General features: G+C 41.1%; 5 protein-coding genes and 1 pseudogene across 14 annotated transcripts; 3 read left to right on the top strand and 3 right to left on the bottom strand.

The window, feature by feature from the left end:
* Nucleotides 1-1,960: 1,960 nt before the first annotated feature.
* Nucleotides 1,961-5,348, bottom strand: LOC136355838 (uncharacterized). The gene is made up of 4 exons (XM_066309000.1): nt 4,316-5,348; nt 3,676-4,214; nt 2,762-3,534; nt 1,961-2,653 (listed from the first exon to the last, which is right to left on the bottom strand). Exons 1-4 carry the CDS (start codon nt 5,346-5,348, stop codon nt 2,032-2,034), a joined length of 2,967 nt encoding a protein of 988 aa, XP_066165097.1. The 3' UTR covers nt 1,961-2,031.
* A 4,750-nt stretch (nt 5,349-10,098) lies between these two features.
* LOC4333775 (scarecrow-like protein 9) lies at nt 10,099-19,372 on the top strand. 8 transcript variants are annotated; one of them, XM_066309021.1, is made up of 9 exons: nt 10,099-10,354; nt 10,684-12,994; nt 13,475-13,720; nt 13,811-13,908; nt 14,135-14,248; nt 18,030-18,173; nt 18,320-18,588; nt 18,676-18,797; nt 18,873-19,372. In XM_066309021.1, the coding sequence occupies exon 2, from the start codon at nt 10,708-10,710 to the stop codon at nt 12,901-12,903; it is 2,196 nt and encodes a 731-aa protein (XP_066165118.1). In that variant the 5' UTR covers nt 10,099-10,354; nt 10,684-10,707; the 3' UTR covers nt 12,904-12,994; nt 13,475-13,720; nt 13,811-13,908; nt 14,135-14,248; nt 18,030-18,173; nt 18,320-18,588; nt 18,676-18,797; nt 18,873-19,372. The 8 variants fall into 8 exon arrangements, with proteins under 8 accessions (XP_066165118.1, XP_066165117.1, XP_015630939.1 ...); XM_066309020.1 differs by having other exon boundaries at nt 13,811-13,979; nt 18,324-18,588; XM_015775453.3 differs by having other exon boundaries at nt 13,811-13,979.
* Nucleotides 19,373-20,650: 1,278 nt separating this feature from the next.
* On the top strand, nt 20,651-22,036 carry LOC4333774 (DIBOA-glucoside dioxygenase BX6). Of its 2 annotated transcripts, XM_066308737.1 has the most exons (2): nt 20,651-21,351; nt 21,445-22,036. In XM_066308737.1, the coding sequence occupies exons 1-2, from the start codon at nt 20,713-20,715 to the stop codon at nt 21,832-21,834; spliced, it is 1,029 nt and encodes a 342-aa protein (XP_066164834.1). In that variant the 5' UTR covers nt 20,651-20,712; the 3' UTR covers nt 21,835-22,036. The 2 variants fall into 2 exon arrangements, with proteins under 2 accessions (XP_066164834.1, XP_025880246.1); XM_026024461.2 differs by having other exon boundaries at nt 20,651-22,036.
* A 26,322-nt stretch (nt 22,037-48,358) lies between these two features.
* LOC4333773 (costars family protein-like) lies at nt 48,359-50,971 on the bottom strand. Its single transcript, NM_001418496.1, has 2 exons — nt 50,635-50,971; nt 48,359-48,818 (listed from the first exon to the last, which is right to left on the bottom strand). Exons 1-2 carry the CDS (start codon nt 50,713-50,715, stop codon nt 48,636-48,638), a joined length of 264 nt encoding a protein of 87 aa, NP_001405425.1. The 5' UTR covers nt 50,716-50,971; the 3' UTR covers nt 48,359-48,635.
* A 1,795-nt stretch (nt 50,972-52,766) lies between these two features.
* Nucleotides 52,767-56,667, top strand: LOC4333772 (tetratricopeptide repeat protein 38). 2 transcript variants are annotated; one of them, NR_184760.1, is made up of 13 exons: nt 52,767-53,064; nt 53,180-53,278; nt 53,386-53,487; nt 53,854-53,987; nt 54,131-54,225; nt 54,323-54,452; nt 54,522-54,626; nt 54,835-54,941; nt 55,031-55,082; nt 55,431-55,520; nt 55,607-55,691; nt 55,781-55,845; nt 56,480-56,667. NR_184760.1 is itself a non-coding variant. In NM_001418495.1 (13 exons), exons 1-13 carry the CDS (start codon nt 52,795-52,797, stop codon nt 56,567-56,569), a joined length of 1,434 nt encoding a protein of 477 aa, NP_001405424.1. In that variant the 5' UTR covers nt 52,767-52,794; the 3' UTR covers nt 56,570-56,667. The 2 variants fall into 2 exon arrangements, 1 of the variants encoding a protein (NP_001405424.1); NM_001418495.1 differs by having other exon boundaries at nt 53,844-53,987.
* A 2,899-nt stretch (nt 56,668-59,566) lies between these two features.
* Nucleotides 59,567-66,201, bottom strand: LOC9270938 (putative disease resistance RPP13-like protein 1; annotated as a pseudogene).
* Between the last annotated feature and the right edge of the window lie 4,907 nt (nt 66,202-71,108).

Below are 71,108 nucleotides of genomic sequence, written 5' to 3'. Positions count from 1 at the left end.
ATATATACATGTATATATATATATACATGTATATATATATATATATATATATATATATATATATACATGTATATATATATATATATACATGTATATATATATATACATGTATATATATATATATATACATGTATATATATATATATACATGTATATATATATATATACATGTATATATATATACATGTATATATATATATATATAGTGCATTTCACGTTACCGGTCGGCCTCGTTCGTTCGCTCGTTCACGTTCGTTCGATCGTTCTCGTTCTCGTTCACGTTGTCGCGGCAACGTACGTTGACGTGTTCGTTCTCGCTCTCGTTCGTTCGATCGTTCTCGTTCTCGTTCGTTAACGGCGGTGTGGCGGCATCGGGGCGGCGGTTGGCGCAGCGGCGTGGCGACGGCGGCGGCGGCGTGGCGTTGTGGGGCCGTGGCGGCGGCGGCGTGGCGTGGCGGCGGTGGCGTGGCGTGGCGTGGCGGCGGCGGCGGCGTGGCGTGGCGGCGGCATTGCGCGCGCGGCGGCGAAGGCGGCGGCGGCGTGGCGACGGCGGCGGCGGCGTGGCGTTGGCATGCGGCGGCGGCGTTGCGCGGCGTCGAAGGCGGCGGCGTCGAAGGCGACGGAGAGAGATCGAGATCGGAGAGATCGAGATGCATGAAGGGAGATGCGGCGGCTCTCACCCCAGAGATGCGGCGGCAGCGGAGGAGGCGGAGGCGGCGGCGAGGACGACGAGCTCGAGACGACGGCGAGATACGGCGGCGTCGGCGCGGGGATTTGCCCTAGGCAGTGGCGGCGAAGGAGAGAGGCCGAGAGAGATCGATCGGCCGAAAACGTTTAAGTGTTGGTGAAGAAGACGAGGGCGCACCGGGAATATATATACCCCTGGATCTTTACTCCCGGTTGTTCTCAACAACCGGGACTAAAGATATCTTTAGTCCCGGTTGTTGAGAACAACCGGGAGTAAAGAAAAGATCTTTACTCCCGGTTGTTGAGAACAACCGGGACTAAAGATATCTTGATATCTTTAGTCCCGGTTGTTGAGAACAACCGGGAGTAAAGAAAAGATCTTTAGTCCCGGTTGTTCTCAACAACCGGGAGTAAATATCTTTTCCCGCTATTTCGAAATTCTTTTTAAACCCGGTTAGGGTTAAGAACCGGGACTAAAGATTATAGCACTGCATATGATTTTCGCTTACATATGTGTTTATAAAATAGAAGTTAATGCATTAACATTATTTAAAGTACAAAGATTGATGACAATTACTTCGAAAAATTATTTTTGTCTGTAATAAATTAAGTGGATAAATCGTAATAAGCAAATATATGACTTATAATTAATAAAAATTCCAATATATATATATTCTTAGCATATATATGAATGATATTATTATATTGGTAAAAACTCTAATTAAGATATTAATGTACATACTGCATGATTTAAAATTAATAAAAATTGTAATCATCATATGTACTTAGCGTAGGAATTATATTAAATTAAATGCTAAAAACTCTAATTAACATATGTAAATGCCACATGCATGATTTAAACCTTTTAAAAATTCGAATAGTCATATATAAGTAGCATATGAAAGATAGTAAATTAAATTGTGAAAAACTCTAATATATGAATGATAGTTTTAAAAATATATTAAATTTAATACTTTTAAAAATTCTCCAGTCAATTATAATTAGCATATGAATGATAGTAAATTAAATGTTAAAAACTCTAATTAACATATGAAATTGCCACTTGCGTGATTTAAAACTTTTAAAAATCCTCTAGTCAATTATAATTAGCATATGAATGCTAGTAAATTAAATGTTAAAAACTCTAATTAACATACATATGAAATTGCCACATGTGTGATTTAAAACTTTTAAAAATTGTAAGTATCACATATAACTAACATATACATGATTTAAACTTGTTGAAACCTCTAATAATCGTGCGTAATTAACATATGCCATACATCAATTGATTTATATGGATAATCAATACATCCAAAATAGTTTACATCGTGTACACAATAATTACGGCATTACATCGGCGGTGACGGTTGACCGCACGTACTTTCTCCTCACTATTGTTCCCTCCTTGTGATCGCTGCGTGAGTAAGGGGTGTCTTCATTTGATAGGAGGATGCTAGGGTCAATCGTCACTGTGAAAGGGGGTTGCCCATCCAACTGATCGTAATCCTCGTCAGTCTTGTCCTCAACTCCGACGATTTTTCTTTTGCCTGGGAGAACCACTTGACGCTTAGGCTCATCAGGCCCTCTGCCCTTCTTTCCTTTGCTAGACATGTCCTTCACGAAAAAGACTTGCGTTACATCATTGGCAAGGACAAAAGGTTCGTCCGAGTATCCAACCTTGTTAAGGTCAACAGTTGTCATCCCACTGTCATCAATCATTACGCCTCCACCAGTCAACCTAACCCATTGGCACCGGAACAGAGGAACCTTGAGAGGACCATAGTCAAGTTCCCATATGTCCTCGATGGCACTGTAATACGTGGCAGTTGTTCCATCGTGTCCCATGGCATCGACACGAACAGCGCTGTTTTGGTTCGTGCTCTTCATGTCTTGGGCTCTCGTGTAGAATGTGTACCCATTGATCTCATATCCCTGGAATGTCGCGATAGACCCAGACGGTCCCCTCGCCAGGAAGGCAAGTTGTTGGTTGATCGACTCGTTACCCATGAGATGTTGTCGTAGCCACGCGGGGAAAGTATCAATGTGATGCCGTGTAATCCATGCATCGGACTTACCGATGTTCCTGGCGCGAACTAGAGCCAAGTGCTCCTCGATGTAAGGAGCTACCAATGAAGAGTGTTGCAGAACAGTGAAATGGGCTTTACGGAATAAATTGTTGTCTACCGTCATTATTGCTTTCCTTCCGAGAGTTCCCTTTCCCCGTAGTCTCCCTTCATGGCGTGATTCAGGTACCCCGATTGGGCGAAGGTCTTCGATAAATTCTACGCAAAATTCGATGACCTCCTCTGTTCCATAACCCTTGGCGATGCTTGCCTCTGGACGAGCACGGTTACGAACATACTTCTTCAGAACGCCCATGTACCTCTCGAAAGGAAACATGTTGTGTAGGTACATAGGCCCGAGAATACGGATCTCTTTCACAAGGTGACAAAGCAGATGCGTCATTATATTGAAAAATGAAGGTGGAAATATCAACTCAAAACTGACGAGACATTGCACCACTTCATTCTGAAGGGCTTCTAATCTATCCGGATCGATGATCTTCTGCGAAATTGCGTTCATGAATGCACATAGCTTTGTTATTGTTGCCCGGACATTGTCTGGAAAGATACCCCTTATTACAACTGGTAGCAGTTGTGTCATCAACACGTGACAGTCATGAGACTTTAGGTTTATGAACTTCTTCTCCTTCGTGCTTATTATTCGCTTGATATTCGTGGAGTATCCAGACGGTACCTTTATGCTCTCCAAGCATTCAAACATACTTTCCTTCTCTGCCTTGCTAAGAGTGTAGCTGGCTGGACTCAAGTAATGGCTTCCTTTCTCCTTTGGTTCCGGGTGAAGGTCGCCGCGTTGTTCCATATGCTTCAGATCATTACGTGCTTCCAGTGTATCTTTCGACTTTCCGTATACACCTAGGAAGCCAAGAAGGTTTACGCAAAGGTTCTTAGTGAGGTGCATCACGTCGATTGCGTGGCGTACGTCCAAGAATTCCCAATATGGTAACTCCCAAAATATAGAGTTCTTTTTCCACATCGCCGCGTGACCATCTTCGCTCTCTATATGCTGGCTTCCAGGCCCCTTTCCGAACACTACTTTAAGATCTTTAACCATAGCAAACACTGTTTTCCCGCTGCGATGTTTAGGATTCGTACGGTGGTCGGCCTTATGTTCGAAGTGCTTGCCTTTCTTCCGTACCGGGTGGTTTGCTGCAAGGAATCGACGATGACCCATGTATACAACCTTCCTACAGTGCTTAAGATACGTACTTTCTGTTTCATCCATACAGTGAGTGCAAGCCTTGTACCCCTTGTTGGACTGTCCGGATAGGTTGCTAAGTGCAGGCCAATCGTTGATGGTTACGAACAGCAGCGCTCGTAGGTTAAACTCCTCCTGTTTGTCCTCGTCCCACACGGGGACACCTTCCTTCTTCCACAACTGTTTAAGATCTTCGACCAGTGGTCTTAGGTACACGTCGATGTCGTTACCAGGTTGCTTGGGGCCTTGAATAATAATCGGCATCATTATGTACTTCCTCTTCATGCATAGCCAGGGGGGAGGTTGTAGATACACATCGTAACGGGCCAAGTGCTATGGCCGCTGCTCATCTCTCCAAAAGGATTCATGCCATCCGTACTCAAACCAAACCGTATGTTTCGTGCGTCCTTTCCAAATTCTTTAAATTTTCTGTCGATGTTTCGCCACTGCGAACCATCGGCGGGGTGTCTCAGCATCCCGTCCTGTTGACGCTCTTCAGCGTGCCATCGCAACATTCTAGCATTCCCCTTGTTCCTGAACAAACGCCTTAGCCGTGGTATTATAGGAAAATACCACATCACCTTAGCAGGAATTCTCTTCTTTGTTAGCTGCCCGTCAACTTCTCCTGGATCGTCCCGTCTAATCTTGTATCGTAGTGCTTTGCAAACAGGGCATGCTTCTAGGTTCTCATACTCCTCACCGCGATATAGGATACAATCGTTCGGACATGCGTGAATCTTATGAACTTCCAGTCCTAACAGGCAGACTATCTTCTTAGCCTCGTACGTTGTCTCGGGCAATTTGTTTCCCCCCGGAAGAATGTTCTTGACGAGTTTCAATAAATCGCCAAATGCCTTGTCACTAACCCCATTTTTTGCCTTCCATTGCAACAACTCCAGAGTGGTATCCAACTTTTTGTGCCCCTGCTCGCAACCTGGGTACAACGAAGTTCTGTGGTCCTCCAACATCTTGTCCAATTTATGGGCCTCCTTTTCACTTTCGCAGTCTTCCCTGGCGTCCTGCAACATCTGACCAAGATCATCCGCAACGTCGTTACCATCAGCAGCTATTTCCTCCTCGCCCGTTTGATTTCCTTCAAATCCAACATACTGAGCAAAGTCCGGAATATTGTCGTCTTCCACTTCATCTTCTTCCATTTCAACACCTTGCTCTCCGTGGGATGTCCAACAATTATAGCTTGGCATGAACCCCGACTCAAACAAGTGGAAATGAATAGTCCTGGATGCAGAATACTCCTTCTGATTCTTACACTTATTGCATGGACAACAAATAAAACCCCTTTGCCTGTTAGCTTCGGCCACTCTCAAAAAATAGTGCACGCCGTCAATAAACTCTTTGGACCGCCGATCAGCGTACATCCATTGCCGATCCATCTACATGAGTAAAAAAACCGCACACAAATAATTATTCTTACAATAATGACAGTCATACAATAATTATAAGATATCTTTATTCATACAAAAATCATAAAATATTACACCAAATAATTCTTAAAAACTATTTGTAAAGTTTTAAACTAATTTTAATGTGTTTTACTTCTTTTAATTTTTATTTTAGTTTGTTTTCTATTATTTAATATTAACTTTCACTAGAGTTTTCCTTCTCAACTATTTTATAAAACCTTGTTTAGCAAATGAACTAAATTTCTATATATTCTTTCTTCCCCACACACATTTTCTCTCTCATCAACTTACAACTAAATTTTGGAGACAAAAAAAGTGTGCAAAACATAGGTGCAAATGTAGTATGACAAAAAAAACATTGGAGGATGAAGTTGCAAACCTTTTAGGCACCTCCGATTTGTATGTAATCTCCAAAATAAATTCAATAGAAATTTTGGCATGACCTCCCCTCTTTTTTGAAGAAATTTTGAAGCTTGCTCGGGCAGCTGGAGGAGGAAGAAGACATATATATAGGGGTGGGACTTTAGTCCCGGTTGGTAGCACCAACCGGGGCTAAAGATCACCGGGATCATTAGTCCCGGTTGGTATTACCAACCGGGACTAAAGTTAAGATCTTTAAAGATCACCAAGATCTTTAGTCCCGGTTGGTATTACCAACCGGGACACCGGGATCTTTAGTCCCGGTTGGTGCTACCAACCGGGACTAAAGATCCCGGGGGGGCCTGACAGGTCCTGACAGCATTCGAACCGGGACTAAAGATGATCTTTAGTCCCGGTTGGTAACACAAACCGGGACTAAAGATCAAATATGCCCGTTACCCTTTTGAACCGGGACTAAAGATCATCTTTAGCCCCGGTTTTTATTGCATCCGGGACTATTGTGTAAATCGGCCGACCGACGAAAGATGGTTTCTCTACCAGTGTTAAATTTTAAATTTTAGACCCTATCACATTGGATGTTTGACACTAATTAGAAATATATTAAACGTAGACTAATGATAAAACCTATTTCATAATACTGGACTAATTCACGAAATTAATCTATTGAGCCTAATTAATCTATGATTAGCCTATGTGATGCTATAATAAACATGTGCTAATTATGAATTAATTAGGCTTAAAAAAATTATCTTGCGAATTAGCTCTCATTTATACAATTAGTTTTATTATTAGTCTATGTTTAATATTTTTAATTAGTGTCAAACATCAAATGTTACAGAGACTAAAATTTAGTCCCTAATCCAAACACCACTTTAGAAGAGCTGAGGATGCCGCCGGGCAATTAGATTCTGAAGTTTCTGAACGTCGTTTTCCCAACATCTCCCCTCCCATCCTCATCATGTGGAGGACGCAACCTAGAAAAATCGTGATGGGGAAAAGGAGATTTTAGTTGAGTTTCGGCGTAGGTTTGTAGCAAACATGTATTGCTCATCTGTTCATGGTTGTGTTGCACTTAATGGGCTTGATTTGATGTCTTTGGTATTTTTTTCTTCTCCATAGTTGGAGCTTGACTTATATTTATAACCAAGATGGGAAGAGTGAGAGGAGTCATAAATTGCACATGGCACGAGAATCTTATATGTCTAAGGGAAAATTTGTTGTACATCCATCACCTTTAAATAAACTCTTCTTTTCTATTATAAAGGTGGCAGTTATCCTGCCCTTGCTGTTCCAAAAAAAAGTACACTTGGTCATGTATGTTAAGCTTGTTGTGCAAATGAAATGTGATATACCACTTTCCTCAAGCATGAGATGAGTTCAAGGCCCATTTCATTGTAGAGTGCAATAACACTAGTACCTTCACACACACACACACACACATATATACATATATATATATATATATATATGTATGCAACACGCGGAAGATGGATTTCGGCGATGGAGGTACAGAGTTTTACTGAAGCATGGTTCAATGGGGAAAAAAAAGCTTCCTAACAATCAAGTGATAATTTTGACGGTAGTGCAAATGAAGTTATCTCTATAAGAAAAAAAACTATAAAATAGCTAGAAAAAAATTTAATACTCAAGAAAGGATGATTTGGGGTTTGAAATTGCTTGTTTTGACACAAGTAATAGTATAGACACATATTATGTATACCTATGAAACCACATATATTTTGAAAAATAATAATGGTTTTGCTAAAATTCTGTCGCTAGATTTTTGGCCCCCATTTTTTGGGTCACCTTTTGTCCTCTCAAATGTCCTATTGACAGGCTGCTATTCGATTGTGAACTGAGGTCTCAATTAATAATCCAATATATGCTGTTCCATGTTGACATCTTGCCTTCTCAGCGCTTCGCCATACTATCAAATTAAGCATTGACATGATTGAATGGCCGCGGCTAATTAAGCTGGCCACTTGCTCGATCTCATTATCTTAGATGATTTGTCCCTTGGTTTTAGCTGCTACTCCCTCCATCCCAAAATAGATTGATATATGTGGACACGCTGCTACTCCCTTCGTCCCAAAATATATGTGACCCCTATATTTTAGGACGGAGGGAGTAGTTGCTCACACCCTTACGGCTCAACGTACCGTTTAGCTGTGGAAACTGGGAAAAGAAAAGGACACCAATTTCTATAAGCTAGGGCGCTGAAAGATACGAACTTTGATGGGATACACCAGTGGAAAAAAATAACACTTGGTTTGGTTGAAGATCTCAAAGTTTGCGGTTATTTTCTCAAAAAAAAAAGTTTGCATTGTTTGCTAAAAGACACTTACACTACAAAAATAATTTATCCAGTTGAAAAGCGGGAACACTTTACAGTAACTTCACTATCACGGCTCTCTCGATCATGGACTCCATTCTCATTCTTGCTTTGGACTCGGATCGATCGGCAGAAATGAAGAAGAATATGGGGCAAAATCAACATTTACATGGTGTTTTAGAACGTTCTGCAACAAAATTTTGCGAAAAGATTAGAGAAGTAACTAGATATTAAATAAAAGGCATCTATACTAATATAAAAGATGATAGTGGTGGTAGCGGCGCCACCACCACCCAACTATCATGCGGGACCCACGAAATGTGAGTTGCTTATCTTTTAGCCCCATCATATCATAGATACCATCGAAAGGAAAATATGACAATAAAATATTATGAAAATTTTCCTCTTTATGAAGAGACAACAAAATTAGTATAATGATAATATATTAGATAATTAAGAAAAAAAGTTTACCTATTGCGTTAGTATTATGCTAGTACAATTAACTTACTTATATAAGCAGATTTCTTCTATCATGTAAATATACGGGATGACTAGCACATGGTACACCAGTACCGGCACATGGATCATCAGGCTGCAGTCCTCATAGTTACTGTATGTACCAGACTTAATAACTACTCAGTACTAAGTATGGTACATGTTGATATAAAGTTTGATACAACATAGTACCTAGCTATCACGTTCTAAATTGATATAATACTTATCATGTAGTATTTCTCTAAATTTATTTGACGCGTTAAAAGTCTTTGCCCTAACACATGAAATTTGTATGTACTCCTTTTGCAAACCGGTACTACGAACATGAACAATAGACCCATTCAAATCCGTAGTAATCCCTCCGGTTATATAATTCTTACCGTTTTGGATAAAACCAAGGTAAAAATTTTATCTTTCAGTAGTTTTAGAAAGAGTAAATTTTAGAAAACTACAACTTTAGTGACAAAACTATCAACTTGCTGCAATATTAGCGACATGTTTCAGTTTGCTGCAATAATAGCGTGAGAAATTATTAGAAAACAACTACAGTTGTCACCTATATGTACTGTAGCAGCATATAACATAAAAGTTGTAGTTTTGTGATAATTTCCTACGCTATTGTTGAAGCAAACTGAAACATGTTGCAGCAAACTGATAGTTTTGTCACTAAAGTTGCAGTTTTCTGAAATTTACTCTTTTAAAAAACATTTAGTTTTAAGATACTATAACAATATAATTGTTATATAGATTTATCTTATAATTACTACATTATAATAAAAGTAAAATTGTATTTATTTATTATATACATTTATTTTAGAGGTTGTATTATTATTATTATTAAAAAGCCAATAATTATGAAATTGGAGGGTGTATTTTAAGATGGAAGAAGCAATAGCACCAAAGTTAGGCCCTGTTTAGATCCCACCCTAAAATTTTTTACCCTATTACATCGAAAGTTTAAACACCTATATGAAGTATTAAATATAGGTTAAAAAATAACTAATTGCACATATTGCAACTAATTTACGAGATGAATCTTTTAAACCTAATTGCTCCATGATTTGACAATGTGGTGCTATAGTAAATATTTGCTAATGCCAGATTAATTAGGATTAATAAATTCGTCTCATGGTTTACTAACGGATTCTGTAATTAGTTTTTTTATTAATACACCAATACCCCATACGACACCTATATAATACTCGATGACACACGAAAACTTTACGTCCCCTGGCCTAAACACTCTTTTAGTTCAAACTCCCTGGAATTTATTCTAAAAAAACCACTCTTGCACAGAGGATACCTTGTACGAATAGAGAATAAAAAAGAGTAATAATAGTACCAGCGATCCAGCACAGTGCTTGCTACCACTAGGACGCTTTACGTGTCATCAAGAGCTCCATTTTTTTCTTTTTTTTAAAAAAAAGCTCGGAAATGGCGGATGACCAAGATGCCCTCTTCCCCATACTCCCTCTCCCTCTCCTCCTCCTCCCTCCCGTCTCTCTTCCCCGTGTTCCTCCTCCACCGCTGTAGCTGTACCCCTCCTCCTCCTCCTCCTCTCCTCGATCCGCACGCACCGCCATCTCCGATCCGCAGCAGCAGCAGCAGCAGCAGCCGCGAGGCCCCGGAGCCACGCGCATCTCGCTCGCCGCCGGCGAGAAGGCCCCGGTAACCGGTGGGCCGCAGAGGGGGAAAAGGTTTTGGAGGGAGCGACGCCGCGTGCGTCCCCGTCTCGGCTGGGACCGAACCGGAGGTGAGGTGCTCCTCATCCCTCTCTCTCTCTCGTCCGCTGCTCCATTTGATGAGAGGGTTGGGTTGGGTTGGTGTGGTGGAGAGATTGGGAATCCATCTGGGGCTCCGGCTTGCTGCTGATTTCCCCTTTTCTCTCCGATTTGTTTGATGCGTGGTGTGGTATCAATAGCTGCTTGTGTTGTAGTTTTAATTAAAAACAGTTTAGCGGTTTGTTTTTCCGATACAAATTCGTGTGGTTCAGCTGATTTTTTACCACTTGTGGTTTTGATCAGCTGAAAACCAAAAGTTGAGTATACTGAGCTTGTCGCTAACCATGAAAAGGTGAAGCAGGTGTGCCATTTTTGGAGGCTATCGATGGGTCTGGACAACAATTTCGGGGAGCTATCTGGCATGTTCTGTGGCTTGTCCTATGATGGCTACACGGATCACGGCAGCCAGAGCGATTACTTCAGGTTCGCCGACCCGCAGCCGGCGATCGTGCCCCAGATGGACGCCGGACCCAGCTCCGCCGCTTCCTCCACGGCGTCGAGGGCCGCCGTCAGCTCGGGGACCGACAACCCAGAGGACTGGGAGTTCATCTCGGACGAGTCGCTCAACTATATCAGCCGCATGCTCATGGAGGAGGACATTGATGAGAAGGTCAGCATGTACCAGGAGGAGTCCGCGGCGCTCCGCGCTGCTGCGAAGCCATTCTATGACATTCTTGGGCACAAGTTCCCGCCCTCCCCTGACCGCCAGCTGGTAGCTTGGCCCCTCGACAGCCCGAGTGAGAGTAGCACTAGCAGCTATCCACACTCCTTGGCTAGTTCTGTTACTAGCAGCAACATTAGTGGTGCGGTCGATAGCAGCCAACGCCGTTATGTTGGACACAGTGAGTATCGGAGCTTGTCTGGTCATTCTTCTCAACCGCCGGTTGGCCCATCAAGTGATGTTCGCAACGCTATGGAGACACTAGAAGATCCTTTGATTAGTAATGGCAGGATCCCTGAGTATTTGTTTGAGAGCTTTCCAACATGGGATTTCAGGAGAGGTGTTGACGAGGCACAGAAGTTTCTCCCGGGTAGCGATAAGGTAGTGATTGATTTAGAGGCTGGTGGTGTTGCAAAACGTCAAGAAGCAGGGAAAGCTATTTCTCTGAATGTCAGCAAGGCAGAGGTTTTGAAGGTAAAGAAAAACAGACAGAGTGAAGACCTTGACGTGATGGAAGGACGGAATAGTAAACAGTCTGCATTTTGTTCTGATGAACCTGATTGGATTGAGATGTTTGATGTTCTGCTTCGTCAAACTGAGAAGAAGGCAACTGATCTTCGAAAAATGATGCGTTTTGAGGCTTCCAAGAATTCTCAAGTTGCTCAGCCAAAAGGACCAAGTGGGACCCGATCACGGGGACGGAAGCCAACTAAGAAGGATGTGGTGGACCTTAGGACGCTACTCATCCACTGTGCTCAGGCAGTGGCAGCTGATGACCGCCGGACTGCTAATGAGTTGTTAAAGCAAATAAGGCAGCATGCCAAGCCAAATGGAGATGGCTCCCAGAGATTGGCGTATTGCTTTGCAGATGGTCTTGAGGCTCGCTTGGCTGGAACAGGGAGCCAACTTTACCATAAACTTGTGGCAAAACGGACAACAGCCTCTGACATGCTCAAGGCATACCATCTTTACCTTGCAGCATGCCCATTCAAGAGGCTCTCACATTTTCTTTCAAATCAAACAATTTTGAGTTTGACAAAAAATGCATCAAAGGTGCATATCATTGACTTTGGCATTTACTTCGGCTTCCAATGGCCGTGCCTGATTAGACGTCTCTTCAAGAGGGAAGGTGGGCCACCAAAGCTGCGTATCACAGGGATTGATGTACCTCAGCCAGGTTTCCGCCCAACTGAGCGCATCGAAGAGACAGGGCAGAGGCTTGCAGAATATGCTGAGAAGATTGGTGTCCCTTTTGAGTACCAAGGCATTGCATCAAAGTGGGAAACAATCTGTGTTGAGGATCTCAATATTAAGAAAGATGAAGTAGTGATTGTTAATTGCTTGTATCGGTTCAGAAATCTTATTGATGAAACAGTTGCCATAGACAGTCCTAGGAATAGGGTGCTCAATACCATAAGGCAAGTGAACCCAGCAATTTTTATCCATGGCATTGTGAATGGGTCGTACAGCGTTCCCTTCTTCATCACACGGTTCCGTGAGGCATTATTTCATTTCTCTGCATTATTTGACATGCTCGAGACAACTGTGCCACGGGATGATGCCCAGCGTGCACTAATTGAGAGAGATCTATTTGGCCGGGAAGCACTCAATGTGATTGCATGTGAAGGCTCAGACAGGGTCGAGAGACCGGAGACATACAAACAGTGGCAAGTGAGGAATCTGAGAGCTGGATTTGTCCAGTCTCCATTAAACCAAGACATTGTGCTGAAAGCCAAGGACAAAGTGAAAGACATCTATCACAAAGACTTTGTCATTGATGAAGACAGTGAATGGCTCCTTCAAGGGTGGAAAGGAAGGATAATCTATGCCATATCTACATGGAAGCCTAATAACAATTAGGGTATGGTCTGTGAGCTGTGCCTGGTTGCCCGTTAGCACTAGCAATTAACGAAGAAAAGTACCTTGCATTGGGCTACATGCGTATGTACAGGTCTGCTTATTGTTTTCCAAAGTACTGCTGCTCAGTTCAGTGATTTTCACATTTGTCCACTATTAGTTCAGTTCAGTACTTCTGTTCTTGATTTGGCCTTTGAGTTGATAATTTTTTTCAAGTTTAGAACAAGTAGGACATATGTCACAATGGGTTAATTAATAAGCATAACTATCAGCATCAAAGTGGCATATGTCAGAAGACAAGTGTACTTTTTACATGCTATGCATTCCATGCGTTGGTGCAGACCGCAGAGCAGTTTCTGCCTTGCTTTTACCATATCTGTATCTATACTTATATATAACATGAAAAGCACTAGTTTCAAACTTTTACCATACATGAAAGGTTGCTACAAGTAATCCTAGCAATTGGTTGGTTTGATCATTTTGTATTGAAGATGGATCCTTCATCCTTTCCCCCAACCCAAATCTCTCCAAAACAATTAATTTGTACTTAATATATACTCTTTGCTCTGTCCAGATCTTCATGTGCACAGACAGTCCTAAACGTCCGATCTGATGAATCTAATGGATGATATCCATTCCATGGTCCTGCCTTCCACAGATAACTTAATAACAATAGTCGTCTACACTAATACCTGATAAATTAATTACCTTAATGGCCTATATTCCTCCTAATCCTGCTCTGGACCAAAAAAAATCCCAGCCTCCTGAGAATACTCTGCAGCTGCATGGGTGCCAAAGTCCAATGCCTGTAACATCATAGGTATGCATTTGCTATTTTGTTTTCAGTTTCCTTTGCTCTCTTTTCTTTTAGGGAGTTGGTAAAGTATGGAATTGTGATTATCTACTGCAGGCATGAATTAATTTGACTTGGATACAATGGACATATATCAGCACATCTATGCATTACGACCTTCTGATCCTCATGAAGCCTTGGTTTTAACCGTTGCCGTACGAGTGCTTAGTGCTTGCCCCTGTTTAGCCTTTTTATATTTTCCCTTTTCCAGGGATGTAATTTACAGGTTCCTTTTATTTGGATTGCATTGTACTAATTACATAAATGTTTTAACGTTTTTTGGCCCAACTATTTTCTACCATCCATCCTTACTGAGATTTACTGCTCACTTTCTGATTGCTGAAAATTCGAAGAAGTGGTAAATTTCTGTTTTGCTCACAGTGAAAGCTTGGGCCTTCCACTTCATTTCAAGATGGATTTCTATGGAAATACTACAGTGAAAGATTGAACAGAAGCCGATTGTTGCTTTCTCATTTTGTTCTCATGCAAAACCAGGTAAAATTTTGACTGCTTTACCTTTTCCAAATAATAGTATCTCGATAATGGTATATTCATAAATATAGATTTTCTGTGCATACTTTATGCTATAAGAGACAGCATGACTAGCGGTATCTTCTGAATTATTCACACACAGTGGTTACTTTTTTTTTTTTTGCTTAAATGAATAGCATCTCAATCGCCTAGATTTGTGCATAAAATGCTGTTTAGGACCAACTGATTGATCAGGCAATGCTCAATTATGTGGTTTCTAAGCAGTTTGATGCCATGATAAAAAATGTACCATAGGTTTGTTACAAATACATGTCGAAACATCTAGTGTTAGTAAATTTCTGCGACAAACAGATGGTATTAAATTTTGCTTATTCTAATTTCGATTTTCTAGGGTCACTCACTGGCAGATGCCAAACCTTCTCGATTGTGTAAAATTCGTTCTATACGGAGTATAACCCACCAGGGTTATGGAAATCGCGGCCTGACCTAGTGAAGGACCGTGATGATCTCTTTCAATGATTCCTCCAGCACTATCAGCTTTTAAAGATAAAATCAGTAGTGCCTTTTTAGTTTCAGTAGTCTCTGTTTTAGTAACTTTTTATTTCATTTATAGGTTTACAACATTTCGATCTGTTTTGTTGGGGATATATGTGGATGTGTACTTTTTTTTCTTTAAAAAAAAAGAATTTTAGGCCACCTCAATTTAAAGCTACTCCTTCCAGCCTGATTTATAAGTCTTAATGGAATAACCTAATTTGTGTTAATTGATAAGTCATAAGCGAGATAACAGATTTTATCTGTTTTTCTTCAGCGTTTTCTGTTTTATACTTTTATAAGATAAAAGATGTATCGGCAAAATAAAGATTCTGCACATGAGTTTTCAGTCATGACAATGTGTGGATACTGGATAGTTTTAAGAGATTGAGATGGTTGGGAAGCTGCTCCTCGAAGAAGGTTCTTCTGTCATGGGCTTGTCATGGGCTTTGGGCCAGGAGTCCTAGGCCCATTAGATAGAATTAGGGTTTGTTAGGATTAGATAAGGTTTGTTAGGATTAGATTAAGTAGCCCTCCATCTATATAAGGAGGGATCCTATCCCAGGTCAGTTAGGCATTAGATCAATATTTATCTTAGTGCCCATCGGCCTGCCTTCTCATTGCGACGGAGAGCGTCGCGCCGTTTAGGTTCAGGACCGTATTCCTTGTTCGTGACAACTTGGTATCAGAGCTTCGGTTCTGTGCCCATGGGTGCCGAGATCACTGCGGTTCCCAACATTAGCGAAGGTCTTGCCGAGATCTCGAAGAAGATGATGAACTTGGCGGCGCAACTCCGGGCCTTGGCGGCTCAGTCAACCGAGCCGGTTGCTTTCCTTGAGGAGGCCGAACCATTATACCGGCATGCGGTGGCCTTGCGTCCGCGAGGGCGCGCGGCGCCAAGTCCGGGAGTGGCTGCGCAACCTCGACCTTGCCGCTGGGACTGGCGATGGCGCCGTCGCCATTGGCGCCCTCAATGGTGGTGGAGAAGAAGACAGCGACACAACACGACTTGGGTGTCCGGTTCTCGGGCACGATTTCCAGGCGATGCGACGCGGTTTCCGCAGTTGGTGGCGCAAATTCTGGCAACGGTTGGAGCAAAGCCAGGCGGCGTGCATGCGGCTCGAGTCGCGAGCGCGACGGGTGGGCGTGGCACTCGTGCGTCGCGATGGCGCAGATTGCGCCGGGTCCACACGTTGGTTCGTGAAGCTCGCGGCTCGATCACGGCTGCATCGTTTCTGGCGGCGTGGCCTCGTGAAGAACAAGAGGATAGGGTTTCTGTCCTCTCCCAATTGGGTTGGCTGGTCTGGTCTGGGTGGTTTCCACGTTGGCCCATGAAGCATCCGAGTCAACTATTTATTCCTTTGCTGTTGGGCTGGACAAGTGGGCTTCGGTGGGAGGCATGCTCAGGGTTTCTGTAGGACCAGGTCCTCCTGCGCATGAATTGTTTCTTATTTTTGTTCATAATAAAAGCCGAGATGTAAAAGGCTTAAGAGTCTTAGTTTAGGTTATGGTGTTTTGTTTGAGTCTAGCAGGGTCCGCTGCAACTCGAGGACGAGCTGCTCAAAAAGAGGGGAGTAATGTCATGGGCTTTGGGCCGGGAGTCCTAGGCCCATGAGATAGAATTAGGGTTTGTTAGGATTAGATAAGGTTTGTTAGGATTAGATTAAGTAGCCCTCCATCTATATAAGGAGGGATCCTATCCCAGGTCAGTTAGGCATTAGATCAATATTTATCTTAGTGCCCATCGGCCTGCCTTCTCAGTGCGACGGAGAGCGTCGCGCCGTTTAGGTTCAGGACCGTATTCCTTGTTATTTCATCTACTATAATCCAATCTATCCCCATTCATCCCGATTCTTCTCCATATAATCCTTGCTCGTGACATCTTCGCTATTGGATTATATATGTTGAAATTGAAAAGGCTATTATATATGTTGATTTCTACTTCAGGTTGTCTTGTTAGGTTACATCAAATGGAGTTTGCTCCTCTGTTCTTCTGTTTATATGTACACATTGTTTATCTCTTAGCTTATTTTTCATGCTATATAAGTGCCTATTGGTTGATCTGGCATCCTGGAATGTTCATAAACATCATGATTCTTCTCTACGTAGTATATTCTAGTTTGCTGACATATTATAGATTCGTGCATATGGTGAAGGATGGATTCAAGAATTTTAACGAACCAATTATAGAAACTTCTTTACACTTGGATATCTGAGGGGACACTTGCATTTTGATCTGCTCATAAGTTTTAGTCACAGGATGGCTGAAGATAATCCGAAAAAGTGATGGGCATCTTGATAGCGAGTTAGGTTCATAGTAACAGAAGTGAGAAGAGGGAACAATGAACTTGTGTTAGAAAAAAAAATCAATTGAGGTTATGATTATTTGTGCTTGCAGCTGGTTATCACTGTGGATGACATTTTCTTCTGATGCTTATTTAATGCCCAGTGTCCTAAATAAAATATGAGTGGAACAAACACACTTTCATGATAAAAGGAAATATTATTAGCTGCTAGCAACCACCCATAGTCATCTTAGATATCAGTACCTTCTGCACATCTTGTCATTTCTTTTTGCACGTCTGGTGAATGTATGTTCTCATTTAATTATCCATGATAATATTGGCACACGTTTAGCTATTGTTAGATTAAGAACATGTCTTTTTGATTGTCAATCGTGTACTGCAACTATATGGTGTTGGCTAGATTTGGCTGTGTACATCCACTTTGGATATAGAGGCTGGATTTTATCCATTATCTAAAAATGGTGGTGGCTTGATCATCGAAGAAGATATATGTACTTGTATTTACTTAGTTGCTAGACTGACGAAGTGAGAAGAAACTGACGAATCTCTTTTTTTGATATTTTTCATGCATTTGTAAAGCTAAATAATTATATACTCACAGATATTGGTTACTTTGTATCTGCAATTTTTCATGAATTTAACATGTTGACTCATGTGAAACTGAAGAAAAACAAATCAGGATGTAAAAATTATACTGCCAATGCTGTAGTTATAACTTATAAGTAGATCTTAGAAGGGAGTTAAACTTATGAGTCAAAAAGGAGTTAAAGATCAGATTGATCTCGCAAGAACCTTTGTTTAAACAATGCAAACATGTGAAGTGTCACACACTAGGGTTCCTCTACTGGTGAAACCACTAAATTGAGATTTTTGTGTGCTTGTGTTATCTAAGATTTTGTCTTCCAGCTATTTTGTGCTAGAAATTTCTCCTCTTGACTGTGCAGATATGTCTACTGCTGTTGCTTCTCCCCATTCCACCTGCCAGCGTCGGTCATCTTCTATCGGGACCCGAATTGATGTTTCTTGTGATGATCGGAACTCGGAAGGTGAGCTGGAAGAGGGAAAAAGAAAAAGAAAACCCTCCCAAGGTATCGTGAAGAACTTCTGCTAGTACATCTGATAATTGAAACCAGTGTTTGCTGGCTTCAGTCCTTGTGTGGACTGAAGCTATAGCTAGCGCCTGGAAACATCTTCGTGAAGCTGGTACAACGTATTCTGATAATTGAAACATCAGTCAGATTCTTGCTACATAGGATGATGGGCCATGCGTATCATGCATGTGATGCGGCGGCTGAAAAAAATAAAGGCGAGAGAGACATGGAACCAAAGGAGGAGGCTTGTGAGTGGGTAAAAGAAGCTGATCATAATGATAGGATTGATGGGGGAGCCTGATCCTTCTTCTCTTGTCCGATGCTTGTCCGATGCTGCTGCAGCTGGCTGGTGGTGGTTATCCCCATCTGTGACCCAGATTTCCTTGGTGCAAAGGCAAAGCGTCCATGAGAGGTCCATGTTTTTCCCCCAATTAATTTAGTATTAGTACTATTGTATTTTTTTCGTGGGAACCAAATTAATTTGCTTATAATCTTGCAGGTTATGATTGGACTGGAAGGAAGGTTTCTTTCTCTTTTTCTCTCCTCTTTATCTCTGGACGTGGATTGCTGGGAGCCTCAAATCCGTTCCTGCTATCCTGGGCATATAGTGCACGCACTCAGGTAAAAGTGAGATCATGGATGGTGATGCGTGGTTGCGTACATACATGGCTCGTGATCGGGTTCGTTTAATTGCAGGCACGGGAACAGCAACGGCTTAACCGACGGGACAGGCTAGAGCTTCTCGTTTCTCCGGCGATCTGGGGAATTGAGTGCTCTCTTCCTGGTTAAGTGATGGGCTGATGTCCATGCGATGGGCCGCATAAACCAGAACTCGAGGCCCAGTTGTTTCTAGCCCAAAGGCATTCACTGAGACAGTTGCTAGTTCTGAGGGATATCTGGGCAATCTAGCCCTTTGCAGCTGCCGGTTGCAAAGGGCCTGTCACTGACAGCCTTGGCCCTTGGTGGATTAGTGTTGTCCCGTGGCTGGTGCCGAAGAAGGCCTGAAAGGCTCAGGGCCTGTTTGATTCTAGCCACTGCCTTAACATTTTTTTTTTTTGGTATGGCAAGGTTTGGCAATTGCTAAAATTTTGGTAGAGTTAGTTTGGATTGTTGCCAATTCTTCTTTTGTAAGATTTGAGTAAGCTTCAATTTGTTGCTATATAGGGGTGCCAAATGATTGGAAAGGCATTGATTAAGTTGGGCTACAACCCGAACACATCCTGAAACTGCAGTGGACGAGGGTAGTAGAAGAAAGAGTGAAGCACTGGGGAATGATGCAAACTTGCAAAGATAGAAGTTATACTTTGGAGTAAATTTTATAAAACTAGAGATAAAATGACCAAACTATTGTAAAACTACAGATTTAACTTAGTGTTTTATAAAATTATAGATTTAACATCAAATTTATTACAAAACTACACATTTATTGCAAAACCATCATAAAACTACAGGTTTAGAACTATTTTAGCCACAATGGTGATAGGTATTTAAACCTTGAAATGTGTAGTTTTCTGATAATTTCAATATTGAATATATAGTTATATTTATGATAATTGGTCTTAAATCTTTAGTTCTGTGATAAATTTAGTATTAGATTATAGTTTTGTGATATAACACCTTATGTAGTTTTGTGATATTTTAGTCACAATACCAGTAGTTTTCTGAAATGCACTATATATTTTAATATGTTAATGGTGTTGGATAGATATTGTAGCTACTTTTAAGTGCAGCTTTATGTTTTCGTGTCTAACATTTGACTGTCTGTCTTATTTATTTTTTTTTATGATTAGTACTTTTATTAGATGATAAAACTTGAATAATGCTTTATGTGTGACTTAACTTTTTTTTAAAAAAAAATTCATAAACTTTTTAATAAAACAGATGGTCAAACATTATACACGAAAAGCCACAACTACACTTAAAATAGGACAGAGGTAGTATTAGGTAGTATAGGTAGTGCTGCAACCTGTACCTATTAGCACCACGGTTTTGCTAGTCCTCGAAATGATTTCAGTGAATTTCGTTCAAAATTCGACACAAACCGACAAGTTTGAATTTCTGTCGTCAAAATTTGATGGAATTCACACGAATTTAGCAACTTCTCCTACCTGAGACACAATAGTTCATATCCACTGCGCACGAACGCAGTATTTCTGGAGCCGATTGGCGATAACAAGCAGCAGAACCAGAGCAAGTCCAAACGAAATCCAGTATGGCAGTATGTGCCATGCATCATTGGATGGACTATGCAGAATGATCAATCGCGAGTTTAGTTCCAAACTATTTTTTCAAACTTTTCACATCAAAACTTTTTCACACACAAACTTCTAACTTTTTCGTCACATCATTCCAATTTCAACCAAACTTCCAATTTTAGCACGAAGTAAACACACCCCAATTTGCTTCTCTCCAGACTCTCTAGACTCCTCTGTTTGACGTCCTTGTACTGATCCAGCTACCTACTCCACTCCACTACCATCAATCATTCAATCATCGCCGCCTTATCTTTCCCAATTCGATCGATCGACCACCTGCCATGCCGTCCGGCTACGACGACGACCGCCTCCGCGAGCTCAAGGCCTTCGACGACACCAAGGCCGGCGTCAAGGGCCTCGTCGACGCCGGCGTCACCGCCGTCCCGCGCATCTTCCACCACCCTCCCGACCCCACACCGGTCGCCTCCGCCGCCGACGCCGCCGACGCCGACGCCATCCCGGTCATCGACCTCGCGCGCGCCGACGCCGACCGTGACAGGGTGGTCGCCCAGGTGAGGTCGGCGGCGGAGTCGGTGGGCTTCTTCCAGGTGGTCAACCACGGCGTGCCGGCGCGCCTCACGGACGGGATGCTCGCGGCGGTGCGGCGGTTCAACGAGCGGCCGGCGGCGGCGAAGGCGGCGTTCTACACGCGCGACGCGGCGCGGCGCCGCGTGAGGTTCAACTCCAACTTCGACCTGTTCGAGTCCCCCGCCGCCAACTGGCGCGACACGCTCTTCTGCCAGGCGGCGCCGGACCCGCCGGCGCCGGAGGAGCTCCCCGCCGACGTGAGGGGCGTGCTGCCGGAGTACGCCGGGGCGGCGCGGCGGCTGGCGTCGTCCGTCCTGGAGCTCCTCTCGTCGGCGCTGGGGCTGGAGACGGGGCGGCTGGGGGGGATGGGCTGCGCCGACGGCGTCAGCGTGGTGAGCAACTACTACCCGCCGTGCCCGGAGCCGGAGGCCACCGTCGGCACGGCGAGGCACTCCGACCCGGCGTTCCTGACCGTGCTCCTGCAGGACGGCATGGGCGGCCTCCAGGCGCTCCTCGGCGGGCGGTGGGTGGACGTCCCGCCCGTCGCCGGCGCGCTCGTCGTCAACGTCGGTGACCTGCTCGAGCTCGTCAGCAACGGGAGGATGAGGAGCGTGGAGCACCGGGTGGTGGCCAACCGGAGCAGGGACGCGGCGCGGGTGTCCGTGGCGGCGTTCTGCAACGTCGACCTGGGCCGCGAGAGCAGCCGGAGCGGCAGGCTGTACGGCCCCATCGCCGAGCTCACCGCCGGCGGCGACCCGCCGCGGTACAGGAGCACCACCGTCGCCGAGTTCCTCGCGCACTACGACGGCAAGGGCCTCGACGGCCGCCCCGCCCTCCACCACTTCCGTCTACCTGCCGCCGCTAGTCTAGATTAGCTATATCAGGGTTTAATCTTCTGTTTTTTAATTGGCGTTTGTATCGGAGGGATGCCGATATACTGAAATTTGGCCAAATTTAAATAAAAATATTATCGAATTCATATAATAAAATGAAATTTTTTTTAAGAAATTCTGGCCGAAATAATGTTATATTGGGAGGGTCTGATAGGACCGAAATTTCTAAAATTTTGTTCCAGAATTTTGAACGAGGCTATATATTTCTCCCTCCCTCTCTGTAACCTTGTTCCACTGCACATTTCACCTAACAACGCTAATAATGCATGAGCAAGAAAAGAAAATTATACGTGAGAATTACATATTTCATATCGAACTGCATATAAAAAGAAGATTAATTGGCATGTTAATTCGTGTCTGCTGATTGCGAAATAATTAAATTAATAACCTTCTCTAAATAGAGAAATGTGTGCTGACAACTTTCGGCTAATAGCATTTGCGTTTTACTCCTATCTTCCCAGTCTGGCACGCAAAGCACCATGAGCTAAGAGGCCTCGGACAATGCTACAGAATCTGAATATTGAGATTGGTTCTTGCACTGCTGATGGGTGTCCCTGCAAATAGTTGGAGCATGCAAATGAAACATGTTACAAACTTAATTACAAGCTACCAAATGTACATAATTAACTGAGATAGATCTCTAGCTTAGCTTTGCTTCGTAAAAGAATTCAGGGGCTGTTTGGATCCATGTCACATAATGCCGCACCTCATGTTAGTCAGCCACACATGCTTAGCCCTTGTTTGTTTTGCTTCCATAGTTTAGTCTGCCAAAGAAAGCTAGACAGCTTCTTGCTGCTTTGCCACATATTTTTGAGCCAAAGATATGGCAAGGATTTTGTTCGCCACACTTTTGGCATGTGCTAACTTGAAATATGGTAAGTTGAAATACCCAACCAAACAGACCCTCAGTATGCCACATGAATTTCTTACCATCCGTCTCCTTGCTTCTGGGTTCCTTTCTCCTGATGCTTCCCATCCTCAAGCGCACGGAGAGTCAAAAAAACGAAAACCGCATGAGGCACAAGATAGAATCTGAATTACAACGCTAGCTAGCAATATCAAGATGGATTTCCCTAAAATCACAAATGTTCTCTTGTTTGGTTTTTGCTCAATTCTCTCTTCTGTATAATTTTGGAAGTTTATATAAAGAATGAGACATTGCGAGAGAGATGGGGTAAGTGCTACACTGATCAGGGTGTTAGTAATGTCAAGCTGTCAGGACAAGAGGAAATCAGGAAAATAAAGACATGGAAAGGCCCTTTTTCTTACTACTCCCTCCTTTTATAAAATTATAGGGTGAATAGTCAGTTCACTCCTTCAACTTTTGCTCAGGGATCGAATTAGTCCTTAATATTTTATAATGTCCAAATAAGTTCTAAAGGATTATCATGCGGCTTAATATAGTCCTTGACTCACTTAAAATACCACGTGGATATGCCACATCATTCATGCATGTAAAGTTAACATTTAAAAATGTCCATTTTAACCTTACATTTTTTATAAAAAAGGAAAAACAAAGGGAAAAGCAAGAACAAATCATAAAACTAAGGAAAATGCCAATTTTTTTAAGTTACCAATGCTACATATTTTAACCAATGGCCAAAACCTTTTTTTTTGTTGTTTTTTCTCAATACTTTTTCTTTATTTCCTATGAAAACGTAAGAGTAGAATGGACATTTAATTTAAATATTGAATTTGCATGCATAGATAATGTGGCATACACACATGGCATTTTTAGAGGGTCCAAGGACTATGTTAAATCACACAATGAACTTTAGGGACTTGTTTGGACAATACAAAATGTTAGGGACTAAATTGATCCTTAAGTGAAAATTCAAGGATCATGTTGGTTATTCACCCAAAAATATAAGGCGTATGTTGCTCAGGGTCCGATAACGGTAATCGCAGGTAGGGTTTGATATGATTTCGGCAAATTCCAACTTAGAAGATATGAATAAATACATCATATAAGTTGTACCTAATTTGTAGTGCTAGTTGGTGAAAAATATTTGTGAAAAATACGAAGTTAATATCATTTGCAGCCAAACCGAAATTGAAACTAAAAGTAGAAAAGAAAGGCCAGGACAATAGTGAGCGCTATTTGAGAAACATCCAGGGGTCTTCCAGCTGACTCCACAAGGTGGTGGGTTAGATGACCTGGGTTTAAAGCCTCACCCTTTCTAGTTATTTGATAGAGTAAATTTCACTTTGTACCATATATGTTTACCAGATTGGCATATTAGACCAGGGCTAAACTTATATTTTCACTTAACAACATCTTTCTTTACCATGCTTTGCAGGTTGGACCAGGGTTTAACGCTACCAGGAAAGCCTCGGCCCAGTCCACGTGAAGCGCTTGTTCGTTGTGGAGGGGGCGAGTCCCCGCATGTGCGTCGGCGCTTGTTGGGGGAGCAGCGACAATGTGAGGGCTCCTCAACGGCGCCTCCACCTATAGGCTACAGCTTCTGCCCCTTAACCAAGGGCATCTTTCTCTAGTGATCATCGACAAGGTGGATCCCGACGTCGTCCTGTACATGTGGCCACGGCTTCCACGCTGTTCATGCATGGCCCCTAATCACACTTAGAAGTTGAAAAAATACTGGTAACATGATTAGGTCGATAGGTTTTGAAATCATACTAGACCTAAATATTGGCTTCCAGATTATGTGAAGCAATAAGGGCCTAACTATTCCATTTGGCATTAAACAAGAACCAATCTTTCTTTTTAAAGTTATGTTGTACCAATTGATCTTAAGAGTCAGGAACACAGATTACTTACAGATTACTTACAAGGTACACAGAAGAATACAATCCCGCAAATGCCCCAAATCACATCCGAATTGCAGAACTGTAACATCGTTTTTATTTTTCTCTCCGTGATACATCCCAAGCCCGAAATCCCCGAATAACTGACTGCCTCCACGAAGCTAAGCAGCGACCCGGGTGGTTCCGCAGCTTGTGCCCTCCAGACGCCATTGTACATTATGGCGTCGATGTCCACTAAACTGGCCCTTGGTCATGACGCCAACAACGTGGTCGGAAGACGCCGCCGCGAAAGAAGACGAGGCCTTCGAAGAGATGTCGGTAACAGCCGGTGTCTGCGTGCCGAGCTCACGATATGGCTTTAGTAGATGTGGCGTGGTTGGCACAGAGAGTTGATGCGTGCACTTGGACTCGTCGCCTCCTCCATACGAGCAAACGCTTCACATGGACTGGGCCGAAGCTGTCCTGGTAGCCCAAATGCTAAATCCTGGTCCAACATATAAAGTATGGTAAAGAAATATGGTGTTAAGTGAAAATATACGTTTACCCCTTGTCCAATGTGCCAATCTAGTAAATATACATGGCCCAAAGTGAAATTTACTATATTTAATATTATGTCCTTCCCTCATATTCGCGTCTTTTAATAGTGAGTACTATTTTTAAAGACCATTTAGAGCATCCACACCACAATGTAAGGGTATTAGGAGAGAGAGAGAGAGGAGCTAACTATCGGTTCTGTACATTGCAGGAAACTTTTACATGGGTTCTAGACTAAAGAGAGAAAAAACACACTAATGCGAAGCACCAGAGGTAGCAAAGGCATCTCTCGAATGTAAAGGCATTTTAAGAAAGAAGTTGCAAATGTGATCAATTGCTGTTGGTTTTTATTAGTTTTATATTACAAGGCGTGGTATGAGAGGGGTTCTACACTTTTACACACTGCGAGAACTTTTGCAAATGTGATCTTTGTATACGTGGCAGAGCTTGATACCCTTGAGCAAATTATAGCATCACCGTCGCCGATTTCCTCACGCACTATGACGACAAGGGCCTCGACGGCTGCCCGGCCATGCACCACTTAAGTCTACCTGCCGCTAGTCTAGACTAGCTATATTTCTCCCTCTCTCTGATATAATTTTTACCTCGGTTTATATTGTTGGAATTAATGAATGGGCCTTAGCCCACTCGAAGATTAATTCTTTGGAAAATCACAAAAGCCCACCTCATGGGATGGCATGCATGTGGAGTTTAGTACCACCTTGCTTATTCTAGGAGAGGGGGACCTCCTTAAAAGGGAGGATGCCCTCCTAGTCGCTTGAAGCATGTGTGGTGGAGAGAAGAGGGGAAACACATGCGCGCGCTCGCTGTGCACGACGTACGCGTCGAATGGTCCGAAAAATTGGCTCCTCACCCTTGCGCAGATGCAGCCTCCTTTTGCAGTTTTGTTTTGTTGCAAATTCGGATTCGTTTTTGTTTTGGAAACGTTCCGAAAGATCCGGTGCGTGCAAACGGCGTGGAGTCCGGATAAGTTACGCGCGACTTATCCGGTTCGGTTACGCGCAGTAGAGATCGTGCGGGCGCCCTGATCAAGCGACCCTTCTCTATATAAACCGACCTGCCGTCTTCACGCAACATACAAAAAAAAATCAATCTAGGGTTTGATTCCTACTCTGTACTGCGCCGTCGCTCGTAGACTACTCCATCCCGCTCGCCGGCGTGCACCGGCGATCGGGAGAGCAGGTCTCCGGAACCTCTGCCTTCGACGTTCTGCACCGGGAGAAGGCGGCAATAAGGTTTTTGGGAAGCGCTTCGCGCGACTGCTCCCTGTTCGTTCGCGACGGCTCGCCTTCCTCTTCGCTCGCGTATTTCGTGCCTTCGTAGACACTTGCGAAAAGTTTCGACCAAGCAGCCGGTCTTTCCGTCACCTCGGTACGTGTTCAATATGTTGCGCATATTTGATCTGTTCATGTTATACTGTGTAGTTTACATGTGTAAATCTAATGATGCGTTCATGCTAGCTTTCATCTGTAATGTCATGATTTATTTATGGAATAGATTAAATCATTATATGTCTATAATCTCAACATATATTATCACGCTTTCAAACTAAATGGTGTATTTTGTATAAAAACTTTCTGTATATAAGTTGCTTTAAAAAATATTAGATAAATCTATTTTTTAAGTTTAAAATGATTAAAACTCAACTAATCCTGTACTAATGATCTTCTCGTTTTGCGTATTCCGTATTCGTACTTAATCTTCATCTTCATAACTCGTGAACACCACCTCTGTTCCGCTACACATTCACCTAACTAACAGCACCTAATTAATAATGTGTGAGGAAGAAAGAAAAATTATACGTGAGCATTTCATATTTCATAGTTCGATAGAGCTGCATAGAAGCCAGATTTGGCATGTTAATTCTCGTCCGCAGATTGCAAATAACCTCCTCTAAATAGAGAAATGTGCTAAGAACTTTCGGCTAATGGTGTTTTACTCTATCTTGTCGATCTGGCACGCGAAGAGGCCTCGGACATTCTACATAATCTGGACGTTAATTCTCTTTGGTTCTCGCTCAGCTGATTGATGTCCCTAGAAATAGTTGGAGCATGGAAACGAAACAATGTTACAAGTATGTACATAATAACTGAGCTAGTTCTTCTCTATCTAGTTTTGTAAAAGAATTCGGTATACCACAACACATTGAACTTCTTACCACCCGTCTCCTTGGTCGTTCTGGGTGTCTTTCTCCTGATGCTTCCCATCCTCAGGCACACAGAGGGTCAAAAACGAAAACCGCATGGGACACAAAGATATAGAACCTAAATTAATGTTCACTTGTTTGCTTCGTCCTCAATTTTTCTTCTATTTCATTTTGGAGGTTTATATAAAGAAGACGGTGAGGCAATGAGAGGTGTAAGTAATGTCAGGATAAGAGGAAATAACGAAAATAAAGACATGGAAAAGCCCCATGCTAGCTACTCCCTCACAAAAAAATAAGGGGTATGCTGTTTAGGGTTTTTCTACCGGTGATTACCAGCTTACGGTGCAGTACCCAAGCTTGATATAATTTGGACAAATTCAATTTAGAAAAAAAATGTTTTTTTGAAAAACAACGTATGAGTAGTATATAATATCTAGTGCTAGTTGCTTAAAAAAAGTTTGTAAAAAAATGAAGCTAACATCATATTTTGCAACCAAACCGAAATCGAAACTAAAAATAGAAAAATAGGCTAGGGCAACAGTGAGCACTATCCATAAAACCCATTTAGGCTTGCTTGAGGGGAAAATGGATTTGGCAAAATTTGTTAAACGACATCCAAAAAACATGTAATTAGCATATGGACACCGCAAGAACGTGAATTTGCTGTCAGATACCACCAAAAACTGGTAATTAGCTGGCAGATAATCGTGGTCTTATTTTATTATTTCCGGAGGAATTATACATAAAGCATTTCATAGTTTGATAGAACTGGATGTAATGTAGATTTGATCTGTCCTAATTCTGCTTCTCTTCGACCTGCTGATATTCTTTGCTACTAATTTTCTCGTATCGTCTACCAATTTGTTTTCTCTCCCTTGTCACCCATTGTCACACACGTAGAGGAACTGAGGAATGTTGGAAACAAAATGTCATGATTCAGCTAGCTATTTCTCAATCTTTTACGCGAAATCCTGATGGGTATAGAGCCTTGCTTTGTCTATTTTCCACCACTCACGGCTCTGTTTGATAAGCCTGAAAGGGTATACGAAAATAAACATGTTACAAGATCAGATGTACACAAATGAAGTAGAGTAAGTAATCCGCTAATTTGACTGACTAAAGAACTCGGTATGGTGCACATAGAGTTTCTTACAATGAGGTTCCAGATTTCTGTGCTTCTTTTCCCTGATGCTTCCCATCCTCACGATCACTCCAAAATTCGGACGGATTCTCCAAAATTCATAAACGTTCTCGCGTTCTTGACTTCTTTCCACCCTACTGTTTTGGATGTTTGTATAATGAAGATGGTGATGAGAAACTGGGAGAGAGATGAGGTAGATGCTGCAACGACTGATTCCCAATGATTCCCATCCTTACGCATAGGGGCGGAGCTAGAGCGAAACAGAGGGTGGTGCCACTTACTTAATTTACTCTACTATAGATCAAATTTAAGCTGATACGGGTGCCTAAATTTGTATTGAGGGGTGTATACATGGTGAAAATAGATGAGGTATAGCTAAAAAAAAATTTTTTTGACCGGGTTCCTAGGCATCCCCCTAACATATACTAGCCCCGCCCCTTACACACACATATTTAGAAACGAACATAGCCTATGGCACCAGATAGACTCTACAGCGCTAGTTGAAATATTCAGACGGATTCTCCGAAGTCACAAATGTTCTCTCCTTTGCTTTGTGCTATGTTCTTAATTTCTTCTGTTTTGATTTGGAAGTTTATATAAGGAAGATGGTGAGGCACTGCAACTCTGTAAGGGAGATGATGTAGGTGTTGCATTGATCAGGTTGTTAATTAGTACGTAGCAGCTACCGTTGCAGATTATAGGACAAGAAGAAATCAGGCAAACGAATTAGATATGGAAATAATAAGGCTCTTCCTTGCTAGATAATAGTTGGGAGAATAGCTACTGTAGTCCATAAAGTTTCTATGTAAAATTAGTTTAGTCCCTAACCTTTTTAATAGTCTAAACAAATTCTTAAACTTTGTCATAAGGCTTAGAATAATTCTTGGGTCCACCAAAATCGTCATATGGATATGCCATGTAATCATTCATGCAAAATCTATGATGAAAATGTAAGAGTGAATTAGACATAACCATAGGAAAAAATACTTTTCCTTTTTTTCACCCTTTGATGTATATTTTTGCTCTTACATATACCATACTTTTTTTTAACTTTTTTCATTTTGCCTTTTATTTTTCTATGATATATGTAAGGGTAAATTGGACAAATTATATAGATTTTACATAGGAGGGTGACATGACTTGTCCATGGAGCGATTTTGGTGGGACCAAGGACAATATTAGCCCATGTGACAAATTTAAAGAATTTGTTTGGATAATATGAAAGATTAAGAACTAAAATGATCCAGGAGTGAAACTTTAGGGACCATTTTGGCTATTCTCCCATAATAGTTGGTGCATGCAATTAATAAGTTATTGATTTTTGGGTAATATGGCTAATTGATGCAGTTCAATGTAGTATCAAACCATAGGTCTCAAATTCAATTTCTTGCCAATATATTTTAACTCAATTTTGTGCAGTGAGACATTAATTCTACCAGCAAGAAGTACATGCATTTGCATGCACCTGAACACACTAAAGTGTTCGAGCAAAGAAAATACCAGACTCAGTTTATTCATTTTTTCTTCTTCAGCTATATTTTGCATACTGATTTTTTTAATCAGCTAAAACAAGTTTCTTTCTCCCCCTTGTCATCCATTATTGTCGGGTTGAAAAAAGAAGGGAAAAAGGAGACGGGAGCATGGAAATATGACGAAACACTCATCATCTACTTCGAAGAGCGTTGCTGCATAGTCCGCTCTATCTCCTCTCCTTTGCTCAGTGCTAGGTTTCATATCCCTAAAAAGGTATAGGCTCCTATCGGATGGCCTATTCAGCCAAAAAAAAAAAAGCCAACATTTTAATTTTTAAACTTAATTTTGACATTGACTTTAAGATATTTTTAACGTAGATTCTTTTTCAGCATTGGCTTTTAAGTCACCGAGAACACATATATAAATGTTTTACCTACAAATTCATTTTTATTCTCTAATAAGCCGTTACAAGAAAGCCAAACGATAAGGCCTATAGTTACATGAAAAGAGAACATGTCAGAAGAATTGATACGTACACCACACACTCAATTTCTTACTATTCATCCTGGTCTTTCCGGTTTCCTATTTCCTGATGCTTCCCATCCTCACGCACGGAGATTCAGAAACGAACATTTCATGGGACACCGGATGGATGGACTATATAGTGCTAACAATATCTAGTATAATCTGATGGATTCTTCAAATCACAAATATTCTCTCATTTGCTTTCTTCTTGACATTTGTCCACAGTCTTTCTTCTTCTATTTTGGAACAAATAATGAAAAGAGAACTTTTATGGTCCATGAGAAAGCACTAGGAGGTATAAAAATTTTACATTAAAATTTTGATACCTCGAGATACAAAGCTTTATACTAGAAAATGTGGTGTCTCCCGATAAGTTTCTAAGGATGGTAAAATTACCCTAATCCTAACGAAAATGAAGGAGAAACTGCTAAGGGATATATGAGTCTTAGGGCAGTCCCAACCCTCCATCTAGGATGGTGTCTATGGCATTAACTACATTGTCATGTAGTACTTTTAGCTTATGTGGCACTATATTAATTAAGAGTGAGAGAGTGAAGAGAGGAAGAAACTGGGTCTCATGCAAGACACAGCTTCAACACGAGAACCTATGCACTAGGCACTATCAAGTTTTGCATTGAGAGAAAATAGTGTCTTCAAATAGATGAAGAATAAATATGATTGGTAGAGAAGAGAGATGATGTATTTATTAATAGCCCACTTTAAGAAACCATGGGTTGTAGAGTGTAGTTTCTATTGTGATGTCTTATTCACATGGCACCATAGACACTGCTTATGGACACTATGGGTTGGGACTGCCCTTATGAGGTACGTGTTGCATCGAGTTGGGTGTTAGTAGCTGCTGTTAGGAGAAGAAGAAAAGAGGAAAACTCCATTTTCCGCCGTCGAGTATTTATGTCCAATTACTCACTCCATTATTCAGTTCTGTATGCGTCTATTGTGCTTGCATGTCCAACATTATAAGGGCTTTGTGCTTTTTTTGTCAGTGCAGTCCTAGTGATTTGGAGCGTGAAGTGCTTCACCATGGCCTATACATAATTTTTATTAAGATCTCTAGTAAATTATTAAGGAGCGTGTTGTGTATGCATGGCACTATGGCCCAAATATAATAAATCGTGAAGACATGAATTAATTGAGGGGATATATATAAGCTTCTTTTGTATATACGGACGTTCTAATATATTGACGTGCAATCCTTTGGCGCGTTCGAAAAAAAGTATATACATATGTTTCTTCACTTATCCAATAGTGGCATTCTCCTCGTTTTCTATATGCTCTCTCATGAAATTCATTGCCTGCTGACACATGCATTCGTAGTTTCCTACTCCCTCTGGTATCAAATATATGGATGTTTGAGGGTTGTGCTCTTTGGATGCAAATTATTGACGTTTTGGTATTTGATTGCCACTTTGGACTGCTATACCTTTGCATGCATGTAATGCTTGTCTTCAGTAGCTCATCAACTGTAGCAGGCTCCCAACTTCCCAAGCAACGACGCATTAACTCCAGCTTTGAAACTAAAGGCCATAGCCACACAGGTCGCATGGGAGTTTTTGATAAAAGAGCTACACTAAAGTTTTTAATAGGGGTAAAACAGGAAATAGGCAACCTAATTAATCACTTCTTGGTAAGTGAGATCCTGTCCAAAACGTCAATTAATATAGAACCGGATGAGTACTAATTACTCCCTCCATTCCATAATATAAGGCACAACCACTTTTTTTAGATGTTCCATAATATAAGGCATACATGCATGCCTACAATTAACTACTGACATCTTCTCCATTAAATTATTAACTTTTTTAAATCCTTCACTCTCACATCCTCTAATTCTATTGGATACATGCATTGTATTTATTAGGATGATCCAAACTACAAGATGATAATAATTATTTCTTGATATTTGGGTTAAGAGTGGTTGTGCCTTATATTTTGGAATGGAGGGAGTAGTAAACTCCACTGCTGCTAGCTACCCCCTCCGTCCCAAAAAAAAAACCCAAACCTAGCTAGGAACCTACGTATATACATGTCTAGATTCGTAGTTAGGGTTTATCTTCTTTTTTTTTTGGAACAGACTAGTAGTTAATAGGATTACTGTAACAAAACTATATTGGTGTATATCTCAATAGTGCTTCTATAAGGTCAGAGACAGACCAACCTGGTATGAAACAGATTAATGGCTGTGTTCGTGTATAGAGGTTAGGAACACATGCCCTGCACACGGAAAACAAAACAGTCTATTAGCGTGTGATTAATTAAGTATTAGCTATTTTTTTAAAAAAATGGATCAATATGATTTTTTAAGCAACTTTCGTATAGAAATTTTTTGCAAAAAACACATTGTTTAGCAGTTTGAAAAGCGTGCATGCGGAATACGAGAGACAGGGGTTGGGAACCCATGATTCCAAACACACCCTAAAAGTACTCAACCTCAGTAGATCTTGGATCAGATTTATACTCATATTACTCCCTCAATCCCGTAATATAAGGCGCCCACGCATTTCAAGATTCCTATCTTCAAAATATTTTGACCAATATTTATGACAATATGAATTGAATTTTACTTGCTAAAAGTTATATTATTGGATTGACATTTGAATTTACTTTCATATGATTACAATTTTGTTACTACACAGATTAGTTATAATATATGAGAAATTATAAGACAAAAATTAGTTTTGGAGGCCGTGTCAAGTTTGATCCTGCCTTATATTATGGGATAGAGGGAGTATTGCTCAAAGAGTAAGACTCATATGTGGTTTTGCTATGTCTAAATATTGTTGAAGTAGCTGATTGATTTTTCACTGCGGCGTCTGAAAGTTCCCTCGGTTTATTCTAGGTTCCTTTACCTGAAAAAGGTGAGATGTCAACAAAAGAAGCCATTGAACATAGAATTCAGCTTGTTAAGAACAAACACAGTTTTTTTTCAAAGAAAGGAACTAATATCATAAACATTAATTTATTTACTGATCCAGCTGCGAAATGTGGAATTCTAGAAGAAAAAGATACTAAATAGATGATCCCTTACATATGTGATTGGTCCCTCTGGATTTCTTGTTCTCGATGCCTCCGATTCTCATTGACACATAAGTTGACATAGCAAAACTGAAGGATAAGTAGACTCCATTCTCCTGTGCTTCTTGGTAGCTACTCCTACATGCCATCTGTGCTCTGTTTTAAAAACAACTGGTTTGGCCTTTCTTCTATTTTCCCCTCGGCTCGTTTTGATACCTCATATAACCTTGAGTAGCTGCAAGGCGAGATGCAGAACTGGCTACGGAGAGGGGGGAGGGATGGTGGATAGAGTGATTACAGCAGGTACAATAGATCGTTTTTGTTGGCTACACTGCATCCATGCTGGAGAAATTGACGAGCTGGAGTAGGAATGAATGGAAAGAGAGTGAAAGCGAGCGACTAAATAAGCATCGATTGCTCACCCGCTCTTATTGGATCTCTGCAGTAGTTCTATTCTCACAGAGAGAATGATTGAACAGGGATCAAAAGGATATGGACATGCGTGAAAAGCTTAGATTAAAAAATTAAGAATAGATGCATAGTGTTTGTACCATAAATTGGCTTATAATTAGTGCATTTACTCAGGCTAAATTATGTAAAATAGTTGGTGTGATTGTTTAGTGGTTTAATTATAAGAGTAGCGCAATTTATATGTGTGCAGGATTATTTGGTGCACTGGAAGGTTAAATCTGGTGCTAGCTTGTTGCTCGATGGTCTGCATGACGGTGATTAAACAGAAGCAGATGGATGGATGGATGTGGTCATCTGATTTTATGGATGCATTAGGCTGGCTGCTGGTGCTGGCGTGGCGTGTTAGAGCTGATGAAGCCGGTTAGCGCGTGTTGCGGCAAGATAGATAGAAACGGATTAGCCGGTTAGTTTGTTTCCTTTCCGATTAAACTTTTCCATATTTTTGTGGGATCAATTAGGATTGTTAAAGATTGATTAGAGTGACCAGTATATATACTGGTGACGACAGATTAGAGGAAACCCCGAACAAAATTATCAATCTACTATTTTCCTGTTATTTACTTTCCTGTTATTTTCTATTTTGTTTTCATGGCTGAGTTTTGACAACCCTAGAATTTAGTTAATCTTTGCCGTTTTGCGCTGAAAAACGGTCGTGCTTCTCCAAAAAACGAGAAGATTATCCTTTGCTAGTTTGCTCGGAAACTAGTCGTTCATCGTCACGTAAGTACGATATTTATCCTCTTTGCTAATTTGCTTGTAAATTAGTCGTGTGATTCCGCGAAAGTGAATTAATCTCGAAATCGGTTTCACTAGCCGATTTTGATCTATCGATTTTGGCGACTCTATTGTTTACACCGCAAATCATTAGGTGATATTGTGTTGGCCACAAAAAAACGTCAACACATAGCAAATTGGGTGTAGATAATTTTACATCTACTTATTGTACACATACTACTTTTATTCACTATTTCTATTACTGATGTGGAGATTTTTGGAGCCAGCGATCGGCTATACTATTAAACTTGCTCTTATTGAAACAGATAGTTTGGAGGTGGTGGGGATGCTAACACAGATTGGAGTAAACCGTTCTATCTATGGGACAATGATCCAAGACCTCAAGAACATGTTAAAGACGTACTTCCTGGGAAATGAAGGTCCAATGGGTGCAGCGATCGGCGAATAAAAGCTGCTCATTTGGTAGTCATGGATGCGTGACGGGCGAAACATCGAATTGGTTGTCGATTCCACCAGTCTTTATTGACCATATTTTAAAGGAAGAATGTAATTTTGATAGCTATATTTGGTAGTTCATTTTGTGAGGTCTTACCCTAAAATAAATTTTTCCGGAAGCAAATACATGACAAAAGGTCTCTGTCTTAGTGTATTACTCCCTACGTATTTCATATTATAAGCCGTTTGATTTTTTTTCCTAGTCAAACTTTGTTAAGTTTGACCAAGTTTATAAAAAATTCTAGCAACATTTAAATTATTAAATTAGTTTCATTAAATTAAAAATTTGATGTATTTTGATAATATATTTGTTTTGTGTTCAAAATACTACTCTATTTTTCTATAAACTTAGTCAAACTAAGAGAAGTTTGATTAGAAAAAAAGTTAAACAACTTATGATTTTTATTTTGTTTTTCCATGGTGCTTCCCATCCTCACACTTCGGCAGATCTCTGAGGAACGGGTGTCACATGAGATCTGTAACCAGATGGACTCTACAATGCTAGTGCATAATTATCAGTCATCACTTTGTGAATAGTCACCACTGACTCTTGATCAACTTTGCACTGCCCGCTGCTCTGTTTCATATCACTGAAAAAGTAGGTCAATCAGAAAAAAACATGTTACAAGATCAGATATACATAACTGGAGAATAGTTCTCCAGTTTGTTTCATCAAAAAAAAAAAAGGTGCACCACAAACTGAATTTTCTTACCATCACTCCTAGTGTCGGTGAGTTTCTTTTACCTAATGCTTCCCATCCCCATGCACATATACTTCCAGAAAACGAACAATGACGCTGCTGGGACAGTAGACAGAGTCTACAATGCTACCAATGTTCAGATCGATTCCCCTTCGTCATTGCCTTCTGTCCTCAGTTCTTTCTCCTGTTTCATTTTGGAAGTTATATTAAGGAAGATAGGGATCAGACACTGCAAGGGAAATGTGGTAGGTGTTCCATTGATGTTGGTGTTTGTTAGTAGCCGCTGCCATTGCATATGCCATTTTGCCTAAGATGAAACCAGGAAAGCAAAGATTTTGTAAATTAGCGTAAGAATTCAGATGTCCCCTCCTTCTAAGTGCACTGGTGGAGCTCGGAGGCAAACCGGATAAGATTTTACTCCCTCCGTCCCAGAATATAAGAACCTAGTATAGGATGGGACACATCGTAGTACTACGAATCTGGACTAACCCAGTCCAGATTCGTAGTAATAGGATGTGTCCCATCCGGTATTAGATTCTTATATTCTGGGACGGAGGTAGTAATTTATTGCCACCGATCACGGCGATTTTATCTTCTTTTCTTGTTAGGGAAGAAAACCAATGGAATTTAATCTCATCCCTTAATTTGTATAGGTAGTTCAATGATATGATCATCCCCTAAAATGTCATTTCATAGTTTTATAGAACAGATGTAAAGCAGATTCAGCCTGTGCTAGTTCACTCCCAAACTGCAGTTCACTAGAATATGTCCATATGCTTCTTTATTTAGGTTATACTCCAAAGTGATTTTGAATTTTGAAGTTTGATTTTTAAAGAATAGTTTTAGGTAAAATTCGTACTTCTTAGGGATCATGAAAAGAGAATAGGCTAACGAAAATGATAGAGAAATCCCTAAAATTAACCTTACAAATCAAATTCTAGCCATCAAAATCAGATTTGGATTAGCTCAGCCAAGCAGTTACACGTTCGCTCATTAGGGGCCTGTTCAAATTGTAGCCAAAATAAACCTTATCAAATTTTGGTATTGCCAAAATTTTAGTAAGAAGGTAATATTGCTAAAATTTTGGCAGGATTTCTTATGTATTTATCAAATTCAGCAACAAATTGAACGTAAACATTTTTTTTGGCAACTTTATAAAAAAATGGTATGGTTAAAAATGGCATCAAGGTGAACAGTTCCTAGGTCTTCGTGTAGTGATTACTAGGATTAAAGTTTGATTCACCGAGTTGGATCTTACCTATTAATTGTATGATATATTAGGATTAGGGAGGCCTGTTGTGTATGCCCCAGATATAATATAGATCATGAACTAATTAAGTGATATCAGCTTCTGTTCTACATATCATTCGGATGTTTTTGCAGTTTCTACTATATATTTGAGAATATCAAAATTTTTACTCAAAACAACGAAACTCCGATAGGAGATACATACATCTACAGTAGTTTTTATGCTTTCTCATGCATGCCAACCCTGCCATTTTCTGATACACAATTGTTCGGCTTGTTCTACTCCATGTATTAGTAAAACCAAACAATCAGATTAGCTCCTCTGAAACGGAGAGAACCACCCTGGTCTGCAATAAACTCAACTGTTCCAGACCTTGGGCCATGTCTGGACTCGGGTCCATCTACGGTTTCGTTGTCAGAGTACGGTTGAAGGCTTTGAAGCAAAGAAGCAGTAGGAGGCTTATGGAATGTTGTGCTGCGAAGTGCTGTATGAGTTCATTCTAATATGGTTCTCATACCTGAAAAATTAGACGAGTAAAATCAACAAAAGAGGGCACTGAACATACTAAAATTCAGCGTTTTGAAGGAAAACACAGCAAAAGTGTTTTAAAGAAAAGAGTTATTTCTATCATAAACATTTGTTCGCTGATCTATCTGACCAGTGAAATTCTAGAAGAAAAAAGATTTGGTTACTTACAATTTAGGCTACATGATTTGGATTTCTTGTTCTTGATGCCTCCAATTCTCATGGACACGTACAGGAGTTGAGGCAGCAAAACCGAAGGAAAAGTGCAGTCTATTTTCCAGTGCTACTTGCTATCTAGCTACTTCTAGAGTGTGTTTAGTTCACGCTAAAATTAAAAGTTTAGTTAAAATTGGAACGATGTGATAGAAAAATTGGAAGTTTGTGTGTGTAGGAAAGTTTTAATGTGATGGAAAAGTTGAAAGTTTAAAGAAAAAATTTGGAACTAAACTTGGCCCTAGTCATTTGTGCTATGCTATAAAACCTAGACCCAAACCAAATTGGTTTGGTCTGTCTTTTTTTTTTCTTTTCCTCGGCTAGTTATGATGCCCTAGGCTACATATATATACTCATTCTGTTATTTAATCACAATTAGTCCAAATAGAAATACGGTATCATGACTTTTCCCCTTCAAAACCACCATATTACTCCTCTAGTTTAGGCGCCAGAACTCATGAAGGAATAATGCCAAAATCACCAATTTAATGGAATCGTATCCTCTGTCATTCTAATTGGAATGGTAGAGAACTACAGTGGTCCATGCCATAAGCTATTTATAGCCGTTAGATCAAATTTGGATGGACAATATTAATTGCTACAGTACATTCCATTGTTTCTACGGTGATTTAACTGTTTGTGAACCCCAATTTAATACACAAGTAGTACACAGATAGATGCAATAAATAGGTAATCAATCATGTATGCAAATCCAACCAATCAAGCATTTTTGAAAAAAAAATGATATATTACAGTTTACTAATACGCCATCAGTAAAATGATGTTTTCACGTAACCATTTTTTTGTATTAGTTAAAAACGTGCTCCGTTTTACTCTTTTCCAACTCAATTTAGACGAGGAGAGGAACAGGGAGAAAATAAAAATGTCACGGGATTTCCTCGATAAACCACCATGTTCAGTGACATGCCTTAGCCTCAGTTTGCGAATAATCATCACTGTCTCCAAACCAGTGCTGGCTCCTCCATATTATATCCCTGAAAAAAAAAAGATACATTGGAGAGAACATGTTACAAGATCAGATGTACACAACTGGAGAGTAGTTTCCTAGTGTGTTTCATAACAAAATCATGCCATGTGCACCAAATTTCTCACCATCACTCTTGGCTTCTCTGGCCTTGTTTATGCTGATGCTTCCCATCCCCATGCACATTAGCACATATACTTTCAGAACCCAACACTTTGTGGGAAACTAGATATACTCTAAAATATGCTACCAATATTCAGATGGATTTATTGCCCAAAGTCACAATCGTTCTTTCATTTTTTTTCTATCCTTTGCCTTCTGTCTAGCTAGTGTCCACAGTTCTTTCTCATGTTTCATTTTGGAAGTTTATATAAGGAAGATGGTGATCAGACACTGCAAGGGAGATGTGCTAGAGTCTCTCGCTTTGTGAATAGCCAGCTCAGTTAATTTGGTAGTGCTGGCTGTTCTATTTCATATCCCTGAAAATGTAGATGTATGGGAAGAAACATGTAGTTCTCTACTTTGTTTGGTCAAAGAAATAGATGTGGAAAAAACTGAATTTCTGACCACTTGAACCTAAGTAATGCGTGTCACTGCATTAAGATGAATAAAGTTTGGTACAACCAAAAACAAAAAGGAGGCAGAACCCAGGAGGACATAAGCCTAATCTAGCGACATTAGGCAGCTAACCTAGCGACATTAAGCTGGCGTAAGCTGGAGCAGCGCGGCACCAGCTGCACTCCAGAGTGCCGCCTCTTCCGCCATTGATCTAGGCCTGTAGCATCCTGGTGCCAAGGGAGAAGGTTGTGATGTAGACATTGTTAATTAGTACTTCTTTCCTTCCAGATTGAGAAGACCCAGTACTGTGATGGTACGTGTAGAGAACTCTTCTAAGCTGTTTAGGCAGTTTTAATCTACTTTCACAGTGCCACAGGGGAGAGCTGAGGGAGGGGGAAAAGATGCTTCACCTCTTTGGTTGGTCCACACGTCTGTCCTTTTACGTCCTCCCACAATTTTTGCAGGTCGTGCCTAAAAAGTTGATTTTTACAAGCGGGGTCTTAATTAAGAGCCCTGCTTGCAAAAATAGAGGTATTTTCGTAAGTGGATCTACCAGCGAAAATAAAACCCAGTGTTATGAAAAATCATTTATTAAATAGTGAAGCTGCAGTGACATCCTTACAAGTCTTTTTTAGATTTTCCTCATGAACTCATTGGCTGCCACATGCAATCCAACAAAGTAACTCCACTCTTGTTAGTTCATGGAAATAAATTGTACCCACAACTTCTGTAAAGCTAGCGCCCACATATTGACTCTGATCTTTTCGGCTTCCCCGAATTGCTAAAGTCATCTATGGTTTTGCTGTGTCTAACTATTGTTGAAGAACCACTAGGATTATCTCCACTATGTTGACACATTATCTATTGGTACATTGTAGTTTGGTTCCCATACCTGAAAAATGATATATGTGAAGTCCACAAAATAGGACACTGAACAGATATATTAAAACTCAGTTGGTTTAAGGAAAACACACACACGAAATTTTGAAAGAGAAGAACTAATTTTATAATCATGTGTGTTAATCGATTTAGCAGCTAGCACGAAGTGAAATTCTAGAAGAAAAAATGTCGTAGAGATGATCACCTACGAACACAACTTCTACGTCTGCATTCCTTGCTCTCGATGTCTCTGATTCTCATGGACACACTAGTTCAGATAGCAAAACTAAAGAAAACATAGAATACATTTTCCAGAGCTACTACTCGCTATCTACTCCTACATCTCATTTTTGCTCTTCTTTAAACACAACTGATTCGATTTGTCTTTATTTTTTCTCTTCCTGGTTTCTATATATATATATATATATATATATATATATATATATATATATATATATATATATATATATATATATATATATATATATATATATATATATATATATATATATATATATATATAGCACCGAGTTTGATTCAGTTATTTAATTGCAAATATCAGTTTTGCAATTATGGTCTTGTGGATCCATGACTTCCTTTTCTTTTCCAAAATAACCATATAATTCCTGTTGTAACCAAAACTCGTGAAAACAAACAGAATAATACCAAAATCATCAACGTAATAATGAGTAATACATACGTAGATGAAATAACTAGGCAATTATGTAGGCAAATAGCCAATCAAGCGTCTTTGTTTGCTTGCGACAAAAAAATCCCTCCGTTCCATATAAGTTGTTTTGAGTTTGTCCCAAGTCAAAGTTTTTAAGTTTGACCAAGTTTACAGAAAATATTTAGCAACATTTTCAACAAAAAAAATATTCGATGATGGAGTTAATGAAACTAATTTTGTATTGCAGGTGTAGGTTTTTTTTTTTACAAACTTGGTCAAAATTAAAAGAAGTTTGACTTCAAGACAACCCAAAACTTCTTATAATATGAAATGGAAGAAATACATACGATAGTTACAGTATAGTGGTATACAAACATGCCACTCAATTAGGGTTTCATCAGGTATTGTCGGTGCCTCTCAAAAGTTCTATTGAGCGTTCTTGGCATCTCTTCAATATCATTGTGTCATATGAATATTTCACCATGCATGTCTCTCATGCATGTTTCAACTACTTCCATGTTAGTCTTGTTCAAATTTCAGCAACCAAATGAACAAAAGTTAAAGCAAGCCGCCCTATGACAAGTCGATTTCCCATGAGTTATATATTGAGTCCACCTCAACACTTGGCAGAAAACATATACAATTCATCCGCAAAAAAAAAATCTATAAACTGGTTGACAAGTACACTTGATCTCTCAAATGAACCTACTCCAACCCCACACCACCTGCGCCTGCAGCCTGCTACTCTACTAGTACTTATCGATGCATGGTATATCTGGTTCTATCATCCTATAGAGAGAGATCACATTGCCATTGCCTTTCTTGCTTTGTGCAGTGCCTGCTTTGTCTCTTGTCAATTGTATCATATCCATCCGTTATGCGTTTTACTCTACTTCATATCCCTGAAAAAGTGTATCGGTGTATGTAAAATTATGAAGTCGTTCTAGTTTGTTCATAAAAATGTTATGGTACCTACTGAATTTCTGTAAGTAATAAACATTATAGGTATTGGGATGTCTTACATGGTATATGGGTGTTTCTCATTTTCTTTCTCCTGACGCTTCCCATCCTTACGCTTCTATAGATCTCTGAGAAATGGACAACTCATGAGACAAAAGATGGACTCTACAGTGCTAGAATTACTCTAGCATATATATACATTACCCGAATGAAAAAATTATTTTCATGAAACCACAAATGTACACTCCCTTCCACTATTTGCCTTTTATCTCTTGTTCATTCTTGACCTTTTCCGTTTCATTCGTATGTCTATGTATCAAAGATGGACACAGTGATGAAATAATAGGTTGGCGTGGCATTGATCCCCTTAATTATTTGGGAAAGTCATTTTACCCTTTAAAGGGGATGCCCCTTTTTTTTGCATGTCACTTTAATCATGAAAAATTCTTGAAAATTTGACAACTCAAATGGCTTAAGTAGAAATTCTCTCTTTCTTTTCATTGTTTGTCTTTTATCTTGTATTCGTTCTTCATCTGCTCATACATTGTGCGAGAGATGGCAAAACACACAACGAAGAACATGTTAGTGTGCCTTTGATCATCACACACATGTCTGGATTAACAATTAAAGCATCATGGCATGTATCACTGTTGAAGGGCATCGTCCAACCGACGCAAATAATGGATCTTTAGTTTACCCGTGCAGAAGCAGAAGAGCATACTCACGCCTCTTCTCCAACATCCTGAAGCATTCTGAGAAGTCACATATCTTTTGTTCATGGTACTCAAGCAAGAGCAACTAAAACAGCACAATGCTTCGTTCTCCACCTCTCCAGCCATGCATGTTCGTTCTGGTTTCTCTCACATACCTGAAAAAACCATTGTATATAACTCTATAAAAGAGGGTATTGAACACAACTGAATCTCAGCTTTCCCACAAGCGTTGCATATTACTTGGGCAGAAGTCTTGGTTGGGTACCCTTTTCCTGATACCTCCTATGCTCATGTGGACTAAATGGGAAAATGGAAGTGACTTCCGTATAACAATATGATGCTCCTAGAACAAGTATACTATAATATTCTCTTCACAAGTGATGTGTGTCTACTGTTTCTTCCTCTCTGCATTTGGAGGTTTGTATGACAAACATGCATAGGAAGATAATGTAAATCCTTATAGATGTAGGTGTTGTAATAAATCCTTGTAGATGTCCATCCACATAATTACTTGCTTCATTCATGCTTGCTCCATAATTTCTTTTCATGTATATATTATACTAATAAGTCAACAAGTTAAAGATCCGATAACGTAAGAGTCATGAAGAGGCCATCATAGATGTCAGTCTAACATATAAGTAGGTGTTATTACTCAAGTACCTGCGATAGCCTTTACTAAATACTACCAATATTATTATCAGTGGTAGAAGTGATTTAAGTCTTGAGTTATGAATTCTACTGCCAGTAGGTTAGGTGGAAGTATAAATAGATGTGATTTTTTTATGGTGGTCTTTATTGGTGGTATTCTACTAGCAATATTGTCACCAATAGAAGTAACCTTGACCATTGATTTATGAGTTCCACTACCAGCAAAAGAAATATTCTACTGCAAATAGTTGAGGTAGTAATAGAAATAGATCTGATCCTTAGATTAGAAAATATGAGGGCTCTAGATTAATTCTACTAACAAAAACCATTGTAAAGCACCTTTAGCTTACATGATACATGCGTGCATGCTAGTTTTATCTTCAGAGTTTCATCAGGTGTATTGTCAGTATCTCTAAAAGTTTCATTGATCATTCGTGGCATATCATAAGTATAACCATGTCAAATGAATGTTTCACCAAGTTGTCATGAATGCTTTATCAGGCCTCTGCAAAGTTCAGCAAGTTTTATAAATTTTCTGCAACAAATCAATGAAATTCGAATCATGATGATTTCCCCTAAGCTATATATTGAAAACACCTCGATGCATAAAAAAACTACAGCCCATTCAACAAAACAAAACCCCAAACAACCAGACTTTATTGTATCAATGATGCACTTGTTGGCATTGGCATGCAGCAGCTCTCATGGCTGCCTACTGCTCCGCCACCATACCAGCGACATCTTCAGCCTGCTACTATTACCAATCGTTGGTGCATGATGTTTCTGATTATCTCATTCTGTACAATGATCTTTTCTTCAAATTTTTTTTACAATGATCACATTCTCCTTGCCTAGCACGCTCGCTTGACACAACAGTTGTTTTGTCTCATGTCCATTCAACTAGATCCTTCCGAGTGTTATACTATGTTTCAATCATATCCCTGAAAATGTGGATGTGCTTAGAGAGAACCTGTTACAAAGATGTAATACTCTGAAGTCTTTCTCTTGTTTTTGTTCATCAAAAGTTGTTATGGGACATACTAATTTGTCTTGTAACATATACTATAGGTATAATAAGTAACATATACATATACTATAGGTATATGTGTTACTTCTTCTATGGGTACCTCTGGATTTCTTTCTCCTGATGCTTCCCATCCTCAAGCTCAGATATCTCTTGAGAAATGGACATCTCATGAGATGCAAGATAAACTCTCCAATGCTAGCATCTATGTTATTCGTGAGATAACAAATGCTCACTTTTCCTTTATTATTTGGTTTTTATCTCGTGTTCGCTCTCCATTTGTTATCTACAACTTGATGTTTATGTATCAAAGATGAGGAGACACAACAATGAAGAACAGGTTGGTGTTGCATTGATCATCATTCATCAGATTAAAGTGTAAGACAAGTAGAGGGTCACTGCTGAAGGTCCTCAGCCAAGTATCAATATATGTATAGGGAACGTCTTCAACAAGTGGAACCGCTCATTTTCATTGCTTTTCTTCAACATAGGATTCAGGAGTCACATATCTGCTCTATAAAATGACTAAAGTAGTAGGTGCTAAAATAGTTGCAACACTTCATTCTCAATAAGTTCATCCTAGTTTCTCTCGAATACCTGAGAAAAGTTATACACGACGTAATTCTACTAAAAAGAGGGATTTGTTTGCTTGTGTGGAAGGTTAGCCTGCCTGTGTTTTTCGCAATACCTCCTATACCCATGTTGGACGAAATGTGAGAATGGAATGACATAGGATGCTAGTATACTAGTATGCTTTCTTCATATGCGATGTGTGTCCTACTGTCCTATATTCTCTATACCATTCCCTGCATTATGCATTTGGAGGTTTATGTGACAAACATGCGTAGGAAGATGAGTAGTTACAAGTGGTAGGTGCTATAAAAATAAACCCTGATAGATGTCATCCAGTTACTTTCCTCATGATTGCTCCATTTTTTTTCATTTGCATTACTCCAAGAGGAGGCCCTTATAGATGTCAGTCTCATAGACAAGTAGTACTAGGTTATATTACTCAGGATGATAGTAGGAGCAGGGTAGAAGTAGGTGCTATGATTTCTTGTTGATGTAAATATCGAATCTACACGCACACAGGGAATTGCAATTTTAGTTCAAAATTTCTGAAATTTTGGTAATCAATATATTAACTGAAATTTTCGTATTTTATCAATTTTTTGTTGAATTTGGTCAAAGTTTATTCAACTCCAGTAAAAATTTGTTAGAATTTCAAAAAAAAATCAGTCCAAAAAGTACCGAAAATCACGAAATTTCATAAATTTTGGTCTTACCGAAATTTTCGACAAATCGAAATTGAAAACCCTGCATGCACACTTGCACAGCAAATTGAGAAAGAACAATATATCGTCATTGTATTAGGGGATAAGAACTAAGTCTAAACAGAATCACAGCCTTGCTACATCCAGCAGGAAGTCCATTGGCAGTCCAGTTACATGCTTATTCTCATAATAAGCATTCGTTGATGGGAAAAAAAATGGAGAGAATGGGTAACATTAACCATCTCTGTCCTACAGAGCATTACTTCAATCTCACTTCGTGGGTACGTTTTACTCTGTTTCTTTCATATCCCTGAAAATGTGGATGCACAGAGATAACTTATTCTAAGGATGTACAATTCTGAAGTTGGTCTCTACTTTGTTCATAAAAAAGTTTGTTTTCAGATATAATGGATTTCTGAGAGTAAAAAAAACACGGTATTTCTCTTACTTATCATTTCGATCTCTCAATCTCTTTCTCCTGATGCTTAACATCCTCGCGCTCTAAGAGATAGCTGAGAAATGGACATCTCATGACCAAACAAGATGGGCTCTCCAATGCTAGCGTATATATTAATCGGATGGCTTTCACAGAAGCAAAAACATTTTATTTCCTTTCATCTTTTGTCTTTCTATCTTTTGCTGGTTCTTCATCTATTCTATACATCTAGATAATTATGCACCGAATATTTGAAGATCGATGCAGCAATGAAGATCAGGTTGGTGTGTGTCAATCTGTCATTGATCATCTGACACACAAAACCTACGTAGGGCTGAAGGACCTTGCAAACCTATGTAAGCGGAAAATGATCTTTAGCTGCAGGGAAGTGTATCCGTGCCGTTCTTCTTCAAGATGCGAGGAGTCACATAACTTCAATCCTCATAGGTAGAAGAGCCGCAACACTCCATTCTCCCCATGTTTGTTCTTCTAGTTTATCTCGCACACCTGAAAAGACATTATATATAAGTAATGTAACTCTATGAAAGAGGGTATTGAACCAGCTTGCTAAAGTTCAGCCTTAGTTATTTGTTACAGCAAGAAACACAAGATTTTCAGAGATAAGGACTAATATCATAAGCACTGCTTACTTTATTGGAAGAACGGTTTGGCTACGCTTATCCTGATACCTCCTATTCCCATTTGGACTAAAGAGGAAGAACGGAAGTGACAGACGCTAGTGGCTAGTCTCAACGGTTTACGCCAATTTTCATACACTAATGTTAGGAAGATGAGTAGTGAAAGGTCGGTGTTATAAAGATCCTCACAGATGTGCAATAGCGATTTTCTTCATGCTAGCTCCTTTTTTTTCATACTAGTAGTGATAACGTGAGAACAATGAAGAGGCCATTATCGATGTCAGTCCTAGACAATTATGTTGTCTTACTCAGGATTATAGTAGCAGAGTAGAAGTAGGCGCTGTAATTGCTTGCTAATGTAAATGGTTACTGCCCAATGTAGATGCACAGCAAGCTGACTAAAGAACCATGGTGGAAAATGGAAATGATCAATTAATTTCTAGAACCATGGTTACTGCCCAATGTAGGCTTGTTGCTGCTACACCCACCAAGCAATAGCAATGGAGATTTCTTTTTCCTGATGCTTCCTATCCTCACACTCTTCAAGGATCTAAGAAATGGAGATCGCGTGAGACACAAGATGGACTCTCCAATGCTAGCATATAGTATGTTATTTTGGATGGCTTTCCCAATTCACAAATGCTCCCGCTCCCATCATTTGCCTTTTACCAGTTTATTATTCTCCATTGCTGTAATTTGTATTCTTCTGCATTCAAGGAATCTACACTTCATTCTCGCCATGTTCATTCTAGGGTCCTGTTTGGTTCCATGAGCTAATTATTAGCCCCCACCTTTTAGCTCTGAATTAGCCCTCAAGGATCCAAACAGGTGGTTTAATTTGGGGGTAGAGTGAATTAGCCCCTCTCAGAACATTAGCCCCTCTAAGGGGTGCTAATGGGGCTAATTTTCTGTGGAGACCATCAAAAAGCAGCCCTATCTCTCCCTCTCTCTCCTCTCTTTCTACTCTTTCTCCACCTTTTAGCCTTAAATTAGCTCATGGATCCAAACATATCATCTTAGGCTAATATTTAGCCTACCAATTCATGACTAAACATTAGTTCTCAAAATTAGCCATGGGCAATCTTCCAAACAGGGCCTAGTTCCTCTCGCATACCTGAAAAAGCATCATATGCACAAAAGACGGATTCGGACACAACTAAAATTCAGGTTTAGTTATTTGTTATATAAAGAGAGAAGATTTTTCATGACTAGAACTAATATCATAGCACGGCTAACTTGTGCAGAAGGTTCGCCTGATAACACTGTTCCTGATACCTCTCATACCTATGTAGACTTATTATATATGCAGTACTCTTTTTTTTTCCTTATATGTGATGTGTGTCCTCTGGCCAATATTATTGTTTCATCTGTTCTGCATTTGGAGGTTTATATGACAACATGCATAGGAAGAAGAGTAGTGACAAGAGGTAGGTGCTACAAAGATCCTCATAGATGTTCATGTTCGCCAGCTACTTTCTTCCTGCTTACTCCACTTTTTACTTTTTTCATGCAATTTACCCTAATATGTAAAAAAAAAAAAGGAAGTAATAATGTGAGAATCATGACGAGGCCCTTATAGATGTCATAGTCTCACAGGATGATAATAGCAGAGTAGAAGTAGGTGCTGTAATTGCTTGCCGATGTAAATAGTTAACGTCCAATGTGGATGCACAGCAAGCTGAGTAAAGAACCATGGTGGAATGATCAGTTTTTTTAGAGGCCTTCATGAATGCAGTACTGTAAAAAATTCATGGCCATTTTATGGCTCATTCTACACTGCACAATATATCAGCAGTGAACTTATCATTTCAGTTCCAATACAAGCATGTCCAAGAAACTGCATACCCATAGTTCATACATCACGCGATAGGCATCCGCTTCGAATATCAAATGGTTCATGAGAATCTAGACACAATAGATTATATGCATATCAACGCCTTAACACCAGAGGCTCGCAGATGCTTCCCTCTTCAGGCAGCAGCGACCGCTGGAGGAGGCAACAGGGTTATCTCAACATTGTCATGAGCCCCCTGTAGAAGCAGCTCACCATCATACTTAACAATTTTTCTCTTCTTGGCAGCCCGCAAGGTGCCGACTAGTGCTTCAAATATGTTTGCACAACGGTCATCGTTGAAGATAACACCGAAAGTTACCTGCAGATCACAATATTTAAGTAAGGTGAACCAGTATGATTTGCATAAGCTCAGTAATTCAGAAATTCATAAGGCGTAGGATAGCTATGCCAAAAACGTTTCCAAGGTTAAGTTTATGCGCTCTGCTGCTCCTACTCCTACAGATGTGATGGTCAGCAACTCGGATAGGAACTTACTAAAAAATCAGCCATTTCTTTTACTAGTTTTGATTGTTATTTGTTGCATTACCCTATGCTATTTCAGTATGTGAATCATGCAAAACCAGGCTAGTATTTCATAAATTGTTTAACTTGGATGATTCAGAAAAAATAGAAACAATCCCTGAACTATGATACCCATCTGTTCAAATTGAACCCTGCTTCACACATTCATAATGCCTTGAACAATTAACATTTACGACTGAATCCAAAAGTGAGTGTTATACAGTGTATCAAAAATTAATTGTAATGTAGCGTATAATGATTAAAAATTAATACAAAAACCATCATACATGAGTCTGGATCAAGGAATAAGTCCTGTCCATGAAGATATAGAAAAAAAATGTTTTTTTCAAGTGAAATTGACAGGAATTGTTTTGATGAAGAACAGAACAATTAACAGGGAGGAGTAGGATATATTTAACTCATAGGATAAATTGACAAAGCAACACATCTTGCGTATATAGGTAGACGAATGCCAGGGATAGCTGGAGTTGTCGATTCAATGGAAAAAGAGCTTGGAGAAAATGGGAGAATAATTAGGAAGTACTCAAGGGAGTAAAGTGCCTAAAAATGGTCAAAACTATCACTTGCAAAGCTTTCGTTGGTTGTACCTAACATAAAAATAAAGAGGAAAAAGAGAAGGAATGAGACAATTAACAAGGTAAAAGCTGTAACCACCAAAGAGGAAAATGAAAGTCTGATCAAAATGATAAGGACCAGTTGGTCATCACACTGTTTATAGAACACACAACTAAGAAACAAAATTTGTGATTCAAAATTACAATATGAGATGATGATTGGAAATTGTAGGCTGCATCAGAAGAAAAGACGGATAATGGCATCACCACATACTTGTTGTATGATATGATTATACATTTACATGAGTATATGTCGTAATGGAACAATGATGGCAGAAAATAAAATAGAATGCACATGTAGTGTTCTTTTTTTCAAGAAGCATATACATCAAGAATTCTGGGAAAAAAAATATATACACAATTCTAGTTCTTACTTGTTGGTCCTTTATTGTTTCCCATTTCTTTCAACTGCCTGACAGTCACAGTGGGCATCTTTCTCGTCACTAGGACGTTGGACATATACAACAAACGATATCTAACATATAAAATGCAATTTCACAGGCTTGGGGGCATATGAACATTACAAAATACCAAATCAAGCTCAAAATTTTCAATCACGAATTCAAGATCATCAATAGCATCACTGATCCCTCTATTTTGTTTCATGACCAGCTACGCACTAACTAGGGATCTTCAATGTACACACCAGCAGATAAAAGCTCTCTTCCTCTGAACAATGCATCGCCAATTTTCCATAGAGACACATACCAGCATTACCAATAATGGTCACCTAGAAATCCATTTTTTTTGGGCAATGGACACAAATAGACCAGGCCATGATTTCTGGAGGAATCTCATGTCGGTGAGATTGGAAAAGCGCACACGATGACACCCAAGCTGCACAATGGCGTATGAATCGCGAAGAGGAAAGCAATTCTAACTCGAGGGATCACCGAAAATGCGGGGCCCTTGCTGCAGGCGCCAGATCTGGTGCTCGTTTCGGAGGAGAGGAGAGGAGATGAGAAAAAAGTGATTTACCTTGTAGGATCCATCGGGCTGCTTCTGGCCGAGCCTCTGGATCTCCTCCTTGAGCTTCCCCACCTCCTCCTCCACGTTCATGGCGTCCCCCCTGTTCTTCGCCTCTCTCCGCTTTTGAGTTCTTTGATATTTTTGGGTGCGGAGGAGAAGCAGAGCAGGTCGAGGAAGAAACAAAATCGGGGAGAGATGAAAGAGCAGTTGAAGTGGCTCCAACCGTCGCGTCCGTGGAGCGTGGGCCGTCCGATCGGAAGATGAACGGGTGAGATGGACGTAACCTGCCGCGCTAGATTTCCTGGTCGCTGCATCACACTGAGACGTTTTCACATCTCGCCAGTGCATATTTTGGTTGATTTGGTTTCAATTTTTTGAATTTAATAATGTAATTTTAGAAAATATTCTATTCGAGTCCACACCATAGTCACGTAAAACGGAATCAGTGGTAGCGTTCCTCGACCCAAGAACGTTATACCCGTCAGGCCGTCACGGAAACACGGGGTTATTTTCGTCCCACCTTATAAAACCCTCTCACAAATAGCGTACCACGTTCCTCAGTCCAGTTCCTCGATCCCATCGACCTAGAAACTTTGTTACTATAATCCATACCATCCAAATACATAAAACCAATTATGGTCACATTTTCCATCTTCTTCCCCTTTTTTTTCCTTCTTCTCCCCTCTCTCCCTTCCCCTCATGTTGCTCAGCCACGACAGCGATGCCAACCTTCATCGCCACCCCACATCTCCAACCTCTCATCGACCCAAAAACTTTGTTACCATGATCCATACCATCTAAATACATAAAGCCAATTATGGTCACATTTTCCATCTTCTTCCCAATTCTTTTTTCTTCTTCTCCCCTCTCTCCCTTCCCCTCATGTTGGTCTGCCACGGCAACGGTGCCAACCTCCATCGCCACCCCCACATCTCCAACCTCTCTCTCTCTCCTGTGGAGCAGATGACGATAGTGCTTGCCAACTCAGGCGATACTAGGTGCCTCATGCACATAGCTCTGTCCGCCAATTTTGATGGTAGCCCCAAGGAAACGGTCTTGAGTCGCCAAATCTCCGGCGCCGGGCTTGGGTCTCTCATCCTCCCACCGGCAGTCGTGAAGACGACGACACGATGAGGACGAGTGGAACTTGTGAAGACGAGGAGGGTGTCAACCTAGATCTGGCGAGAACCGTCTTCTTCGGCACCGGGAGCAAGCGGGGCCATTGGGAGGAGCTTGGGACGGGTGGCAGCTTAGCGGCGAGCTCGAGTGGGGGCACATCGAGTTTCCTCCTTCCTTCTCGAACCAAGGTGAATAGTACCAACGCTTCACCGGTGCGTTGGACACCACTTCTCCATTCGCCTCCCTCATCGTGTCCTACTCGCCTCCTGACACTTTTGGTTCAGCGAGGTGGAGAGAGATATGAAGAAAGAAGAGTGATGGATAGAGAAAGAAGATGGAACTGACATGCGGGTCTCACGTCTAGCGTATTTTGGTCTATATGATAGAAAACGTAACGTCGATAGCATGGTTGTTATTTTGTACGTATTCGTATAGCATGGATACGAATATATGAATTGTAATTATATTTTTTTAAATAGTAATGGTATGTATCGAGAAAACGTCTAGAGGTGTTTCAGCTAGCTCCACATGATGATGAGCTAGCCGACTTGAATTCGAAGCCTCACTCGTATAATCATTTGATATTAGCTCATTCTCTAATATTCACATCGTAGTGGTATGTATCCAATAAATTTTTTAAATCGGTTTTGTTTAGCATATTCGAAAGTAAAGCCAGCTGCAGGTTGTTTTAAGATAAGATTAGCACACACACTAATCCAATTCCAACCCAATCAGGTCGCTCCAAACTAATCCACCTCACCTCGTCCTCGTCGTCTTCTTCTCCCCACGCTTGCGGCATCTACGCTTCTCACGCGGACTACCCCCGCCTGCCTAACAGTCACTGACACGTGGGCTCCAGCATTACCTGTCCCCACATGTCAGTGACCTCACCCTAGAAACCCGGGAGGCCAGCGTGGGGCCCACGTCGTCGCCGTGGCAGCTAAACACAACTCGCACCCGTGCGTGTCCCGCTCTCCCACTCCCACCCACCGCCCAGCCGACGCGACGGCGACGGCGACGGCGACGGCGACGGCGAGAGCGCGGGGGGAGATGGCGGCGGCGGCGAGGGAGGGGGAGGGGGAGGTGCGGAGGGACATGTGGGGGCAGGAGTACCGGACGGCGTCGGGGGGCTGCGCGGCGGCGCTGGACGAGCACTACGCGCACACCATGAGCTTCGGCCGGGGCCGTGGCCACGCCGTGCTCCGCGCCGCCGCCGCCGACCCGCGGTGCGCGCTCGCCTCCTCCCTCGCCGCGCACCACGTCGCCCCGCGGGACCCCGCCCGGGCCGCCGCCTTCCTCGCCGCCGCCGCCGACAACCTCGTAAGCGTCGTCGCCCCTCACGTTGTCGCTCGCCGCCTTAATTTTTTCCCCCCTCCTCGAATCCTCCATTTACTCGGTGAGCTTGCGCTTTCGTGTTGCTCTAAACTTCCACCAGGGTGCAGCGACGGAGTACGAGAGGGCGGTGTTCCGCGCGCTGTCGGCGCTGATCGGGGAGGAGAGGGACGAGCAGGTGGCGATCGAGCGGCACTTCGAGGTTTGGGGGTAGCTTGTCTCCATTTTTTGTAAATTGAGAGTATGTGCTGCTGGATAAATTGATTAATGGCAAGAATTGATTGGTGGTGTGTGCTTTACATGTGGCAGTTGCTGAAGGAATTCCCCAGGGATCTCATGTCTCTAAAGAGAGCTCAGCTCATCTGCTTCTACATGGGACGCCCTGATACATCGCTCAAATTTGTTGAACAGGTAAGTTCACTACAAAGGCTCGTGTATGTTTATATGCTTACAAAGTGGAAATATCGTATATAACTAATGAAACCGAAGTTGAATCTAACACTGTTTGTTATTATTTAAAGGAACACCCATGGTAGCAACTTTATTGAATCATCACTTCAAAACTTTGGATAAAAATAAAATATTTTACAACAGTTGATCAAAAAAGCATCACTTTTAGTGCTGGGATTTTGTGTGCATGCGCGTGTGTGTGGAATAGAAGAATGCAGGATTTTCTGGATGTGCTTCAAAACACTTCCTCTTATCAATGTACCATAGTTCTAGGTACTATTCTTTTCATTAGCTTTGTTGTACTCATTCTTGATCAGGTTTTGCCAGAGAATCAAGACCAGAACTACATTTACGGCATGCTTGCTTTCCCATTACTAGAACTTGGAAGGATGGATGACGCTGAAAAAGCTGCTCGGAAAGGCTTGGCCATAAACAAGAACGACTGCTGGTCACAGCATAATGTATGCGGGTGGTTTTGACATAATTTTGTTATTTTAAGAAGTTTATCGGCATAACAGATTGTGTTATGCATTTATACCTAATCGTTCATATTCTACCGACAAACTTCTTTAATACAAGCTTCATCTGCCATTCCATCTTGCAGCTGTGCCATGTTTTCCAGCAGGAATGCCATTTCAAAGAAGCTACTGAGTTCATGAAATCGTGTTCTCCATCATGGGCAGCATGCTCATCGTTTATGTATACAATTTTCCACATGATGCTCTCTCGTTTGATGCTAGTAATAACTAATAACCACAGAAATAGTTCTTACAAAATCATTTTCTTCTTTCTGTAGGCTAACCCACAACTGGTGGCATGTTGCTGTTTGTTACTTGGAAGGTGAATTCCCTACAAGTAAAGTTCTGGAGATATACGATCATAACTTCATGACAGAGCTTGAGAAAAGTGATTGTGAGGCAGCAGAGGTATTAATGCTGGCCATTTTTCCTGTACATCAATGTTTTAGAGACACTGAGTAATTTCTCATGCATCAGGTGTACCTTAATGCACTAGGGCTGCTACTCCGTTTGCATATTCGTGGTCAGGTTGATCTGGCCAAAGATAGATTGGCAGCATTGCTAGATGCACTTACGAATGAGGTACTGTCTCAGCTTCAATAATTTCAAATATATTCGTAAAAACTGTTCAGATTTAAGCTTCAATAATTTCAAATATATTCATAAAAACTGTTCAGATTTAAGTAAGCTGTATACTGCTGACTGCCAAGAGCATTTTACAGGTCTGAACTAAAGCTGTGCAGGACTCATTTTTCTGACTATTTCGATTTGAACTTTGTACTTTGTTCAGAAAATATGGCATGTGGAATGGCTCCTTGATCTACTTGTATTATGGGCACTGTCAAGTATGGGTGAGATTACAAGAGCAGACAACTTGTTGGAATCACTTAGGTCAAGGTCAGATACATTAAACTTTTCTTCAGGGAACACAAGACTCTGCTATTAATACTAGTCAATAATGCTAGAATAACCCATTAACCTTGCAGAGTTAGTTCGATGGACACAAAAAAACAGCAAGTGATGCAAAAGGCAATCCAGGTATGCTGAATTCTGTTTGCAAGATTAAGTACCAAGACACAAGCAATATATAACTCATGCACAATGAAAAGTGTGGACTATCATTTGTCTAGTGTTTCTGAAAAATGAACACCATTCACTTCTGATGCCTCAATATCATTACATTGTATGTTTTTGTGGCATTACTATTACCTGCTAACTAATTTTAAGATATGTTTGCTTTCCTGTAGCTATTAGTTTGTAATTTATTTAACTTTTTACATGCATGCCTACTGTACTGTTGAGGAGTATTTTGAAAGATAAAATTGCATATTTATTCTATAAAAGATACTATATTTTTGCTGTTATTTAATTCTTTCCTTGGCACAGCTAGCAGAGGCTGTGTATGAATATGGAAAAGGAGAGCACAAGAAAGTCTTTGACATCTTGGGTCCAGATTTCGATGCACTCAGTTGTAAAGTATGATTAACAAACCTGTTTTCGTTCAAGACAAGTAGTTATCGTATTTGTTTTCTTTTACTGAACATCAACATACGTACAAGTAGATGATTGGGGCATCAGATGAGCAAGTGGATGTCTTCAATGAAGTTTGGTACACTGTGCTAATAAATACCGGAGAGAGTTCCAGAGGTATTTGCCTATTTGTTCTTCATCATTAGAAAACTAAATTACTGTTTTGTCGCTCCTTAAGGAGCTAATGCAATTTGGATTGTACACAGCAATTGAGGTGCTCGAGAAACAAATTAGGAAACGAGAGGGTGCACCCTTCTTGTGGCGCTTGCTGGTAAGTATTTACTATTTATCCATTTTGCATTTTCTTCTCGCTAATGTTTCTTAACTGACTTGTTAAAGATCCGAAACATTAACTCCAATAATCTTTAAAATATCTTGTCATGACACGTAATGTTGGTTGCTATAGATCGATGGTTGCCTGAACATAGCATTTTGACAACAATCTACTAGTACTTTCAGATAAGTTGGTGGCTGTGCTATAGGCAAAATAGAAATATTTGCGTCAACTTTGTATCATCTGTAGAGACTGCTGGCATTCATCTTTGCATATAAGCAGAATGCTACAAGGCATTTGAGATTAATACGTGTTTCTGTCTAGTATCAACACATCAACTGATATCTCCATGCCAAATGTAACATGTGAACTAAGGAATGACCTTCGGTGCAATCTTGGCCTAACCTTGGACTTCTTGCAAACTTATTTTATCGGCCAGACCAATTAGTACCATTCTGATATTCATCCCAGGCCCTATTCTGAATACAACTACCCTCAGGGTTTGTGGCTTTAAAAAGGTCAAGCCAATTCAGTTGTTGCTTGGTAATCCGTAATCATACAGAAGACACTAGTGAGGTACACATATTTCCATTGTATTTCTAATAGGATTTAGTTGTTTTCTCTCTACCAGGAGAAGGCATACTCATTGCATGGCAGAGCTGCAGATGCTTCAGTCGCATCCGAAAAGGCAAATGCTCTACAGGCTGCTTATTCTCGTTAATTTCGAGTTATGAAATACAGTATACCAATATGCTTACATGCCCTATAGAGTGCACATTCGCTGTTTGACATAATAAGTGGCCGCGAACCAATTTATATATGATTTGATGGGACCCTTACGAGTTACTCCCTCCGTCTCAAAAAAAGACAAATATTGGGTTTCCGTGTCCAACGTTTAACCGTCCGTCTTATTTAAAAAAATTATGAAAAAAATTAGAAAGACAAGTCACATAAAGTATTATCATGTTTTATCATCTAACAATAATGAAAATACTAATTATAAAAAAATTTCATATAAGATGAACAGTTAAACGTTAGACACGGAAATTCAGGTTTATCATTTTTTAGGACAGAGGGAGTACGACCGGACCAATGAGCAAATATGTTGTTTTTTCACTCTTGTTCTATCTGATGCTACGAGGAAATTGTGCCCAGCGTTCCCTGCACTGCTGTCGTCTGACAGCATTGGATATGACAAAGGAATGGATGGCAGCTACTCCCTCCGTTTCATATGCTTTAACTGAAATGGTCGATTTTTTTTTAAGTTTGACAAAAATATAAACATTTTAAACACAAAACAATCATATTATCAATATATATTAAATGTTTGTTTTAGTTAAACTAATTTGATGTTATAGATGTTAGATATTTCTATAAACTTGATCAAACTTTAAAAAGTTTAACTAGGAAAAAATCAAAGCAACTTATAATATGAAATGGAGGAAGTTGTAATTTGGTGAAATCATGGATTTTCACTCCACAAAACTGTGTGTACAAGTTCTACGAGATTTTGAAAATACTACCACAAGCAGGGAAGTACCTTGTACTACCATGCAAAATTTCAAGAGCAAAGGATTAAAAAGTGGTTGGGCCCACGTGTCATATCTTCTCTCATCCTCTATTGCCCTCTTCTCCCGAGCTCGAATGGCAGATGTGGCAGTGGCAATGAGGAGGCTGCTGTTGTGGGGAAGAAAAAGAGAGATGAGGGAGGGGACCGAATTAAATTTGAAACTATACTGTTTATTCAATTTTTTGCTAGAAATATTCGGGATGCAAAATCTTTTACAAAAATATACCATCGGTTTCGCACAACAATTGCGCGAAAATGACATGAAAATAACGTCGCGACCGGTATCGCACAATGAAAATGCGAGACCGCACGGTCTCGCTCAAGCAAACAGCGATACCGTGCCTTGCCGATTTAATTAGCGGTTAATTATGATAATTAATCACTAATTATTATTAGTTAATTGTTAATTAATTACTTAATCACTAATCAAATGGATCCCATTGGACAATATCGCTGATGGCTTCTGCGAGACCGTTCGGTCTCGCTCTTCCATCCCACGAGACGGTCTCGCGCTGTTGCCGCACGAGACCGTGCGGTCTCACGCTTTCGCCGCGCGATACCGTCCGCGACGTCATCCCCACGTCATTTTTGCGCAACTGAAGTGCGACACCGATGGCATATTTCTACACAAGTTTTTGCATCCCGAATATTCCTGAAAAAAAGTGAATGAACAGTATATTTTCAAATTTAGGGACCATGACGGAGCTAGGCTGGTGGCTACTGGCCATGGCTCTCTTCTTTGGTGGCGGTGGCTGCGGCTACTTCCGGTAGGGTGTGGCGGGTCTCGGCGATGGTGGCGATGGTGACGGCGGCAAGGTCACGAGGCAGCTGTGGAATTTAATGTTCAAAATTTGATACTGTTGGCATATTTTATGGATCATGTGTGGCCATGTTTGTGAAAAAGACCAGCATAACATCTAATTAAACAACCCACATGGCACACATTGATATATTTTGAACACACGAAGTGAAATTCACGATCAGGGTTCACAATATTGATATTGGATCAAAACTGCTCCCCAGCGGTATCTTCGGATTTTATGGGAAACCATCTATTAAACCGATAAAATCCTAACAAATCTTGTAAAAAAATAAAAATCAACTTGACCGAAAAATTGAGTGGTTTATGTAGTCCATGTTTGGTTTCAATCGGTTCTGTAAACACCGTTTGTGACTTGCTTTGCAATTTTACAAAATAAGTAAATAAATAATACTCCTTATTCTTTGTGTCGTCTGTTACATAGATTGAAAATAAGTCTCTTTCGCATCCCTGAACTTCGTGCTGGACCGTGCTGGCCCAGCTTGCCGAGGTAGTAGCCCAGGCACAGCACAGCTATCGGGCCGGGCCAGCATGGGTACAACCCGACTCCCGAGTCGAACCGTGTTGTGCCTGGGACGGGCCAAATCACCGGGCCTTGGGTCAGGCCGTCGGACCTCGGGCCATATGGCCATTTATACTTGAAGGTTCTGTTCTTTGTTATTTTTATTTATAGTTTGCATACACTTGTGGTACCGCATCCTTTAGGCTACGGTCGTGCACTCAACCCAGTCCAGGTCAGTCTTCTCTCTATTCTTCAATCTGCATCCTTATTTTGCATTTGGTAGCAGTTAGTCTATTAGAAAAGACGAGCAGTCCTTTAAAATCATTTAACTCCAGTCTAGTAAGTCCACTCCAACCTCAGGTGCTGTCCTCTCTTTCGCTGTTCATGCCCAGCTAATCTGGAAATGCTCCAAACTTCTGATTCCCCAACTCTAGGTCAGGTCTTCAGTTCTTCACCTTGCACTGTGTAATATTGAGTCGATTAGGATTTTGCTAATCTGGATTTTAGTTTGTTTTAGTCTAATGGATTACTGGACGAAGATAAGCAGAGCATTGCAATCGTTTTGTCAAGTTCGGTACAATGAATTCACCCTATAAATAGTAGGAGCCAGAGCTAGTATATTAGTAATTAGCAAAATAATTTGTTGTATTGTGCTTGGTTCGAATGTCTTTGTTATGGGCTCTAGGTTTCTCACACCAATTGAATGAATTAGATCTAAAAATTAGGGATGTTGTTAGAGGAGGGCACAACTGGTTGTGCATGCAATTTTATGGTTGAAAAGGCACAATTGGTTGGATAGGAGTACACTGATGCTAAGAATAACCTATGGTTGAAAACTATGGTATTGAATGCTAAAGGATAATGCGTTGTGGAGTTAAAATTTCCACTAAATTCTGTATTTTTAATTACATAGAATTATAATAGATCATCTGCGTACCGGTGAGCCAGGGCGGCCGCCCGGCGATGGATCCACTAGTGAGTAGACATGGATAGTTTTAGCCTTTATGTTTAAGCCCTACTAGGCTTGAAGAGATCCTGGCCCACCACTGATCATAGATCTTCGCCCATATCTGCTTCAAACGAGTACGGATCCTTAGTGTAGAAGATGTGCCGGTCAACCTTATCCTCCGTTGATCTCTTCCCATATGCCTTCAGTAGCTGGACGTGCTGGATCTTTTCCCACTCATAGCTGCCATCTTGCAAGGATATGAGTTTAAGCAATCTTAGACTGCAGTACACGTCCAGCTTATTTAGCTCTGTCTCTCGTAGGTACTCTGGGAGGGCATCAGCATCCAAATCCTTCCAAATGACGCTCCTAAGTGATTGCAAATCCTTCACTACCTTCAGCCCTGGGCATCTGATAACGACGATATGTCGCAGTCTTGGACTGTTGGAGATCCTCTGCAGCTTCGGGTTGTCAGCTGACGTGAGCTCCACAAGTGACGGGAAGTTCTCTACGGAGATCAGGTGCGGCGCATTTCTGAGATTCAGCACCCTTAGTGCGGTTGCATGGTGCACAAGTCCAAGCGGAAGATAACGTAGTTTACAACCGGTGATGGTAACAACGTCTAAGGCGGGCATCCCTGGTGTTTGCTGATCCCAGTTCTACACTCTCCATCCCAACATCCCCTTTAAACCCAGTGTTTCTAGCTTTGGAAATGCAACACCAGCATCACCGCGAGAAAGACCATGGAGCTGCAGCTTCCTAGTGATCCTTGTTCCAGTTGTGACTTTCTGGTCATCAGCACTAGAGGAGGAGAGGAAGAGGAGATCATGGCCAATGCTCACGATGGATGGAGCATGATCAATCCAAATATAATCAAGAAAAGGGAGCTGGCCCAAGCCGACAGGCAGCTGCTTGCAGCATACGTAGTCCTTCAGCTCCAAACGCCTTAAGCTTGGAAAGTCCGACATTGTTCTCATCCATCGGGGTAGTCGATATCCAAAGTAACCATTGACCGTAAGACATTCTACGCAAGGCGGAGGACAGAGATTACTCAACACAACCTCGGCTCGTTCCTGCTCCTCGATTACATTGCTGGTTCCTTCGATCATCCCGTTGTCGGTGAGCCTACTGGCAAATGTCAAGTCTAAGATTTTCAAGTGCTTTTTACTGTTGAGCATTGCTGTAGCAGCCATAGAGCCTGAAGATGCAAGCTCTAGACCTCTTAAATCAAGCCATTTTAGGTTCGACAAAGACCGTAGTTCTTCCAAGCTGCTCCAGGCATGTCCCCTGTCATCCAAATAAGTTGGGAACCCCAACATGTTCACCAAGTTTTCTAGCTTTCCCATACCTGGAGGAATTGAGGTTAACCTCGTGCCCCTGAAGTCGAGAAACCTCATATTCTGTAGCTTCAAGATGCTGTCAGGAAGCTGATGAAAATTCCGACACCCCATAAGGTCAATGAACTGTAGAAATTTTAGATTTCCTATGCCTCGAGGGATTGCAGATATGCCTGTATTTGCAAGCCCCAAGTATCTTAGATGCTTGAGATGGCATATATAGTCCGGCAGGTCAACAAGATCTACACCTTGTAAATGTAGTACTCTTAGGCAAGAGATATTGTTCCTGAAATACGTCAACTCAGTTATACATCTCCCAAAGAGCAACAATGTCCTCAATGACACTTGCTTTTGTATAGCGACCCGCTCTATTGCAGTTTTGGATACAGACAAGTGACGCAGCTTTGAAGCACCTGCAATACCATGCACATCTTGTCTGTCATTGACAAGTAGTCCTTCATCTTTAACTATCTGTTGAGCAAAGGAGCGAATAACATCATGCATTGTGCTTGCTGATAGATCATAGGATCGTTTGTATGGCTCTAGAAGATTCCGTGACACCAACTCATTGTAATATTCAACTCCCAAATCTTCAGGTAGCGTCGATCTCATTATGTCATGTCCGTAACCTTGTGCAATCCACATCCTGACTATTACTCCTCTTATGATCAGTTCATCTTTAGGGAAAAGTGAGCAGAACACGAAGCACTGTTTCAAATGCGGAGGCAGCTCTTCGTAGCTCAGATAGACCGCTTTGTTGATGTCGTCATTGCTTCTTGTCATTGACCATGCAAAGTGATTAGAGACGTTCACCCAAGCATCTCTCGTTTTGCCCTTGTTCAGTAAGAGTCCACCCACAACCTTAATCGCAAGTGGCAAGCCATCACATCTTTCTACGATCTTCAATCCGATGTCCTCTAGTCCATCAATCTCAGATTCATCGCCCTCGTTCAGAACTACCTGTTGGAGAATTGCCACATCAGAGAGCAAGAGAGGAACAAAACTAGGGAGAAAAAACCTAGTACTAGTAAAATATATTGCATCAAGTTGTTTTCCGTTGGTTTCAACGGCTTAATTTGTGCTAAAAACACTTGTTTTCCTCTGAGCAGAAATACTAGTAACAGCCTCACATTTTGTAGGAGCAAGAGAAATACCATCCACCAACGCATGTATGTGCTGCTGTGAATAATTGAATATAGAATAGTAATGTGCATCTCACTAATTAGTACTTCCTCCGTCCCAATAAGAACACCGGATAGGACATTTCCTAGTACTACGAATCTAGACAGGCTATATGTCCAGATTCATAGTACTAGGAAATATCCAGATTCGTAATCCTAGAAATTGTCCTATTCGGTGTTCTTATATTTTGGGACGGAGTAGTACAGAGATACACATTTCTATTCTATATTCAATTATTCCCAGTACTAATACTCCCTCCGTCCCACAATATAAGGGAATTTTAGTTTTTACTTGTAACATTTGACCACTCGTCTTATTCAAATTTTTTTTTGCAAATATAAAAAACGAAAAGTTATGCTTAAAGTACTGTAGATAATAAAGTAAGTCACAAATAAAATAATTAATAATTTCAAAAAAAATTGAATAAGACGAGTGGTCAAACGTTGCAAGGAAAAACTCAAAATCCCTTATATTATGGGATGGAGGGAGTAATAATTAGTACTCCCTCCATCTAGTTTTGATAGTCATATTTCCAAATCTGAAAAATTTATTTTTAATAGGCATATTTCAATCCAACAACCTATCATCTTAATGATTTTCTCAGATTTAATGCGTGACTCTTCATTCTTCCACACAAGATTGGCTGCATGGGCATCGAGAAATGTAAATATTAATGAATCGCTTGTTAACGAGAAATAACATGTTTAAATGGATGATAAGTAGAATTACTTATCCTTGGTCAGTATGCCAAAATAAAATATGACTATTAAAATTAGATGGAGGGAGTAATTAGTAATGTGCATCTCAGTACTAATTAGTAATTAACTAGCTGGGTAGCCCGCGCAATTGCGCGGCTAGCACCCAAACAAAATCATATATTTTTTAAATATGATTTTACTTAAAATTTATTTAATAGCTATCTCATTGTATTAAGACTTTGAAAGACCAAAACTTATCATCCTCGTGTTTCTAATTATATAGTTTTGAAAAGTCACACCAGTTGCTACCTCTTATGCTATCTCTTTCTTTATTTGCTTGCTCGATCTACCACTATTTCTATCCATTCTTCTTGGAACATTTAAAAATTGGATTTTGTAGTTTTTAGAGTTTATTGTCACGTTGAGTTTCATTTTTATAATTTCTAGATGTCCCGTCAAACGTTGCCATTACACTCCTGTACGGCCCGTCCACTGTCTCTTCTCTTTATTGTCATTGAGATTTTAAAAATTGAACATAATTATCGTTTGGGTTCATTTTTACTTTTTAGAAGTCCCGCCAAACCGTCAGTAGCTTTGCCATTGTACTCCTCTATGGCTCGTCCGCTATCTCCTTTCTTTATTGTCATTGAGATTTTAAAATCGAACCTGATTATCATTGTTTTTTTTTTACTTTTTAGAAATTCCGAACCTTTAAAAAATGAACTTGTTGTTTTATTTTTTATAATTTTTAGAAGTCCCATCAAACGAGGCCACTATGCCCCTTTACAGCCCGTCCGCCGCATACTCTTTATTGTCATTGTGATTCTAAAAATTGAACATAACTATCATTGGAATTCATTTTTTATTTTCTAGAAGTCCCATCAACCGTCGGCGGCTCTGCAACTATACTCTTATACACCCCGCCCGCTGCTTCTCCTTTTTATTGTCATTGAGATTTTAAAAATCGAAATGATTATAAATGTTTTTTTTACTTTCTAGAAGTCCTGGCCACCACCTTACTTGTTTGCTTCACGGTCTGCCTGACGTCCCTCCTTTTAATCGTCATTAGGATTTTATTTGATGTTTTATTAACAATTTTTATATGTCGTATCAACCACCACCACTCTACTTCTTTATAGGCATGTTACTTAATTTATTTCGTCATGTGTTTTAGATGGTCTTTTATTTTAATAGTCTTTATTTTTATCACAAATTTTAGTTATTTAAAAATTGTATTCCTAATTGAAATTTTATTTTTCTTTTTCTAATTCCAGAATTTATTTCATAAAAAATTAGCTAATACTGTATTGTGTTCTTTTAATGTTTTTATTTTTTTATTTTCAATTTTCGTTGTTTTATAATTGTATTCCTACTTGAACTCTCTTTTAATTTTTCTAATTTTGGTTATTATTTTATTTTTTATTCTAAATTTTAATTAATCTCGTATTGGGTTCTTATATGGATTCTTCTTTTAATATTGCTTATTTTCAATTCCTAATTCCAGCTAATTTTAAATTGTATTCCTACTTGAACTCTTCTTTTATTTTCTTTTGCTAATTTTGGATTTATTTTTATTTTTATTCCGAATTTTAATTAATCTCGTATTGGATTCTTATATGGATTCTTCTTTTAATATTCCTTATTTTTAATTTCGAATTTCAGCTGTTTTTAAATTGTATTCCTACTTGGATTCTCCTTTTCTTTTCTAATTTTGAATTTTATTTTATTTTTATTTCGAATTTTGATTAATCTCGTATTGGGTTCTTATATGAAAAATTCTTTCAATATTGCTTATTTTTAATTAAGAATTTCAGATTTTTTTATATTGTATTCCTACATGGACTCACATTTTCTTTTTCTAATTTTAGATTTTATTTTATTTTTATTTCGAATTTTAATTAATCTCGTATTGGGTTCTTATATAGAAATTTCTTTCAATATTGCTTATTTTTAATTCCTAATTTCAGCTCTTTTTTCGATTGTATTTCTACTTGGACTCTCTTTTTCTTTTTTTTCTTTTCCTCCGATTAATGTGGAAATTTCTAGCCTCCACAGCGAACGTGGTGCCTTCTTTTCGAGCTGTCTGATAGTAGATAGATAGATAGATAGATAATAGATAGATAGATACTATGTGATAGTCTTACCTGCTTCTTTAGCAGTGACCAAGAATCACCTAGATCCAGCTTCTCAACCCGGTGGAGGTGCTGGGCTCTCATCCCACGAGCAACTCCGTCGTTCCTCGTCGTCACCAACACTCGGCTTCCAGGAGCACAAGCACCGAGCGGTGCTCGGAGCAGATCGCTCCACACCCTATCGCTCCACACGTCATCCATCACCAGCAGGAACCTCTTCTGCCTCACGGCATGCTTCAACGTGTCCTCGAGCAGGGCCTTGTCCCCGGCGCAGCCATGGTAGCTTCCCCCAAACGCGGCGATCACGCCGTGCAGGAGGTGAACCTCGTTGACCTCCTGATTCACGCTCAGCCATACCTTCTTGTCGAAGTGGCTCTCCAACACGGCGTCGTTGAAGACCATCCTGGCAAGCGTGGTCTTGCCTATCCCCCAGCGCCGGTGATAGCGACGGCGATGACATCGCCTGACGATCTTGCGCGCGTGCGACCATCCGCCAGCTTGTTGCCAATCAGCAGATCAACGAGGTTCCTTGTGTGAAGATCTATCTTGTCGCCGACAACATCGGATCGAATGATGGATGGTCCCGTCTTGCGGTTGCGGCTGCTTTCTGACGAGCAAGAACACATGGGTCTATCGGTTAGACGAAGGGCCGAGGAGGAGTGGATTACTTGGGAGACAAATCCAAAGCGGGAGCTCCTCTTCGCGATCTCCTCCACCCTCCGGTTGAGCTCCTGGATCTTCCTCCCGATCTTGCGCGTAGCGGCAGGGCTGCGGCGGCAGAGGGCGCTCCAGCACGCCGACGGCGCCGGAGCAGCTCTTGGCGGTGAGCCGGGGTCTTCTCCGCCCTCCATGGCGCGGAAGAGGTCAAGGATGTCGTCGGCGTCGTACATGGCGTCCTTGAGCTCCCTCACCCACCGCTCCACGCCCGGGTCGTGGATGCGCCTCCGGTCGGCGTCGGCCAGGATGCTGCTCAGGTCGGCGAGCGTCGTCTCGAGCTTGGCGATCGCGCCGGGCACGCCCAGGAGCGTCTCCACCTCCTCCTTCGCCATCCCCACCAGGACGTTCGCCAGCTTGGCCGCGAATGCTTCCAGCGCCGCCGCCATGAGCAGAGAAGATCAGACCCCCAATGACAATGTTGTGTATCGCTGCAATGATAGGGGCGTGCATTTTTTTTTTATTCTCCGCAGCATGATTTTGACTTTGACTTTTTTTTCAAGTCGTCACATCAATATACGAATATATATATTTAAAATCTAATAACAAAATAAATTGCAGATTCCATTAGAAAACTGCGAGACGAATTTATTAAGCCTAATTAATCCGTTATTGCTAAATGTTTACTATAACATCACATTACCAAATCATGGTACAATTAGATTTAAAAGATTTGTCTCACAATTATTTTTTACCTATATTTAATACTCTATTCATACGTTTGATAGGGTAAAAATTTTTTGTTTTGAGAACTAAAAAGGGCAGCGATCAGTTGACTTTCCTGTACTCTAAAAAAATATATAATAACGGTGGTAAGTAATAAATCTGTTCACTCCATCACCAACTCATTATCTTTTTTACAATGGAAAAAGGACGAATGGGGTCTCAGAACCCACATTAAAATCACAACTTTTTTTAAGAGAAAAATGATAATGTGAGGAAAAATGGTTCACAAGTTAGTAATAAATTTATATAAACAAATATCAAGAGATGATGTATAAAAATAATAATATTAACAATGGATTAATGATAGTTTTCATTAATTAAGTGCAATGCGCGGGCAATATGCCCATCATTAAAAATAAGCCGGTTGAGCCATCCGAGAATGGATAATAACATTCGATCCCGCTAATCTAATCTAATGCAGTATAAGTAAATATATAATTTCTTAAGTAGATTTTCATTATGGGTCATCTTTTATTACCCATGTTTCGCTTTAACATACTTTAACCAATGTATTTACTTTGGACGAGGTAATCTTGACTTTGTTTTATTTTGGATTATCCTTTTTTTTAAGCATATGAACGATGTTGAGTACATCGGCTCCTATTTATCAATAAACTTCCTCAGTTGTATGGTGTAGACCGTTTAAATTTTAAAATATACTGTTCATTCAATTTTTTCTCAAAAATATTCGGTATGTAAAAAATTTTACAGAAATATACCGTCGGTCTCGCACAAACATTACGTGAAGATGACGTGGGAATGACGTGGCAGACGGTATCACGCAGGAAAAGCGCGAGACTGCGCGGTCTCGCGGAATGAAAGAGCGAGACCGTTCGGTCTCACTGAAGCAATGCGCGATACCATGCCATGCCGATTTCATTAGCGATTAATTATCCTTATTAGCGTTTAATTAATTATTAATTATTAATTCGTTAATTATGATAATTAATCACTAATTATTATTAGTTAATTGAGTAATTAATCACTAATTAAAAGAAGCTGTCAGACAGTGTCGCTCGTTGCTTCAGCGAGTGTCGACGGGTGATACCCGTAGAACGGATATAGAGGGTATTGGGGTACGTTGGTACAAGGATCTACGTAATACGACATCGAGCAAACAAAAGACGAGGATTATACTGGTTCAGGCCCCTTAATAGGTAATAGCCCTAATTCAGTTGATATGGGATTATATGATGGAAAACCACAGGTTACAAAGGGAACGATGGAACTCGATGAAACCGGCGAGATCGTAATCGAGTTGGTTCGACTAGATCTCCCGGCGACTTGGCTCCTGCAGGCTCCGACTTCGTAGGCTGTGGGGGTGGTGTTGGCTGTGAGATTCGATGCCTTAGGTCTTCCCAGGGGGTCCCTTTTATATCGCAGATCAGGTGGTCTCCAGTAGAACTCGGAGACATCGGACCCTACACGATACATTAACGACCCTGTCTTGTCCGAGTAGGACTCAAACACTGTGGAGAATTTCCTTAGTGCATGCAGATAATGTCCGTGTATGCGCGGGTATGCCATGTCGATATGTGGCGCATATCGAAGGGTAAGGGGTATACCTAATCCGTAACCCTGACAGTAGCCCCTGATTTCTGCTTAAATGAACTCGTGCGACCAATAGCGACTTCTGATGTCGAGACTGATGTCGTTCTCGGTGTGGGAACCGTAGAGACAGGACATGATCGAGAACACCGTGTGAAGCCCAACGGTCACGAGTGAATTTAAACTGAAGTCTGAAAAACTGCCGCACGTAACGGACCCAGAAATTTCCGGCGGCCATCTCTCTCCTTTCCTTGGAATTCGCACCGTCGGTAGTGCGTCTATTTAAAGGAATTTTGGGGATCCATCTTGAAGTCCGCCCACCATGCAGAAAACATTCCGCCTGTAAGCGCTCTTCGCCTTCCTCGCTGCCACAAGAAACCCTAGTTTTAGCAACATATGCTCTTTCTCCGGCGATCTTCGATCAGCGATGGACCTCGGCAAATCATCTTCCACCAGTGCGTCGCTGAAGAAGCTTCAGGAAGACGGCGCCCTTCCTGGTCGTGGAAGCATGGAGAGGGAAGCAAGAGGTATTAATCCCCAGCCCGTCTTAGGTCGCATGGTTGCGATCGAAGTCTATATTCTCTGCGGTTTTCTCCCCCCGCCTTCCGAATTTCTTCTCCTGGTTTTGAACTTCTATGGTCTTTCTCTTCTTCATTTGAATCTCAATTCTATCGCCTTTCTTAACATCTTTGCTCATCTTTGTGAGGCCTACATTGGGGTAGAGCCTTTTCTTGATCTTTTTCGCTTCTACTACGAGTTGCGTTGGATGGAGTCCAACAGGGTATCTGGTTGCGTTGGGTTCCGACTTCGGGATGGCCTGAAGTCGCGTTATATCCCCTTCCAGTGCCCTTCTTCTCGCAGCAAATGGTGGAATATGTGGTTCTATCTTGAGATCAAAGATTCAGACCTTGTCTTCGTTGTTCCCGATGAACAACCGGACAAGATTTCGTCTTGGACTGCAAAGCCCCCTTTGACCCCCTATCTTCAGTCGTTTATCGACATCATCGACGATCTCCGATTACGGGGCTTGTCGGGGTATGAAGTCGTTGCAGACTTCGTTGGTAGGCGGATCCAGCCGCTCCAGGCTCGGGCCCATCCAGCCTTTAAATATTCCGGACCAGAGGACGCGACCCGGGTTTCTCCTCGGGGTATCTTTCTCGCATTTATCCTGACATGCTTATGTTCGCGTTCCCCTTGATTTATCGAAACTTGGTTCTCGTTTCATAGGTCTGAACAGCGAAACCGTGGAGCGCCGCGTCGGCCAGGTGATGATCAGTGGTCCGACAACGGCGAGTAACATCCTCGTGCCCCTTTGTGAAAAGGGGGCGGCTGAACGTGATGACGCTATCAACGTAAGTATACTCGATAGGCATCCCGCATTTTCCTTTCGAGATCACCTTATGACTTGATTAAGCGTAGGCTCTTCCTCTGACTGACATCATCGGGCCGCTCGCGGACCATCAGGTGGCAGCGTCTCTAAAAGAGAAGGTCGCCAAGGAGGCGTCTGATGCTGTTGCGGCCACTACTAGTGGTGACAATGTTCCGACAAAGGGGAGGAAGTTCTCCTCTGTAAGCGGACATCGTCGCAAGACATCGACCCCCTCGGTAAGTTATCCTGTCGCCAGATCGTGCCGCCAGAAGGATTTTGCCTTACTTCGCATTGGTTGTCTTTCAGGCCTCGGACGCGTCTCCCCCGCCTCCACGACGACAATGTCTTGTGACGGTTGGCGAGAAGTAAGTAGATGGATTTTTAGGTTTCTGTGATTCCATTCAAGCTTTGTCTGATCCGTGGTCGTTCCATAGGGAGGCGCGGGCAAAGGCTGCGCAAAACAAGTCTGGAGGGACTTCCAGCGCGTCGCCTGCCGCGCCCTCAACGGATGTCGTACTCGTAGCCGAGAGTCGGGAGGCAACGCCTAGCGGCCCAGTCAGCGATCCCGCGGCAGGTCGTGGTCCACCCGCTGCCGTCCTCACCTGGGAGGAGCTCCAAGTCGAAATGGGGCGCCTCCTCGAAGCTGGTGCTCGCGGCATTGGCCGCGAGATTGCAGAGGCGAGGTCGGAAGTAGTGTTGGCGAATGCGCGTGCTGACCGGCTGGTGCGCGAGTTGGCGGAAGCTCGTGAAGACCTCACGAAGATGAGGGAATTGGTGGCCGGCAACGAGCGACAACGACAGGGGCTCGAGGACTGTATGTCGGAACTCGGGAACAACCTGTCGGAAATCCGAGGCTCGTTGCGGGTCACCTACACTGGCCTGCACCAGCTTGCCGGGGAGTGTGGCATCAAGTCTACCATCCCGGTGAATCCTGACGAATTCTCGCTGACATCCTCCCTTGCGGAACTGGCGACGGCGATGGGGGAGATCCCCTCCAAGCATGCGGCCAGGATCGCGGAGGAGACGTCGAACGGGATCTACACCGGGGCGTGTCATGTCCTCGCGTGTGTAAAGCTGTCGCGTCCTGAACTCGATCTGCGTGAGATCTTGGATCAGGGGGCGGCTAGCAACACGCGTAAGAAGGTGATGGAAGAAGTCGGTGATCTGGGGGAGTCTGTTCTCCCCCTATTTGAAGAGTAGGACTTCTTGTACTTCCAAGACACGCTGTGTAAAACTTGAATTCTGACCGCCTTCGTGCGAGCAATTATCATTCTAGTTTACTCTTGTATGTTGACCTCGGGAACTTTTGTCCTTTGTAGAGATGTCGATGTCGAGGATGTCCAGCAGCGTGGGCAGCCTAAATTGTCAGCGATCCCTCCGGATCTTGCGTCTGTGGGACACGCGTTGCTGGACAACGTGGGTGAAATTTTGCCCGCGAGGACAGGGACAACGACGACTTCCTTAGGTTTGTGGTCTCTTCATCACTTTTCGCTCCTCCGATTTAATCAGTCGTGTTCTCGAGAGAGAGAAGCAGTCTGACGTAGTCGTTTCCGTGTTGGACAGACCTCGAGGACGCACTTGCTGGCCAAGATCGTCGTATCCAATATTGGAAGACGAAATTTGAAGTGGCGGAACTCGAGAGAGCCATGTTGGAAGTAAAAAAGGAGCAGGCCGTGGAAACGCTCCGAGGTCGTGAGGTGTGGTTTAACTCGTATT

Source organism: Oryza sativa, chromosome 3, assembly GCF_034140825.1.
Source record: "Oryza sativa Japonica Group chromosome 3, ASM3414082v1".
Lineage (NCBI taxonomy): Eukaryota > Viridiplantae > Streptophyta > Magnoliopsida > Poales > Poaceae > Oryza > Oryza sativa.
The sequence above is the reverse complement of the archived record's forward strand: the minus strand, read 5'-3'. Positions and strand labels throughout refer to the sequence as shown.

Excerpts from the sequence above, each read along its gene's own strand:
- LOC4333774 (XM_026024461.2), top strand. The coding sequence starts at position 20,713 with ATGCCGTCCGGCTACGACGACGACCGCCTCCGCGAGCTCAAGGCCTTC.
- LOC4333772 (NM_001418495.1), top strand. The coding sequence starts at position 52,795 with ATGGCGGCGGCGGCGAGGGAGGGGGAGGGGGAGGTGCGGAGGGACATG. Across the intron at positions 53,065-53,179 it reads CCGCCGCCGCCGACAACCTC|GGTGCAGCGACGGAGTACGA; the intron begins GTAAGCGTCGTC and ends AACTTCCACCAG. Across the intron at positions 53,279-53,385 it reads CGATCGAGCGGCACTTCGAG|TTGCTGAAGGAATTCCCCAG; the intron begins GTTTGGGGGTAG and ends TACATGTGGCAG.
- LOC4333775 (XM_066309023.1), top strand. The coding sequence starts at position 10,708 with ATGGGTCTGGACAACAATTTCGGGGAGCTATCTGGCATGTTCTGTGGC.
- LOC136355838 (XM_066309000.1), bottom strand. The coding sequence starts at position 5,348 with ATGTACGCTGATCGGCGGTCCAAAGAGTTTATTGACGGCGTGCACTAT. Across the intron at positions 3,535-3,675 it reads ACGTACGCCACGCAATCGAC|AAAGGAAGCCATTACTTGAG; the intron begins GTGATGCACCTC and ends GAACCAAAGGAG. Across the intron at positions 2,654-2,761 it reads CGCGCCAGGAACATCGGTAA|GGGACCGTCTGGGTCTATCG; the intron begins GTCCGATGCATG and ends CTTCCTGGCGAG.
- LOC4333773 (NM_001418496.1), bottom strand. The coding sequence starts at position 50,715 with ATGAACGTGGAGGAGGAGGTGGGGAAGCTCAAGGAGGAGATCCAGAGG. Across the intron at positions 48,819-50,634 it reads AGCCCGATGGATCCTACAAG|GTAACTTTCGGTGTTATCTT; the intron begins GTAAATCACTTT and ends TGTGATCTGCAG.